The 71265-nt window shown below is 39.6% G+C and overlaps 2 protein-coding genes across 3 annotated transcripts; one reads left to right on the forward strand and one right to left on the reverse strand.

The window, feature by feature from the left end:
- The first annotated feature begins 9110 nt into the window (after positions 1-9110).
- Positions 9111-16909, forward strand: LOC119657504 (cilia- and flagella-associated protein 36). The gene is made up of 5 exons (XM_038064439.1): positions 9111-9309; positions 9372-9577; positions 15911-16059; positions 16129-16273; positions 16462-16909. The coding sequence occupies exons 1-5, from the start codon at positions 9207-9209 to the stop codon at positions 16735-16737; spliced, it is 879 nt and encodes a 292-aa protein (XP_037920367.1). The 5' UTR covers positions 9111-9206; the 3' UTR covers positions 16738-16909.
- A 12269-nt stretch (positions 16910-29178) lies between these two features.
- Positions 29179-56242, reverse strand: LOC119656741 (serine/threonine-protein phosphatase 4 regulatory subunit 3). Of its 2 annotated transcripts, none has more exons than XM_038063295.1 (10): positions 55888-56242; positions 45233-45524; positions 44977-45164; positions 43974-44912; positions 43738-43915; positions 43423-43678; positions 43097-43360; positions 42907-43031; positions 42271-42842; positions 29179-30409 (listed from the first exon to the last, which is right to left on the reverse strand). In XM_038063295.1, the coding sequence occupies exons 2-10, from the start codon at positions 45342-45344 to the stop codon at positions 30320-30322; spliced, it is 2724 nt and encodes a 907-aa protein (XP_037919223.1). In that variant the 5' UTR covers positions 45345-45524; positions 55888-56242; the 3' UTR covers positions 29179-30319. The 2 variants fall into 2 exon arrangements, with proteins under 2 accessions (XP_037919223.1, XP_037919222.1); XM_038063294.1 differs by having other exon boundaries at positions 55793-56242.
- Between the last annotated feature and the right edge of the window lie 15023 nt (positions 56243-71265).

A 71265-nucleotide genomic window follows, 5' to 3' on the forward strand; every position in this document is an offset into this window, starting at 1 on the left:
AAGATCAGTTCACCATGGTTCTTAATCATATCACATCCGGTGAGGATCCTCCTCTTGTGGATGGAATGGCTAGTCATCGTAACATGCTGTTACGAATTGTTCCTCCAAGCAAAAGACAAATCATTTCGGCCATCAATGCATTCAAACGGAGGAAAACCGCTGGGCTTGGCGGTCTCCCCACAAAGTTATAACTAAAGTAATCCTGGAATGCATCAAATAACATCTTGAAAGCTTGAATGACAGAGAATAGGTTGGATAGGTGGCGTTAACCAGATCAAAACCCTACGGATCATTTTGGAATAGAGGAATAGAGGAGTATAGATCTTGGCTTCACATTCTTCATCGATTTCGAGAAAGCTTTAGCGTGAACAGAGAGTGTATCTGAAGTGATCTACGCAGGAGGGGAATTCTGGAGAAACTAATAGCTATTATCAGAGCGACATATGATGGCGCAAAATGTCACATATTGCATCAAGGTAAAATCTCAGAGGATTTTGAAGTCAAAAGCGGAGTCCGCCAGGATTGCATCATGCCACCAATATTATTTCATTTATCGTTGTTATCGATGACATTCTTTATGCTATCTTGTCCGGAACACGTGGAGGAATCCAATGGACAATGACATCTTTCCTCAAACATATCGACCACGTTGATGTCATCTGTTTGCTTTCTCATCGAGTCATGGACTTTTTCCAAATGGCTCTGGATTTGGAAAGAGAGGCAAGTAGAATTGGACTGAAGATGAACACCAACAAAGCCAAAGTGCTCAGTCTGACGGGTCATCACACTCTCCCTATCTGCATTCAGGGGCAGAGCATCAAGGTGTCGTGTCTGCCGACGGTGACACCGGACTGTGTTAGATCCGTTGGACAAAGCAGCAACATGAAAAATCCGAATGCTCAATTATCTCAACACCAAAATCACGTAGAGACTATTCTGTACAAAGGTTCTTGTTGTATTGCTATATGAGAGTACCATATGGAGAGTGGCCTCCACTGTCACTGAAAAGCTACAAACCTTCTTCGACACCAAAATCACGTAGAGACTATTCTGTACAAATGTTCTTGTTGTATTGCTATATGAGAGTAGCATATGGAGAGTGGCCTCCACTGTCACTGAAAAGCTACAAACCTTCTTCGACAAATGTCTGCGTCGTATTATCGGGACACGCTTGCCTGACACTATCACAAACGAACAACTTGGTTGGCGCACAGGCTTGCCACCCGAATGCGTTGTGATCTGAAGGCGAAAGTGGCAGTGAATAAGTCACCCATTAAGGAGGAGCGACAATTATTTTACTGGCTCCGTCGTGCAGTGGAATGCACTCTCCCAAGATGGCCGACGAGTGGTTAGTTCCATGGGCCACCCAACGACAAAAAAAAATTAGTTCTGGGCAGGTTACTGCCATTGCCAGAACTCAGCGATTTAAGTATCTCGAAGGGCAGGTTACTGTCATTGCCAGGACTCAGCGATTTAAATATCTCGAGTCATCGCTATCAGCCAATGGAGAACTGCGTAATGAAATTGTTTCACGCATTAATGCAACCTGGATGAAGTGGCATCCCCCAACTGGTGTTCTTTGTGATCAACGTGTCAGCGCACGTCCCAAATCTAAAATTTACTGCAATGTCGTCCGTCTGCCACTCTCTATAGTTCTGAGTGTTGGCCGACTATAAAGGACAATGAACGGCGTCTTGCGGTAATGGGGACGAAGATGTTGCATTGCACTGGTGGCGTGACACGTTTTGATTACGTCTGAAATGAGAATATCCGCGATCGATATGGGTTTGCACCGATCGTGGAAAAACTGTTTTCAATGGTGTGGTCACGTAATTCACGCTAACGAGAATTCAACAACCAGTATTGATCAGATTACATCCTGATGAGGCATTTGATACAATAAAATGACGAAACCGATCATCACGAGCCGACCCCGCTTTTGAACTGAAGGCTGAAGAAAAAGAAAAAGATGTGAGGGGCGACGAGTGCACGACAGCTCCGTGTAATATAGCTAAAAATTCCATTGCCCTCTATTTTCTAGAAAGCGATTTAAATAAATCATTTGATGGAAAGCCCTGTGTTGATAATGGTCACCTTCACACGCTTCACGCTCTGAGTTTAATATTATTACCGAATGAAAACAATTTAACCAGCATCAAATATAAAAAAGGGCTAGGGAGAATTAGATTCTTCTTGAATGGAATTTAAATATTTCACTCGAATTTCAATTATTCTCGTTAATTATGACGTCAGCATCTTATTTGTATGGCTTAGGATGCTGTTAATTAGCACGAAATTGATAAGTTTGAACTGCTATAACTTTCCCACTAGTAGTTGGATCTTTATGAAACCTGGCATGTGTATGCACGAGGCTGTCCTCTATGTCGGTACAAAATTTAGTACACTTAGGATGAACTTAAGGGGAGTTTTTTAGTCTATTTCTAAAAGTTGATAATATACTATTAGTAAATTTTTTGAGCAGATACCGGAATGGGACATCTCTCGAAGATTAGATTTCACATAAGTGTTTTACACAAAGCCTTAAAAAGGGCTGCAAATAAACAGATTCTTCATAAATGTGACTTTAATATTCCACGCGAATGTCAATTATTCCGGGTAATTATGACGTCAGCATCCGATTTGCATGGCTTTGGAAGCAGTAAACTCGCGCGAAATTGCTAAGTTTGAATTGCTATAACTTTGGCGTTCTATGGAATTTGGGGCATATACACAAAATATTGCCCTCTATGCTGGTACAGAATCCGGAAGTCCTAGCATGAATTTAAGGGGGGTTTTTCAGTAAATTTCTAAAAGTGGTAATATACTATTAGTAAGTTTATTTGAGCAGATATCGGAATGGTACATATTTTGAGGCCTAGATTTCATCTAGGCGCACCACCCTAATTTTTTTCGGATTTTTGGGTTGGGTAGTTTCCGAAAATGAGTCCTGTCTCACTTGAAATGCGTACATTTTGACTCCTTACTCACGCACTTTGCAATTTATGCCAAAACTGATATCAGTTTCGGAAAGTACGAATCGAGACCTTTCATTTAACACCCTACACAACTATTTTCGGTGAAAAAATTTTTTGAATCCCCCCTTTGCATGTATGGGAAGCCCCCCTCTAAACTCCACCTAAATTCATGCCACTCACTGTATGTGTGGGATTTCATAGCTCGCATCTGTCCACCAAATTTCGTTCGGATCGGCTTAGCCGTTTTGGAGAAAAATGTGTGTGACAGACAGACAGACATTGAATCGATTTTAATAAGGTTTTGTTTTACACAAAACCTTAAAAATGATGCGCAAGCCTATATTAACTTCAAACAATATTGAAGGCCGTAGGAAGTTCGCCTTGGATCACATTGATTGGACAAAAGAATGGCAGAATATTATTCTTTCGGACGAAAAAAAGTTCAATTTGGATGGCCCAGATGGTTTTGCCTATTAATGGCAGGATTTACGTACTGAAGAAAAAATTTTCAGTAAGCGTAAATCCGGCAGTGGCTCAGTAATGGTATGGGGTGCTATCGGCTATTTGAAGAACATGCCTCATTCATTTCGACCAGAATGAACGCTGTGCATTATCAGCAGATGATTGGCCTTCATTTCCCAGGGTATGGCTTCGAATTGACCATCGAAGTCACCAGATATGAACATTATCGAGAACTTATGGTCGATTTTGGCATGAAAAGTTTATGAAAATGGCCGGCAATACAGCAATAAAAATAAACTCAAAGAAGCTATCAGAGTGGCCTGGGCAAACTTCCCTCATGACAACATCCGATCACCGTGTGATAGTCTTCCGCGCCGAATCATCGCTTTACATGATGCCAGAGGCAAATGGACCAAGTATTGATTGAAAACTAATACGAAAATTAATTTTTTTCATCCAAAACAGTAAGTGCGGCTAACCTTAATTCGCACAAAATCGAAAAACCCGCAAAAAATCAACACCTAGAATTTTTTTCAAACAAATGTTTTTGTAATATGAATTGAAATAGGCTCTAACAAAATTATAAAAAAAGAAAACATAAAAATCTTTTATTTTTTCCCAAAATCTTGGAAAATGTAAGTGCGGCTAACCTTAGTTCGTGCACTGTATAGTGATGGTACCCAACCGGGCCTCCGCAGCGATCAATTGCCAAGGCGATTACGATCGACGAAGTCGTTCATCTTTTATGGGTTTGGGGTTTTCGAGTGATAATGACAATCTGTTTCTATATAGAGTTCTCGTATAGCAGTAAAAAAGGAATCTGTGTTGAGCGCTCAGCGTAATGTTCTATTCAGGCAGAAGCACATTATGTTGGTCCGTTAGATTGACCTCTTGAATATTATTTATATGATATGGGAAATGAATTGGGAAGATTTAAGGGGATATTCCCAGTACGATCCTCAATAGGGTGAAACTCCTAAGATCAAGGAAATAGATATATAAAATTTAGGTAGGATAATTCATAATTTCTGCTGGCGGCAAATCACACGATAAGTTTATCATGGAAATGCATTCTATGTTATTAAATTTTCGAATATGCTAATTAGCATTCCTCGGAAATATACTAGGATATTTACCAGAGTTCGTCCTGTGAATTGGTGCTTAAGAATACACTCAAATTTTCCCTGGTTGTCGTAAGAGGGAACTGAAAGGGATAGAGATTTGTGGGCTAGCAATCTGCAAATTTCGAAACTTTATTGCCACCGAAACATCAACAATGTCTGGGATAGAGACCGACCTTATGGCAATGACTTTTAGCTATCGAAAACGAACTATGATTAGTTTCTGGGATATCTGCACACTCCTCGATAACGGTAGCGAGAGTCCTCAGAATGGTCGCTTGCTTCAATTTGAGCGGGAATTCGAGCGATATAAGCTGGATATTGTGGGCCTGAGCGAGGTAAGATTGAGGGACTCTGGAGAGTATTCCTTTCCTTCTTGCGGGAATGTGTTTTTGTACTCTGGAAAACCAAACTAGTACACGCGAATCTGATATCGGGTGAATTTTGACTTCTACCGTAAGGCACGCTTGACCAGGGAGCCGGTTTCTGACAGACTTTTGCAACTGCAAGATTCCAGTCCTGGTTAAGGAACTCAAGGGAGGCTTCCTAAAGGTGACATTGTGATTTTGATTCGGTGACCTTGCCAGTCCTCATGTATTCCTCGGAGACACGCAAGACTCTTAGCAAGAAGAATTGCGAACTCTTGGCCGCGTTCGAGAGCAGAATCCTCCGGAGAATTGTTGGCCCCCTACATGAGGAGGGACGAGGCAGACCCTGTCTAAGATGGAGCGATGGCGTAGGTCGGGACGCCAGACAGCTTTTAGAGATATCAAATTGGTGGACCTCGGCGCAAAACCGGGATGTCTGGAGTTTCTTATTAAGGCAGGCCTAGACCGGATACCGGTTGTTGCGCCGTTGATGATGATGGTATAATATTCATCGACTATCTTGAGAAGGGAAAATCATCAACAGCGACAATTGCGTAGCAGTATTGGAGCGTTTGAAGGATGAAATCTCGGAAAAACGGATCCATTTAAAGAAAAAGAAACTGTTGTTTCATCAAAACAATGCACTGTCACAAATCAATGAAAACGATGGCAAAATTGCATGGATTGGGCTTCGAATTGCTTCCCCATCCACCGTATTCTTCAGACCTGGCCCCAGCGACTTTTCCCTGTTCTCAGACCTCAAGAGAATGCTCACTGGAAAGAAATGTAGGACCGATGAAGTGGTAATCGCCGAAACTGAGGCTTAAGACAAATCGCACAATAAAAATGGTATCGAAAAACTGTATGACCGCTATAATCGTTGTATCGCCCTCGAAGGCAACTATATTGAACAACTTTCGGAAAGTACAAATCGAGACCTTTCATTTGATACCCTACACAACTATATCCGGTGAAAAAAATTTTGGAATCCCCCCTTTGCATGTATGGGGAGCCCCCCTTTAAACTCCACCTAAATTTATGCCACTCGCTGTATGCGTGGGATTTCATAGTTCCCATCTGTCCACCAAATTTCGTTTGGATCGGTTTAGCCGTTTTGGAGAAAAATGCGTGTGACAGACAGACAGACAGACATTGAATCGATTTTAATAAGGTTTTGTTTTACACAAAACCTTAAAAACGACGAAAAATAGCGTTGGGACTTTTATCATGATTTTATTGGTGGTCAAAATATGAACTGAAACGTTTATATTTTATAAAATACTGAATGCCCAAAATAAATGCAAATTTAAATTTGATCCATGCTGAAATAAGAGTTAAAATGGCGCAACGCCACTTTCGGCTCTTATGACAGTTCCTATACGTCGGGCATTTATGCATGTAAGTTTATTATGTCTTCTCATCTTCCTTCATTATACCACATCTCAAAAATTGTTTCTTCAAAATTTTTTAACGTTACAGGCTCCTTTTCGCCTATTTTTTTCCCTAATAATGTGCGATAAACTCCAACTGGATTTAGATATAGGCTATTTCTCGGCCAAAAACCTAGAGAATAAGACATAATAATATATCAATTAAAAGAACAACATTTGAAAGCTTCATTGAAAGTTCTTACAACCCTGCCTGCATTGCGAGGGGCAGAAACGTCTTGAAAAATATGACGTCAATATAGTCCCCCAGAACCTCCTCTGCTGTAGGCACCAGACCTGAATTAATGATGTCAATGTATTTTATGGTACTCATGGGTGACCTGAAGCAAATTATCAACTGAACTCCCCCCCCCCCCGAAATTAAAGAATCCCCATATCATCATATATAGCGAATGTTTAATAATGCTGAGAGTCTTTCCAGCACTGTATTGGTCGCCATGGTCACTCACAATGTGCCCTCCGGGCAAACAATTAAACTTTGCCTCATCCGAGAAAACGACTCTTTTCCAATCATCGACTATCCAGTTGGCATACTACTGACACCATAAAAGTCGGCTAGGGGTCATTTTTTGCGTAACTCCACCGTGACTTTAGGCCCGCTACGTTCGAAGCCCTTTGCACCATACGAACGATATATGGTTTTGGTAGGGATGTTACCAACTCCCAATGGTGTTCTCTTACTGTTTTAAAAGTATCCGTGTATAACCGCGTTCAATGATGCCCTTCCCATTGATATATGAGTTTTCTTTGTTCCAGATCCATTTTAGCGTTCATGGCTACCAGTTTCGTCAATTTTATTATATTTTTTTTTTAACGGATGTGTCTAATTCCCACAATATGAGGTATTTCTCAATTACTAGTATTATTTTTCAAAAGGACCAATAATTCGCACTTTTTCTCAGGAGACGCTCTTTTGGACGAACCTGCCATTTTTGATGTTGTCATAATTCGCACAGAAAATTTATAATTTCATACTGAAAATGTTTGCCAAATGTAACTAAATATATACTATACTAACAAAATTTACTGTACAGGATGCTTTTTCAATAACCTAATATATTCTTTTACAAATAAGACACTTCGCAAAACCGATTAACAAAATTATTGATTGGAAACTTTTTTGTCATGGGGTATATATAAACATCCAGTTACTAATAACAAAGCAATAGCCTCCGTTCAAACGATTGTCCTGGCAGCGATACCATCTGCCGCAAAAGTAGAAGCCTTAGCGTTCGAACTCGAGAAGTAATAACTCCTCAAATAACTTAATAAACTAATTATGAGCGTGGAAGCATAGACGTCAAGACCATGTCGAAAAACATATCTGCCATTACCACTTTGATTGCCGCTTCACTATGTTTTCCGCCTAAAGCATGTCTTAGCTAGACACATTATACAATATTTCCAAACGCTATACTATATACACTAGCTATAAAAATATTAATGTATTTAACTATAAATTTAAATACTAATGTATTTTTATAACTTTTTTATTGAAAAAGGTGGAACTTTAAAAAAAAGACGGATTTTCAAGGACTAAAACCACCCCCAACTTTTCCGCCCATATCTCCGCGGGACCAGCGTGAAATCCTTCATTTTTAGGCTCTCTCCAGTTCCTCGAGTTTTTTTTTCTTTTTTGTATGGCAATTATAATAGCGTTTACTGTGATCCAATTCGCTTCTGATTTCAAAATCTCTTCTTCGAGATTACTGGGTTGCTCAACCTCCTTCTCCCTTCTATGGACTGCGGAAAATGTTCCACGGCTGTAGATATAGTGGAAACTCGACAATCCAAAACGATGAAAATATTGTCTATATCCACCTTGTCCTTGTCCACCTTGCAGAGGACTATAACAACTTATAATTCATTTCTCCGCGCCTTCGTTCAACCAAATTTGCAATACATCGGTTCAGCGGACCTTTTTGGAATCATCCAGTATAGCTCCTTGATAGTGGCTTTTCAAGTCCACATTCACTTTGGATGAATTTGCTCTCCTTTCCTAATAAAGATGGCACCTCTCATTAGCTAGAAACTCGAAAAAGATGATTCTCCCGATGATGCACAATGTCTCATCTGATACGCACGTCCTAAATACCGTGACTATGCTGATGACATTGCCCTGACTCGGTGAAAGAGCACACCGAGTGATGGACCTTACGCCTCCTGCGCACAGGGCAAAAGATTCAAACTTCGTTTAAAAGTAATGTTCCAGAGTTCAAAATGACAGACCATTGGACAGAAAGAAAATCAAATCTGGGGGAGCTCCATAGATTAGGAGTTGTCGCCCATATTAGAGGCTATGATTTGGCCTAATGGCTACCTCAATATTGAATCGTTGAATCGTTCCCGGGCAATTTTCATTAAATACGTATTTACTGGGATCGATAAGTGGGCAGACCATCTTCGGCAGCTCCTGGAACAAATGGAACGCATTTCGAATGATTTCTTCTGCAATTTGTAGGTGACCATTGACTCAATAGTAATTTCCAGCTGTATGCGAGCCCATAATAACTGAAACTTTATCCTCAGATTATACTAGACTACTACGGACTATTCTAATCTTCCAGAAGTGAAATTCCTATGCAAACTACCCTAATTAAGTAATTGCTGATATTTAGTTTTGCGTTGGTTAATTGGCAGCACAAATTGAAAGTCGAGACATCCTAAGCTGTTATTAATTAAACTCTCACCTTTTTTGTGGTGTGGTAACCATGGTGACATGTAGGTAATAACAAAGGATCAAATTAGATACTGCGTGTGGTTAAATTTGTCTTTCTTTGTCAAAGTTGTAGTTAACACTCCACAGTAATTCCAGTCCGAGATTACAAAAAAATGTCAGAGGATAATTCGTGGGTTTTCGATTCTCTTTTATGTTTCTTGCATGGTCCTGTTTGGAATGCCCCACTTCAGACTTTCATAGAGGAAAAATCATTAGGTAATATCAGATTTAAAATTATTTTTTTCCCTGAGATGAAAACCTGAAATTTTTCCGTGAAGTTTTCGATCCAAATCAAGAGTCTGCCGAGGACAATGAGGAATATCGGAAGGTCCATGAAGAATATAAAAATTTGGTGGACTCGATGCTTGGAAGTTTTATGGAAGAACTGCATATCACACCGGAACAATTTGAGATGGCCTGCTTGGAAAGTAAAAGTCATCAGAACGAAGGAAGCTTTAGATTTCAACAAGGACTCTTCCAACAGGTAAATTGTGCGTTCTTCATTAATTAAGTAACACCGTGACATTTGCGCGCAGTGGACAAGGAAAGACAATTGCTACTTGTGGGCAAAGAGTGGTAGTACTGATCTAATAACTTAATCCTGTTTGAAATAAACACCACCCACAAATTCAGGTTTCCTAATGTTTTCAGTTTGCCTTTGTCGCGAAATCTTAGAACTATAGGAAATATGTCCATACAGTCGATACTCACTTTTCCAAAGCATATGATTCCGTTGACCATTATATACTTCTCAATAAACTCCGGTCGTACCCCTCTAAATCAACTGTTCTCCCCTGGTGGGGGCCTAGGGGCACCTAGGTACGACTTCTTTCTTTCCTTTATCAGGGGTTACGTTTATTGTATCATTTATTTAAAAAAAAAAGTAAAGAAAAAGAATAGGAAGCTCAGATAAAAAGGCTACAACAATATAGGAGGGTAACATTATTTGCTGTCATTCCTGCCTTCAACAAATTTGCTCGTAATTAAGGGTAGATACGAATCTGTTTCGCAAGAACATTCGCCGTCAAACTGCTTGCTCTGGGCTCATAGTTGTAGGATGTAATCTGTATCTGTAGGTATAATATTTGGTATCTTTACTGATCCTCCAGAGAAGAGGGGTCTAGTGAACCATGTAAGTTGTTTAATTCGCCCCTGTACTGATTCACCAGCTTCGAATATATCTCCACTGATTTTAAACTTTGATGGTGGCTTTAAACTTGACCTAGTTTTAACCAATATTCCTCACAATTCCTTTCGTTTCTTAGTGACTCGGTGACTGCGATTGCTCCGATCGTGATGGACATAGAATTGGGGAGCAGACCAGAAGTTCATAAACGCTAATTATGAGGGAGTAATATATTTAGGGAATCAGGAGACAAAGAGAGGTAAGCCCTTCAACGAACTGGAGATCGAATTCCCAACGGAGAATGAAAGGCACACCAAGATATTTGAGCAGCAGAACCTTTCGACGAAGGAAACAGGGCAAGAATATGAAAAGTACACACAAGCTGTTGTGAAAGGGCAATATTTCGGAGTAGTAACACGAATAATAAAGGAGTCATAGGGGCAAACACACACACAAATATGCTTTTTAACGGCAATAAGAAAACATCCCCCCCCCCCCCCCCCCCCGGCCTCCCACCTCTCCATAATTTACCCGATGACTGAAAATCAACGATCGCAGCGAAGAACCGCGTAGCCATCTAGTAGCTCTCCATTGAGTATATTAGAGTCGCGCCACATCTCAGTTGCGCAGATGAGCTTTGAGTTCCTTACATTCTGATATTATAATGAAAGCGGCACTAAGTGCGTCGGCGACGGCAGTGAGCTCTTCGGAAATTTGCAGTGATGAATGACATCCTTGACGAAGACGCCAGGAGGCCAAAATACCGCCTTCGCCTGAACGATTTGCCTCATCTGATTTAACACCGCAATATACAAAATAACCACAATCCTACCAAAGTTTCTTTTGCCATGACTAAGTTTGTTGATACCACCACTAGCTCCTATCAATTGTAAATTTTCTTCCTTATCTTCAGATTCCCAGCATCCATCACCATCCTTGTTCAAAAACTGACCAGAAATTGATTAGTTAAATTAAATTAATTTATTCTAACTGCCTCCCGTCTAATAATTAGTCACACGTCTTTTTCAATTTCTTTTTAGCCCTTCGCTTAAACCAATATTTATTATTTCTGTGCTTCACCAAACTCCCATCGCATCCTCTCCTCTTGATTCTTCAGAATGTACGTTGTACATACTTACGCTATCTCTAATCATAGTGTTTTCATAGAAAGAGAAAAGGGGACATCTCCTCTCTAACCCTGTCCTCCTCCTTTAAAAAAGTCATAGCCCCTCGAAATGCGACTAATTCCAGGGTCTCATTTTCGACCCCAAACTGCGAAGAAGCTGAGTAGGGTATGGAGGGAGAAGCAGAAGGTTCCCTCTCTCCAACCCCGTCTAAAACTCGTGATGATTTTAGGAACTATTGACAACACCATCGCATTAAATTTGCCCAAGCAAATCACCTTTGCTTAATTTTCATAAATAAATTTTTCCACCCTAGAACCCGAAAAAGTTGGCTCTTCTTACTTCTCAAAATGAAACTTGCTGACCAGCGGTTATATTTGGACTCATGTGTCAGTTGGATAATTCAGCTCCTTTGAGACTAAGAACCCACCCAGAAGTCAACTTGAGTTCTTTGTCATTACAAGCTTCATATCCAAATGCGCCACTAGTCGTAAGTAACCTCTTCAAAGGTCAGTGTATATATCGTCCTTTGTCCCGATTCCATCTTGCAATTAATAGTGAATACCTGTAAATGCAGACAAGACCTTCACAAATACTATTTCCAGGTAGATGATTGCGTCTTGAATAATGGCCCATTTACGTCCATATCGTCGACCATCCGACTAAATTGTTGATCCATATGCTAGTCTAAAAAATTTTCTAGAGTGTTCTATTTGAACCCTTTCACTCTCCCTCTGTTTAAAAACAGGCGAAATTGTACCAACTGGTTTCTCAGGTTGTGGGTTGAGTAAGACTTACAACCCTACACGGAATGCTACTAGTTACGGAGTCACGAAATAAATTCTGGACTACATTGATTTTAGAATAAAAACCCGGCAACAAAATCGCATTCTTATGGAATGTACGCTCCATGTACAGAATGGAAACAGCTAAGCAGCTAGCCAATACTCTGTCCCAATATAAAATTGATGTCACAACGTTAGAAGAGATGCACTGGGACGAGCGGCTTCCTGGAGAAGAGCCACTATACTATATATTATATTATAGCGACGTTGGCTTGCTGACTACAGAACATTTGTTTCTAAACTGACTGCTTTATTGCCTCATTGTCAACTACGAGTCTCTCTCCTGAATCCACTTAACTGCCTTAACCTAAACAAATTCATTATAAACTAAGGCTAGGGATAAAAGGGCTACTATTGAAAAGATTACTACTCTGATTTGACTGTTACTCATTCACAGCTGAGTCTACTGGTATCCGACATCCAGTCACGATAACAAATCCCTCTGCCACCAGTGAGATTTGAATTTGTAAAGATTAGATTTTAAAGAAAGCTGCTAGATTGGGTGAAATTTGTGCGCTGAAGGTTTTGAATATAAAGTTAGGGCTCCCCGAAGTTTCATCATCAATCATAATAATATCGATATCCCTAAAAGCTGCCAACAACCGCCGTAGCTGTAATCGGTTGTGATTTTTGGCCCTAGATAGGAAAAATTATCCCCCTGGTTTGCGCAAATTTGTCTTTAATTAGTGACAATGGGTGTGTCTAAGATTCTCCAGTCTAGCGATATATCCCAGATTCGGTAATGTATTGCAGCATTTCCGTGAGTACATGTGATGCTACCTGGTGCAACTGAAGTACATCAGAACTAAAAACCTGATGCCTGCCTAAGTGGTGCACTGACATAAGAAATCTTCCTTGGATTCCGCTTTCTCATTACCGGATGGATACGGATCATCTGGTAGAATTCCTATTCCAACATATGTCCAACTAGTAAATTGTGAACAGTCAGAATGATCTAGCTACTTTTGTAAGTCTTCCTGCTTTTCAAAAAAATAAACTTTGGAGTATGTTTGCGTCGCTATGATAGGAACCATTCAGTGTGTCTAATCGCCTTAATGCTCTGCCAGCTGTCATCATTGGTGATTTGTTCCCAATTTGTGATAGCAGCATTAGCCAGTGTTTCCTCTGCGCTTTGTCCGGATGGTTCAGTGGTTAGAGCGGTAGGCTATTGCAGGGAAGGCCGCGGTTCAAATCTCACTGATGGTAGTAGGATTTGTATCATGACTTGACGTCGGATAGTTGGGTTGACTAACTGTGAATGAATACTAGAGTCATATCAAGGTAGTAATCACGGGCGAGCACAATGCTGACCATATTGCCTCCTATAGAGTACTAAAATCCTATAGTGTATCGCTACGGTCTTGAATGAAATGCTCTAACACACTTCAAGGCCTAAAGCTGCAACGGACATCGTCATCCCACCGGTAATACCCAAACGTGCAATTATTGGCAGTTAGGCTAATTTACAGTGACAACTCTTTTGTTTTATCTTAATCGAGTAAATTGGGGATGCATGAGTTAGCATAGCATTACTACATTGGCCCTAAGTCCCTGAGTCGAGCCAAAGCCTCGCCTGTACTGCTAGGCTGTGTGACCTCATTTCATTAAGTCCCAGATTGTTAACTTCTTCAGAGAATTTAAGGGCTATTCTCTTCATCTCTGGAAAGCAAAGCCATTCAGTTTCTTCCTTGCAAATAATACCATGGTGGTTTCATTTGGATTTACATACTGATCTCGATTGACAGCTAACAAAACCACGTCATGCATATAAGCTTGAGTGTTTATTGACAAATTTTGCAGTTTACATTACTATGTAAACTTCGAAATTTGTGTGATTCAATCAACATACTCCAAATGGTGATGGTAAACATTTTTGGGGAAAATCTTTCGTTGCTTTTGTTAACATCTACTTAAGAAAACTGAAATCCCTGGATTAGCATAACATAGATTCGTTTGATTGAAATATCATCGACATAATTCCTGCCTGTTTTACACAATCAAAGACCACTTCAATGTCCACGAACACACCCATCACGTACGTACTCCCCTTTCGGAATTGGGTCTTTTATTTTTAAAACCAAAGAATGCAGAACCGAGTTTCAGGTCTTTGTAGAGTGGTAAGCTTGTTGGTTTTCATTTACTTAGTACGATCCAACCAAGCAACCTGTCCAGACATTTCAGCTAGAATGATGTTAAGCTGATCTGTATCAGGCACGAAGCACATAGCAAAATATGCTAGAAAAAGATTTTTTAGAAGTTGTTCTTGGTACTCTATACCTGCCTTTTACCATCGCTGGATTGATGACATTCATGCCAGGTGCTTTGAAGTGCACAAATGACAGAATAGCAGCTGAATTCCCCTTGCAAACTTGCATGTTGAAAAGTTCACAGAAACCGTCAGTTCCCTTCATCCCACTTCTGTTAACTATTCTTCTGGATAGAGTAATTCCATGAGACTCCATATTAAATAAACTCCGGAGTTCGTGAAAGTTGCATGTGGTTTTCGAAGAGAGTTTAACTATGCACAGCCTGGAAATCTCTTTTTCACCTTCCAGTTCATCACGGAATATTTTAAAGGAGTTTCGTTTCGAACACTTTACGAGCCTCCTATATTCACGCTATGAGTTCCTGAAGTTCAACCAGTCTTCATTTTCATTACTTTTATCAGCACGATTCATAAATCATATGGTTTTTACACCTCTAGGTTCCACCAAGGAACTACTTTACCAGCTAGATACGATAAGTCTCTTCAAGGCACTCTAAATGTATGCGATTCAAAGTTCGCAATTGATCTTCTACCGCCAAAGTCATTAGTGGCCTAGGAAACTAAACTTTATTCCTAATAAATTCACTGAACTGTGTGCAATGCGTTTTCCAAGGTTTCCGCCTGCAATAGTCGAACTGAATTCTAAGAAATGGTAGTCTGACAGTGAGCTTCATCTAGCACCCGCCAATTTGTAATCAACTCTAACATTTTTGAAGTGCAGATTGTTAGGTCAATTATTTCACTCCTTCTTGGCCCCATGAACGTTGCGGCACACTCCAAGTTTGCAGTCATGAAACCAGCTGAAAGGATGAAATCAAATAGTTTCTCTCTTCAAGTATTTGAGCATTTGCAGAACAACCTATTAAGAATTCAAGACCACTTGATTCTGCATACGCTACCAGATCCCTTGATTTTTGTGACGGCGGAGGACACAAAAAATCGTGGGGTGAGTTAATGAGCATAGGCAACTACAACTTTTCCGTTTTGGCAATAATCTGGCATTGTAAGATGACCGCAACTAGGTCCTGAGAACAGAACGGTCTCATCATGGTCACCTCTACCAATTTTGACATCAGAACACATGCTCTCGGTCTTGTGGATCTTTCATCGTAAGAGATCCTATCCATTAACTGCTGCAGTACCATAGACTCTTTTAGCTTCAACAGGCTTGTTACCAGCAGAACGGCTTTGGCATGTTCTTGATCGATTTCTCTGAGAATTGCCACATTTGATGGTGCAATAGTGTAATGGGGGTACCGAGTTATGTAACATCAATCACTCCTCCAAAGATAATTACAATACCCATCTAACTACTGTTAATCTTCCTCTGCACAATTTGAAGAGCACGCTTTTCTCTGAAATATGCTTAAGTTATACATTGGAGAAAAGATGTTGCTATTCTATAAGATCATAAGTAACCATACATAGATGAAATGATCAAAAAGGTTTTCTCTAGATCTGGGCAGCCAACGATATTCGCATTTTCATCCGTATGATGACCCAAAGGAATGTGGAACTGCAACTTCAAGCACTTGATCTACTAGAACGAAGACAGCAATCTCAATCTTTGGATGAAGAGAAAGGTCCGGAAACTGTTGAAGAAACGTTAGTCCCAAAATTAAATTTTCAAAGATATTTTAGGTAATATTTCCCATAATGTATCCTCTGTTACAGGAAAAGTCAAGATATTGAACTGGAAAATACGTTATCTGCAACTGTAGCAACAGAGCTCACGAAACCTGAAGAAGTTGTAAAAGATGATGACGAGTTGAAAAACACCAAATTTGAAAGACTAAATCTTTTCTTTGATAATAAAAAAGTAAGTGTGATACCAACAAATAGCTCACAAATCACTCAATTGATAAGTAAATTTTATTAAACAAAAAACGGTTGCTGAAAGGTATCTGAGAACTTTGTCTACAAAAAACCTCCATATAATACTCTGCCCAATTAAAACTGATAGTGCTTAGCCACAAGCTTAATAATAAACATATGCCCTTTCTACAGATTGATGCAGCTGATATCCAAGCACGACAAGAGTACTTACGGACACAACGAGATAAAATCGTGGAAATCAAGAAAAAAGCTCGTGCCAGACAACTAAATGAGACCACCCATAAAGGAGGTTCTAGTATTCGACCATCGTCAGCCCAAGTGGCAAAACAAATCCTTGAGGGACATGCAGATGAAATAGTTCATAACTCGGAGAGGAACGAAGCGTCTGTTCAATTGAGGAAGGCGTTGGCGAAACGTCTACGAACTGAAGTAGTGGAACAAAACTGATTATTCTCAAGTTTAATTAAAATATAACATTATCGATGTATTAATAAATTTAAATCAATGTGATAAGCATTCTTGGGTACGTACATATATCATTATAGAAAATTTACCTATGACTTATATTGTATTAAATTGCACTAATAAATGCGGATATTTTCTTGCATAATCAGAAAATTAAAACTCTCTCTCCCTTCGTTCTCATCCATCCACCATCTACAACGTACCATAGCCAGCTATACACATTTTACAGACATATGCATATTTCACATTCAATATGTATACCTATTCATGGTCTGTAAAACGAAATACTTCAACTAATGTGTTGGTAGTCCAGAAATTCTAGAAATTGTCCAAGTGATCGATTTAGGGTATCTTCCTTATAGTCTAAGAATAATAAGAGGAAGAAAACTCAGGGCTGCACTGCTTAAGATTCTGAATGAGAAAGCTGCTTATTAGGCATACTAGTTAAGCCCTTGACCGAATGGTTCAATTTTTTTTTGAGTAGGGTTGGTGCGTTTACGCACAGACTGTTGGACTCCCGCAACAGCACGCTATGGAATTACCAACTAAACACCTCCCTGTCGTTCGAGAACTGGACTGGAACCGTTTGACACATTACTTCGGGCTAGCCCTCCCGCTCTACCGTCTTTCGGAGCCTTGAAGTCAGGGAACCCCTTTCACCAACGGGAAGAAAGGGGGGGTGTTAGTTCAGGAAACTCCTTTCCAGCCGGTCCCTCCGCCGGTCGAGTTCAATCTTCTTCGCAATAACAAGAGCCCGAACATAATGCGCAACCCCCAGCTGCCAGCGCTCTTCAGCATCTCTCTAACAATGTTGTCTGGGGAGGACTCCCCTGTGTCTGGCGAGATGGCGCCCTCCCCTTCGAAACCTCTATGTCCGCTTAGAATTTGAGTAAGAAAGTAGTCAATATCACCGTGCGTTCGGTTCAGCCGCGTCAGCCATCTGCATTTGAGCAAGGCGCTTGCGATTCACCTCCTTGTCAAGAACATCAGCCCATACCTTCGCGCCATAGAGCAGAACCGACAGCGTGATTATTCTTCAATCGATTAAAATCGTCTTGATCCCACTCGGTCACAAGAGCTCTTCTGATCTTGCCTCTTGGACTTATCATGCTGATTGACAATGGCACGAGACCACGAGCAAAAGTTGTGTGGATTGGGATGGTTGATCCGGAAGCTCATACCGCTTCATAAGTCTAACTTCCAGTTCGAGCCAGGTTGGCTACTTTTCAATCATCAAATTTCAACATGTTCAAAGTAAATCAACCACACAACAGCTGACTGCCTCCTGCCTGACATGACAATGGAGATAATGTTTATAGCTTTTACGGACTTGATAATCGGTTCGACTTTGATAACTTTTAAGACCTTAACAATCAATTTGTACCTGCCAACTTTTACATACATGACGAATCGGACGATATTGGCCCCCTTGATTCTATCTCAATGATCGTGTCTATGCCATAATTGCGTCCTGGGATCTGGTTTTTGGTGGAACACCGACATCCTTGCTCTTCAGGCGATTCTTATCCGTGTAAAAAAATTAATTAATTCAACACTACAGGTTTAGTTCAAACTGTTGTGTACTCATGCATAGCCAGAGGTAAAGTAGCTGACCAGTATTGGAATTACAATCGCTCCTCTGACGTGCGCAAGCCTGCCGAGTTTAACTTTTGTAAGGCGAACTTCGAAGGTGTGAACTCAGTCTTGGCGGCAATCAACTGAGTTCTCCTTCTCTCTTCATTAGCGTATGACCAAGCACTAAATACCTTCTATACCACTTTATCTGAGCTTCTTCCTTGTTACATTTCCTCTTCTCCTAAGCGCTTGCGCCCTTACCAGTCTGGTTCACCACTGAAGTCCACAAAAAGCTTCATCAAAAACATACTGCGAGAAAGAAATTCCTGTCTTGTAGAGCCTATGCTGACTTAGTTTTTTTCAAAACTCTGTGACCACTGTTAAAGACTCACTGAAGCGCGGAAACCTCAAACCCATCTGGTCCCACATTCGCAACTCCCGCTGTCTTGCCCAGCTATCCCCTCCATCTCTTAAATTCTCTGGCTCCTCAGCTAACTCCCTCCAACTATCTTGTGTCTATGTTCCCCCTCCTTCCTCCTTTTCCCACCGGCTAGTGGATGTAGCATGGCCCGTATCGTCTACCATTTCTCTCTGTACCCTATTAGAGTATCTGATTGTGACAGCGACCGCTTTCTTTGCTTCCCGGTTGGCATTTTTATAAATCCGCCAATTAACAGGCGTTTTATCGTCGAGAAATTTGTGGTAGAGGCGTTTCTTTTCACGGACCTTCATTTCACCATCATCATTCTAAAGCCAAGTATCTCGGTTGATATACCGCTTACCCGGTTTGGTGACCCCGAGGGTTGCAGAGGCCGCTTTGCGGATCGTGTCTTTAATTTGGTTCTACGATTCTTCCACATTCGTAATGGTCGGCAATCGTATGAGTGAGATCGTTTCTTCTTTCCTCTCACCAAATCGCCACCATTTGATGCGCCACCAACCAGTGCGTTCCCCACGTTGTTTTATCGGTGGCTTAATTCGCAGGACGGCAATCAACGGTCGATGTTGAGGTGCGATGGTCTCATAGGGAACAACTTTGCAATCAGTGACGATGATAAAATGTCGGCGTCTTATGAGAATATAATCGATTTGCGTTTTACTGTTCCCACTATAAAATGTAGGAAGATGAGACAATCGTTTGATGGACCATGTATTCATAAGTACAAGGTCATGGGTGTCCGCAAAATCGATTATACGCTCGCCACCCTCATTGCGCACTCCAAACCCCTTTTCCCCATGGCACCTGTCACCGTCCGCGTTTTCACCCACATGACCATTATGGTCGCCGGCAATAATAAATAATATATAGTCGTCAGCAGGCACGTGACAAGTCTTTTCATCGAGAAGTTGCCAGAAGGCATCTTTCTATGCATCAGGTCGACCTGTCTGTGGTGCGTACGCGGTGAAGAAGTGAATAGTGCGATCAGTTGATATAATGGTGAGCTTCATCAGCCGATCATCAAATTGTTCGACTTCTTCAATGGCATCACGGAAACCCTCTGAGATGGCAATGCCAACACCATATTGAGTGTGTGGGTTACCAAAATAGAGAAGTTTATAGCCATTTTTACCACGTTCGCGTTATATGTTGGCACCAGACCATCGAGTTTCTTGCAGAGCGCAGATATCAATGCGCCTTCTCCGAAGTGCTCTTGCGAGTTCCTCCGTCTTTCCAGTTAGGTTACCAACATTTAGCTTGCAGACACGTATTTGTTTTGTTCGGACTAACTTGCTACTAACTTAACCATGCGTCAAGAACCCTTGTCCATTTCTCGACAGGACCGGGGCCCGTCCTGCCGCGTCGACTGAGGTCGACGCCCTAGCATTTCTCGGAGGCTCTCAATCCGAATATCATGTTTGTAACGACATTGTATGCATTTTCTTGGTCGGCCTGTCGCGGAACCTGTCACCAAGAGAGATCAGGTAGGATTTAGCATAGTGCAATAACTCCAACTATACTCCATTTATCTCTTTTCCTAATCTCAGCATTTTATTTTTGTTTTACTGAGGATAGTACAGAGTGCGTTGCCTCAAACCCTCCTCCTTTACCTGGGCTTGGAACCTGCATACTATGTTAATAGCTCTTACGGTACAAGACAATGGGTCCTTAGTAAGAAAAATTGCGAATTCTTGGCCGCTTTCGAAAGAAAAATCCTCCGAAGAAGGCCCCTACATGAGGATGGATGATTCCTTAGCCTACATAACGACGAAATCTATGAGCAATAAAACCAGGCTCAACAGATTGTGGTGGGCGTTTCACATAATCCGTATGGATGAGGATGATCCAGCCCGAAAAATGGTCTATAAGGGCAATATCTATGGTGGAAAAAGAAGACTTGGCCGACCCTGCCGGAGATGGAGCGGTGGCGTGGGTCACGACACCAAACAGCTTTTAGGGATACCACAAAACGTGGTGTCTGGAGTTCCTTACTGAAGCAGGCCTAGATCGGATACCAGTCGTTGTGCCGTTGATGACTTTGACTTTTATCGCTGCCTAAAATTGAAACTCCATAATTCAATGGACAGATACTGTATGTACAATCAGTAGCAATGAATTACTAACCTGATAATTTTCAATGTTTGATTTTGGAACTTCGACGAGCCAGTTGATTACAACCTCGATCCTTTACGCCATTTGAAATGATCCTAAGCACAAACAAATGTAGACCATGCCATAGTACCCGACGTTGACGACTTAGCGACAATAGGACGGTAGCACGAATATTGCTATATGTGAACGTAATCGAGCATATAATGCAAACAATTTTATCGCTTGGTATTCGACTACTTGCTACCACACGTTTGAGCAATATAAGGTCGGTAGGAGGAACTTTACTAGATGCATTTCCGGCTTGCTAACACATTGGCACTGACATAAACATTCATCGCCCGAACCACAACTTATCATGGGCACCGAAACATCATAACTATCTCTTAATTTACCGCAAACCGAAATCGCGACGAAAAGTTTATTCACCACAACCTCATCAAAGCGGTCCAGAATTACACGCAACCAAACCGATCATCAACTTTCTTGCACAATGGCTGCGCTTAAACGTTCGTGAAAGGAGAACTGAAGGAATGCATTCCCGTATTCGGCGGAGTCGCACACGCCATCGTTTCGTAGAACTATATCGAAATTGCAACTGTTTCAATTGATCCATTCAAATCGGTACACATAACAATCGAGGAAAAAACAAATGAATGAACACCTCCGCATCAACCGATCAACAAAAATCAGCAATCAATCGCGCCGAAAGCCATATGTGACGCGCTCAGGATGCTTTTTCGCCATTTGAGGGATAGTATGTAGCCATACAGGTGAAGTGGCAAAATTTGATATCCCTTGCCTCTCCTCTCTACTTAATTTAATCAAACACCGAACTATGAAAAAAATTCTATAAAATCTAAATCTACATTAAAACAAAATTGGTAGGAATTTGTCACTAAATAATTATTGCATTGGATTAACTCAACGATCCAAATTAATTTTACGTTTCTTGCGCATGCAAACTGTTTCAATCCACCACCAATTGAAATAATTGGACGCGATTACGATCCAAAGGCTGATTCCCGCGAACCCTTAATGCTGCTTTACTTTGTTAAAACGTCGTTAATTGAAACTCAATCTCCTCGACGAAGTCCAACAAATCTTTTAGCCCATTGGGGACGTGATGGTTACCTCTGGTCTCGAAATTCTGGAACAATGAGATAATTCTTGATGCTTAATCCCTTTTATCGCTATTCGTATGGCGACAAATCTGACGAGAGACATACCCTTGCATTTGCATGCCCATCCCCCAAACTTGAATGTTATTGGCGCACCGCCAAATTGCGTAATCCTGTCATAAGAAGCCCTGTCGGATGTCATAGAAACTGTCATTTTTTTTGGTTTCCTCTTTTTACAAAAAAGACCTCCTCAAATCAACAACGTAATCCTAACAGAAATACCCGTTTCTCGAGATCTTCATAAGAATACAATCTTTGATCAGTCAGGGTATTGTTCATTGATCTAAATAAATAATGGTCTGAAAGAACAATGCTTAGTGAATACAGATAGTGGGATACAATCTCCCAGTTCAACCCCTTTAAATAGCTCTTCCGCAACATGGCTCTGTGCACTGTAATATTACGCTATAGCCTAGTGGTATCGATTCTCTCCTTATCTTCGCTTTAAACGTGGTAGTTGTGATCAATATCTTGCCACTCGTATAGTTTGATTAGGCTTCAATAACTGAAAATGCAATATTCGTTCCATAACCCCGCATATCCTGTATTCCTATATGTCTGTCCATTTTTAAAGTATGCTAACCACTTTCCTCAAGCCATATATGATGGACGTAAATATTCATGCATATGCGATGTGCTGCCGTTTTTGTAATGGTTGCCATAGATAGTCCACTATGTGGAATATATCATGCCAGCCATGCCTATGCACCATCGATGTCGATTCCTGTCAATATACTTCAGCTTCCTTCCTGATTTTGCGGGGAGCCTGCACTCCTCCTAGTCTGTTTTCTGCAACGCCTAAAACGATTCACTCCCAATAGGGATAGGGTCCTTTCTTAATGTATCCTGCCCACTGCCATTTCTGCTTTCTCATCAGCACGTAAGTGGGTATCTGGTCCGGAAGCCCAAATCTGACTGAATGACTCGATAGCTTGATACAGACATGAATTGATGTGTGACCTATCAACTGCTACTTCCACTTTTTCATCAACAAGTCCACGGGCAATTGAACTGACGTAGATGAGGTTCTTTATTGGAAATTGTATCAGACAACTGATATACCCTGAAGACGCGTAGCAGATAAGTGTTGAGGAAAGCTTGGTGCTATAGTAGCTTCCCCATATAGTAGCATAGCGAGAACATTATCACGGAACAGCCTCAATTTGTTAATTATAAATGAATTCAGCCACATAAGTTTGGTGTCGTCGTCCAAAAAACAACGCTCCCCAAATATACAAATTTGACTACGCCATCGATGTTCTTCCCGTTGATACAGGTAGGAAGAGTGCAATGGCCCGCCAGGCTGAGAACCATTGGTTTGTTGTTTATTTTCAGTCCAACTCTACTTGCCTACTTTTCCAAATCTAGAGCCATTTGGTCAAGGTCCATGTCTCGGTGAGAGAGTTAGCAGATGTCGAGATGTTTGGGGAAGCAGAACATAGTTCATTTAACTCCTTCAGTTCTTCAGCCAAGGCAGAATCAAGAACGTCACCGATAACAAAAAGAAAAAGAATAGGCAACAAGATGGAACCCTGGCAGGCTCCGCTTTGGACTTCAAACTCCTCTGATTTTACCCCGATCCAGTCATGAAGTCTTTCCTGCGTAGAGCATTTCACATACAGTGCTGGTTAAATGATGATAAGCCACCACCTGTCTTTCAAAAAGTACTAAAAAAAATAGAACGACCCCTCAAACTCGATGAATGTTCCTAGGTAGTTAACTGAGGTTTTCCACGTAACACATCAAGTAATTAAAAAAAAATGAATTTTCAGTGGGTAAAAAAGATAGAGCACATCCTATTTTTGCTATCGTGGAATGGAATTTAAGCAATCAAACCTAACTGCTTAGAGTAATTTGGTATTTTATTGAGTATCTTTTCTTTTTTATAATCTTTATTTTTCCTTTTAGCCAACTTTTATATAATTTTCTAACATATTTTCTCGGTATCTGGCCAAGCGGAGAAGTAATATTAGTTTCTAATCACTTTGGGTTTCAAAATTGTTCTGATTCAGCGTAAGCGATTCGGCCTAGATCACCCCAACAATTTTCAATAATATTTAGCTTTGGGGAACTTTCTGGGAAATCGAGAACCTAATTTATTACTATTAAAAGTACCTCTTACCAATCTTGCAATGTGAATTCCAACATTATTGTGTTGTTGAAAAATGAACAAATGAAAGACGGAGCCGCAATTTTTCCCAAATTATCATTGAAATCCTCATTACGGATTTCCACATATCTCTCATATCACTCTTTAATCTGGCCCTGGAAAAAGTTATCCACGATGCTGAGGTAAATGCGAGACGCACCATCCTCCTTGAGTCCACCCAATTACTAGGCTATGCTGACGATATCGACATCACGGCAAAAACGACCCGAGACGTACAAACTGCCTTCATTCAGATTGAGCAGGCGGCGGGAGATCTTTGGATGCACATCAATGAAGGCAAAATGAAATATATGGTGGCAACGGCACCAAAAACCAACCAACCAAGAGAAGAATAAAGATAAGAGACTGCAACTTTGAGACCGTTGAAAATTTCTCCTATCTAGGGTCGAAAATCACAACCGATAACAGCTATGAGGATGAAATCTGCGCACGGGTGTTGGTAGCCAAGAGTATATTTCAACTTACCAAAACTGTTCCGTTGTACAAGACAATGATCTTGGCAGGCCTCATATACGAGTACTCCTCGGAGGCTTGGGTTTTTAGCAAAAAATTTTGCGAACTCTTGGTCGCTTTCGAGAGAAAAATTCTTCGAAGAATTTTTGGCCCCCTACATGAGAATGAATGATTCCGTAGCCTACAACGAAATCTATGAGCGATACCACGACCGTCTGGTTGTGGATAAAATACGGCTCAATAGGTTGCGGTGGGCGGGTCACTTAATAATATGGATGAGGATCATTCAGCCCGCAAAGTCTATAAGGGTAATTATCTATGGTAGAAAAAGAAGACGAGGCAGATCCTGCCTGAGATGGAGCGATCGCGTAGGCCAGAAAGTCAGACAACTTTTAGTGACGCCGAATTGGTAGACCTCGGCACAAAACCGGGATGTCTGGAGTTCCTTATTAGGGCGACCTAGACCGGATACCGGTTGTGGCGCCGTTGATGATGTCATATCGTGGGCTGTTTATTTTCAAGCGAAAATCAAATTTTTTGATTTTTCCTTGTAGTCTATAGCACACTTTCGCCACTATACTGCTTATTGCTCAAACCATAAAAATAATAACAGCAACCGTCGGGCCCATTGTGACCGAACTTTTTCTCGTCCTTTTTTCTTCCAATGCAAACGGCTTTTAACAAAGGTCATTTTCTTCTCTTCTTTAAGATACGGTCTTCGCTGCAATTTACGGCGCTTAAGATGCTTTACTTCAACATTTCTTCCATTGAATGACAAAAATCTACCGATATAACTGATCGCCCTAAACCCATTAGTCGTATTTGACGCTGCCTTCTATTTCAACGTTCTTCGTAATAACACATTCACATTTTTAAATTGTTTTACTTATTACGATTGCCTTCTATCTCTTAGGGACTTGCTTCATTTTAAAGTTGCTGTTCACCATCCTTGAAATTGCTCTCCATGAAAATCCGTTCAACTTACAATATTCTCTTCGTCACTGTCATTGTGCAGAAACAGGATCGATTTCAGTCGAAATGTTCAACGATAATGTTTCGAGCATTTCTAAACTGATTGTAAATCCTTAGCCGCGTTTCCCGTGCGGTTAATGTAGAGTCTAACTCTAGTCTCTCTCTCTAAATGTAATAATTGTGTTCGGATCGAGGACTTATCATACAATTCTTGGCAGTTATTTCGACATTTTCTTACCATAAATTCCAGGGTCCCGAATAAAGTTGCGGACCGCACATCTGCTCTACAGCTCAATCAGTGCGATTTCCATTATAGGCTTCCCTTTGCCATGCGATTTTTTTAAATATTCAATTCCTTGACAGCAATCTGCTTCCCTCTACCCATTCCCATGACTTTATTTTTGTTTGTTCACTCCTTTTTGGAGCGTAGGGCAACCACAAAGTCTATTCGTTGCTGTGCCTCTTTCCCAAAAAAGGAAACCAACCTGCTCTCTATCGACCAAGCTTTCGATGTGTTTCTTGATCCGTTGCAGAACGATTTTAGCTACTTTCTTCGCAACAGTTGCCGCACTCAAGACGGATACTCTTCTTTGATATTTACTCACGACCATCATCCCCTTCTTCCATTCACTGAGAAAGATCTCAGATCCCTAGCATTTACGAATGAGTGGAAGTAACAACTCTTCAAAGTCTGCAGGAACTGCACTTAAAAGTTGTGCAGAGACCGTCAAGGCCGGCGGCTTTATCCTAGTTCGAGTACACTGATGGCAAATATAAGTTCGTTTTGGTTAGAAAAGCATGTTGCGATGTCTTACCGTATCAAGCACAAGAAGTAGAATTTTGCCGGATGTTACATAATTCAGAAACATGTTAAAGTGCTCATTCTACCTCTTCAGCTGCTCATTATCGTAATATGCAGTATGCTATATGCGGCAACTTCTGTTTTCCTCACCAGCGCAATGGTAGAATTCTTTTTGTCATGACGTCCACTAAAATCCTCGTAGCCAGGAGGTTATACAAAGAAAGCTTTCCGCAGTTGCCGCTTTGTTGGAGCAACAGACGCAATTTTGAATTCAAAATAACAATTGTGTACACGTTCAAGTAATATGTCCAATCTTGCATGCCACTCTCGACCTAATCTAAAAAACATTCCTCTCACAAAATATTCGATCCACTTTTACCTAGAAGCTACCAATCCTGCAAAATTTCGATTCTTAAATAATAGGAATATTCCATTTTGTGGGGTTACAATTTAAATGTACCTTAGCACAGTTTAGAACATCTTTCATATTTTTCCCAAAACATTCCAAACGCTTCCATGTTGTTGTAAATTCATATTTCTCCTCAAGGATTCATTGCCGTTGTGAAATCATATTCGTGTATGCATCAGATCATTCAGATCAAGCTTTAAAAAGAATGCTAAACATGAGATCACCTCAGGAAGAGACAATATTTGACGGCAAATTTCTATCTAGCAAATATTGTCCGCTATATTGCTAGGCCGGATAGCCCCATATGCCCAGAACATCATTGACCCATGCTTCACTCCAGGCAAATCAGCAACAGATCAGATTTTCTCTCTGTAGCAAGCGATGGAAAAACTGCTGGAATATGGCCACCAGTTGCAGCATTTTTTCATCGACTTTAAGCCGCCTATGATAGCCAGGATAAAGCTGTACACGACCATGAGAGAATTCGGTATCCCAACAAAATTGATAAAACTGACTAGGCTGACCCTGACCAATATGCGAGGCCAAAGCAGCAGGATCATTCTCGAGACCATTCAACATCAACAACGATCTAAGGCAAGGGGATCCTCTCTTCCTCTTCAAGTCCATCCAACTACTGGCGTACGCTGACGATATTGAAATTATGGAAAGAACAACCCGATATGTACAGTCTACCTTCATCCAGATCGAGCAGGCGGCACGAGATCTCAGGCTGCACATTAATGAAGGCAAGACAAAGTACACGGTGGCAAAGTCAGCAAGAACGAACATTAAATCGCACTGGACGACGAAAACAATGAAGATAGGAAACTACAACTTGTTTCGCTCGAAACGTCTCACCACAGGGTCAAAGCTCTTACTGTATAAGGCTATGATCTTGCCAATCCTTGTTTTGCTCGGAGACCCAGGTTCTTATCAAGCAAAATTAAGAACTCTTGACCGCGTTCGAGAGAAGATTCCTCCAAAGAATGTTTGGCCCCCTAGAAGAGGATTGACGATTCAGTAGTCTAAATAAAGACAAAATCGATGAGCTATACCACGACCGTCTGGTAATGCATGAAATCCGGCTCAACAAGTTGCGGTGGATGGGTCACCTAATCCGTATGGATGAGGATGATTCAGCCCGCAAAGTCTATAAGAGCAATTTCTACGGTAGAAAAAGAAGAGGCAGACCCTCCCTGAGATGGAGTGATGGCGTAGATCAAGACGCCAAACAGCTTTTAGGGGTATCAAATTGGTAAACCTCGGCGCGTAACCGGGGTGTCTGGAGTTCCTTACTAAGGCAAACCTAAACCGAATACCAGTTATTGCGCCGTTGAACACCGCCGTTCAACACCTGAAACGTTTCGGTGCTCAGAGGTAGCGGTGGGGAAGACGGAGCAGCAACTCTGTCGGCTAAACCAAAACTAAGTGGCCGAGGAGAACCTCCATAGTGGTGGCACCGGGAGACCCCGTATTCACTTTGGCTTGCCGACCGTGATGCAGTAGGCGAATGCTCCAAAGGCCTAATCAGGGCGATCAAACCCGAGTCTGCACAGGGACTCATCTGAAGTGGCAACAGGTCGCGAAACCTTACTGATACCATGGGAACTGGGATAGCCCCCGTTGTATGTGAGTACAGCTCGGTTGTTTGCGGTTGGCCCCCTAGCTTCATGGGGGTTGTTGGTGATGCTCAAGAGAGCAGAGACCTTCGGGCCTCGGCGTGGTGTTGCGTTTCAACACGGGTGCCGTACTCCTTAGTTCGGTAGAGATTTATGTAGGTCTTGCATCCACCAGATGCCATGCACTTGGTATAGACTGATACCGTTGTTGCTTGTCACAACGGGGCTCTGATTGTTGTCACAAAATCAATCCGTGTCTTGAGAAGACGGTTAAATTAAGTCGTCCAGGCAAATGCTCACGTAAAACCCTCAAGAACTCATCTGAAACGTTTCGTTAACTTTGATGTCAGACAAAGAGCAGCTAACAATCACCAACCAAGCACTGTTACCCAAAAAGAGTGTCTTCAACTAACCAATATTTCAAATCCACACAACGTACTCTACCCTTCAAGTGCAGACTGTAAGTGAGACTACTATTCTAGTGAAAAGTAGTCTTCAGAAACAACCTACCCCTACCTAAAAACCAAGGTATTCTCAATATATTTGGCCAATCTTTCAGTTGAATAAATCACTACAATATTTGCGACTAAACAGATTTAAACTTTTAAAAAATGTTTATTTCTGTTTTACCGAATCTTACTTCTTCGTCTTCCCTTAACAACTTACTTAAAATTCAATTAGAAATACTTTCAACTGAACTTCATGTGTGATATATTCCATGTATGAATAAATAAATCCAGTTTCTTTGTATGTATAAAAAAATGGAAACAAATATTTACAAATCATCTCGAAGAAAAAAATCGAAAATATATTAAACCCCACGTTTTCGGTAATGCCTAAAAAATATAATTTCTATACAACCAAGTAGTAAACTATAATTTTTGATTTTGAATCACTGGAACCTCGTGTCTCTTGGTTAAACGGTTTTTGTTCTCTTTTCGTTTTAATAAATCAAAATATTATAGTGGTATGTCTTCCATAAGTAAAAAATTGTCGCAAAATAGACACTAGTAAGTCTGTGTGGAATACATTCAAACATTTAAACATGTCTCGGTATATACATGAGTACATCTTTGCAACAAGAAAATTGGCCAATCCTTGGTTTTTCATCGTTTCAAACCAATCGTCTGCTTATCGTATGTATGTATATAAAAGAAATAAAATATCAGCCCATTTTCTTATTTATTACGAATAATAATTGTATAGATTTTCTCTTTCCAACTTCTCACACTCCTTTCTTCCTCTAGCTCAATTAGAGACAACCGACAAAGCTCTGCGACAATAAATATCACAAAAATTCTATTAAGTTTGAGATGATCATAATACGAATTTGAAAGGACAAAAGAACAACAGAATGGACAGCATGAACCGAATCAAGGAAAAAACGAAACAAAGAGAAAAAACTAAGAATTTTCCGCGCACATGTCAAACGTAATACTCATTTCAAGTTTTCAGATGTGTACAGTTTACAATCCATCAAATAAATTGTTCATGTTTTCAATTACTTGCATATTTATTGCAAATTTGTTTATTTCTTTTTTTGTTGTTTCTCGCTTTGTTTTTTTTTTGTTATTAATATTCTTCAATTTGATTCCTTAATCATCTTCTCTATTCTCTGGTCTCTTGTTTTTGTATCAGATGTAATTAACTATTTATTACATACTTAAATCTTATCAATAAAATTGTATAAATTTATGTGCTCTATAAATAAAAAATGGATAATGAGCGACAACGACTGCACTGTCATTATCTTTTTCCTTATATTCCTTTATTGGATTGCAAACAAGCATTTTGTTGCCTACATGTATTTATGCTTACACACATTTATGTTGTTGCTATGCCAAGCGTGGTTTCTTTTGAACAGGCGATGTCGTTGATTCGTCTTCATCTTCCTCATCGGAGTCACCTTCGTAATCCACCAGCCCCTAATAAAGAAAACGCATTTCAGTATGGTTGTTGTTGATAGAAAGATAATATAATTCGTAATCAAAACCAGCCTTTCATCTAATCAATTGTTTATATTTTATGCACTGTGAGAAGCAATTTGTCTTCCATTCCATCTTATGGAATGTTTTATATTTCAACAATGCTAATCTAATCAGATAAAACATATTATTTCAATAATGAAGTCTTATCAGGAAAATCCAGATACAGAGGAAATATTAGGTATTAAATCAATGACTCCATTGGAGATGGCAATCTGATCATTGTTTAGAATTTCTTAGTCTTTTGGTTGAAACTACGTGTTCCCAATTGTGTAGATTTCAAAAAAATATGTATGTTATTTTCCAACATATGTGAAGTCTCCCGCCAGCTTCTTTACCCACACACGTCTCCTTTGCTTCTTGTCCGGTGAAAACTTTTCCACCCATATGTACCTTAAGGAGAGTGGACACATGGTAATCGCAAGGCACCAACACAGAATGCGGGGAATGGTTCGAAATATCCCATCCGAGCGAACCCAGGAGTTCCTTCATAGCATTGGTTATTTAAGGCCTGGCATCATCGTGTCCCACATAGCTCCTTTGTCAGCATCCTCCTCCTCAAGTGGGGTCATTTTCCCACGATTTCATCTTTCAACGCTCCAATGTATGTAACAGTCGCTGTTGATGGATTTTACCTCTTAAAAATAGTCGATGAATATTATTTTATACCCTATATGCACCCCAAAATACCAATGCCATAGCCTTGCCAGTCGACTGTTACGCATTTGCACGCTTTGGAATCAGTTCACCATATGCAGTCCACTCAAAAGACGATCGTTTTGGTTCTCGTGTCAAATAATGGAATCAGGTTTCGTCCATCGTCACATATCTACGCATAAATTCGAATTTTTATGGAGGAAGAGCTTCAAACACTACTCAGAATTGTCAACTGGTTGTTGTTTTTGGTCGATGAACACCTTGAACAGAGTTTTCGCATACCCAAACATTCATGTACGATATGTCCTACACGTTCCTTTGATATCTTTAGAGCTTCAACTAACAGATGGGTTATTAAGTCCCGAGACTAATACATCGCGCCGCGATTACGATACTAGCATGTTTTTCGGTAGAACCAACTTTCAAAGGATACATTTGAAAATTTCATGACATTCGGTATCGTAGGTTCTTGAGATATTGACGACTAAGTGATAGATTTGGATTTGTTTAAACGATGGAAAAAACCGAATTTTGCGCGTTAATCAAACACTGTTTTTCAATGGGGAAAAATACCGCTCAAACTAGAAAATGATTGAAATGTTACTCAGAAGTGTCCATCGAAAGCAACTATTTGCCGATAGTATGCGGATTTCAAACGTGGTCGAACATCTACCGAAAACACAGGGTGCTCAGGTCGCTCAATTGAGGTAGCTGCGCCCGAAAACATTCAAAAAATCCTAAAAATGGTTATGTCCGATTGTAGAGCGAAGTAAGAGGAGATAGGTAAGATCCTAGAGATATCAAAGGGCACTGTGTCCAAAATTGTATATGACAATTTGCATATAAAAAAATTGTGCCAAGTGGGGGCTGCGTTTGCTCACAGTGAGACAAAAACACCGAATTGATAATTCAGAGCGTTGTTTGCAGCTGTTTAGGCGGGATAGAAAGAATTTTTTGCGTCGACACATAACAATGGATGAAACGTGAATTCATCATTATACTCCAGGATGAAAAAGAACGTCAGCCGAACGAGCACGAAAGGGCGAAATCCGGCCAAAGCGTCCAGAGACGCAACAGCCAGCAGGTAAACACCCACGGAGTTTTGCCGTTAAACTTTCTTCCGAAGGGCCAGACGATCATCAGCGACAATTATATTGAATTATTGGATCGATTGGTTGAAGCAATTAAGCAAAAAAGGCCTCACATGGCAAAGAAAAAACCGCTCTTTAATCAGAATAATGCGCTAATTTACAAGTCGATGAAAAGGAAGGGGAAATTGCAGGATTTACGATTCGAGTTGCTCCTACACCCCCATATTCATCAGATCCGGCCCCATCTGACTTCTACTTGTTCGCAGATGTCAAAAGGAAACTCCAGGGATAGGGATTCGGGTCCAATGGTGAAGTTATAGTCGCAACTGAGGCCTATTTTCAGGGTAATGACACAGTATTTCATAAGAAAGACTTCGAAAGTTTAGAAAAACGTAGGAATGATTGTACCACTATGGAAGACAACTATCTTGATGAATAAAGTGAATTTTGCAAAACAAATGTGTTTTATTGGTTAGTTTCTAGACTTAATGATGTGATTTCACTTTGGGGTAATCCAAAATTATTTTGTGGAGTTTTCTGAAGTTTTCGTCGGTAACATCCTCCTTGGGGAGTCCACTGCGTGTATCGTCCTCTGTGTTCATTTCGCCTGGTTTAAACTTAGCAAACCACTTTTCAATGGTTGATTTTCCATGTGCAAAGACCGAATAATGGTTATTTTTCGCCAAAAGGTAATGCACGTCACCTCACCAAGCTACGTCTCAACTTGCGCCCGGCCAAAGTACTTTGCTGCGTTGATAGTCCCCCCCCCCCTTACTTCAGATATGCTGTGAAAATTATCCCTTTATAGTCTCAAAACACGGATTCTAAGTTTGTTCGCTGAAATTGTGATTTTGACTGTCTTTTGGTTTCAGGCGTGTAGTGGACAATACAAGTTTCATCTCTAGTTAGAAGTTCGTAACGCTCGAAAAACACTCTTCTTCTGTTCTCTTAGTTGTTTCCAACATCCGCGGGCAGCAAAAATCTGGGAATTTGCGAAAATATCGTAGGAAGTTCATCCAACGTCAACCCGCGGTCGCCACGAACCCATGATTTCATGTTCGTCAGTCACAATTGAATATCTTCCGTTCCTCTAATTGTCAAACACGGAAGAACGGTCGATTTTAAATTTGCAACACAACTTGAACACACACAATTCATAACTCGATTACCATAAACAACTTTAACTTCATTGACGAGTGACGGTACGGAGTCCGCATTTAATGGGAGATTGGATCGACATGTTTTGCATATAATAATCTCGAATTTATCTCGGCGGAAAGTCAGGCTACACGGCAGCATTGCTTACATGCTGAAAACCATGTCCTATGACGGCCCCATTACACTTATCTTCGGAACGTGCCTCGTACATTTTTCAATCGATTTTCAAATAATAAATCCGACCGGAAAAAAATCAAACCATTAAAACATAAAAATTGTAAACAATTTTTCCTAACATATCAGGAGTGGTTTATGTTCATAGAAAGAAAAATCGAACGATTAATACTGAGTCGTACGTGAGAGACGACTTCTCGATCAGCATAATTTAGCCTAACCTTCTCCTGTACACATTGTCACGCAAAATTCCGAAACTTCTTGAATCGGGTTTCCCGAAAAAAATAATGATATTAAATGAGAAATTCCCTAATAACAGATTCAAAAATATAAAGCCGGAGGAACTGAAAAGGAAACACAACATCACTAGAACTGCCTATGACGAACAGACCACCAAAATTAACGCTCTCAATGTGTTTCTCCACTGACCGTGAACAATTAACTGGTTCTAATCAAGTTCAGAGTACTGGTTCAATCGAAGAAACTAGCAAAGGAATAGGAAAAGGTCAATGGGAAAGTTCTGAAATGGATAAGCTGAACAATGATGAAAAAATCAAAACTTATACTAATCCAAGAATGATTAAAATCGCAAAAAGAACTTCAATTCCGATTTAAACATACAAAATATCTGAAAGTCATTAATTAACTCCAAAAATGACAAAAAGACACAGTAGCTATTCAACACGAAACTGCTAGTCATAACATGGCAGGGGAAGCAATAACCATAAACAAACTGAGGTACAAAGACTACTCTTAGACAAAATTTTGCAGCATTCAGTAGACAGTCAATTTGTCACACAGTCAAGCTAATAAAACCTATTCTAAACCAGTTCCGAATGTGTTCTACATAAGCCGATTATCCTTTTAAAAAATCAATGAAATAATTTAGCAATTTTTAAGGTTTTGTGTAAGACAAAACCGTATTTTTCTCGGAAGCGGTTATAGTGGTTGACACCAAATTTGGTGGAAAGGTTTGAACTGTGAACGCTCACGCATATAGTGAGTTACATCATTCTACGTCATCATGTGGGAATTGATACTTCCCCCAAGCCGGTCTTAGCTTAATTGCGAAATACCCGCCAAACCGATATCTGATCAAATAGGTAATAATGGCACAATATTATAATTTGCAGTACCCATCAACCTCCAAAACATTCCGCTATCATACAAATAAAAAGAATCGTGCGTCTCCAAAGAAGTCACCAACTAAAGTAAAGGGAAAGCATCATCAACACAAAAGAGAAGCTGTTCACCGTACAGAAAGCACACAACGGCTAAAACAGCAAAATCTGGCCCGCGGAGGCTTAGCACCTATGCTAATTGAGCACTGGCAATACCTCCAATTGAATAAAGTACGGGATGGCATTTGTATTATATCAACTCTGCGGTTATGGCACTTCTGCTCTTCGGGCGAAATGGTTTGTTCAAGAAGAATCAGTGTCCGCCAACATCGTTAAAGCTACAGAAGAGTGGTATCAGAGCCATTTTTCCCTATTTCATCAATCAATGGCTACCCTACTTACAGAATCTCTAATCATCGTCCGGCATAGAAGAACAAGGAAGACCGGAGGTCAGAAGACATTTAACATTCAAACTCCCACTTCAAAAACATTATTTCAACAAGTCGGGAAACCGGAAGCTTGACGCTTCAAGTATAAAAGGTTTTGTGTTTCCCTATGTGAGGAGCATAACGTAGTTCTCCATTGGCTTATAGCATTGACCCGAGATATTGAAATCGTTCAGTTCTGGGCAGGTTACTGCCATTGCCAGAACTCAGCGATTTAAGTATCTCGAAGGGCAGGTTACTGCCATTGCCAGAACTCAGCGATTTAAATATCTCGCGTCAACGCTATCAGCCAATGGAGAACTGCGTAATGAAATTGTTTCACGCATTAATGCAACCTGGATGAAGTGGCATTCCCCAACTGGTGTTCTTTGTGATCAACGTGTCAGCGCACGTCCCAAATCTAAAATTTACTGCAATGTCGTCCGTCTGCCACTCTCTATAGTTCTAGAGTGTTGGCCGACTATAAAGGACAATGAACGGCGTCTTGCGGTAATGGGGACGAAGATGTTGCATTGCACTGGTGGCGTGACACGTTTTGATTACGTCTGAAATGAGAATATCCGCGATCGATATGGGTTTGCACCAATCGTGAGAAAACTGCAAGAGAGGCGTTTTCAATGGTGTGGTCACGTAATTCACGCTAACGAGAATTCAACAACCAGTATTGATCAGATTACATCCTGATGAGGCATTTGATACAATAAAATGACGAAACCGATCATCACGAGCCGACCCCGCTTGTGAACTGAAGGCTGAAGAAAAAGAAAAGATGTGAAGAGCGACGAGTGCACGACAGCTCCGTGTAATATAGCTAAAAATTCCATTGCCCTCTATTTTCTGGAAAGTGATTTAAATAAATCATTTGATGGAAAGCCCTGTGTTCATAATGGTCACCTCACACGCTTCACGCTCTGAGTTTAATATTATTAGCGAATGAAAACAATTTAACCAACATCAAATATAAACAAGTCGGAATACCGGAAGCTCGCGCTTCGGGTATAAAGGTTTTGTGTTCATCTTATGTAAGAAATTTCAACACACATTTCTCTATCCGTATATAGCTACAAATCCAAGATAATCCTTTACATTTTTCCACTACGAGACATACGTACACATTACGCTCACCCTAAACAAACAAACTGCCTATTTCCGAATACTGTACACATATATGCACGTATATCAATTGATTGTACCCATATTTCCGATTACTTCTTATATCTATTTGAATTAGGCACTACCCGCAAAGTTCATTAGCACGCATATACTATATACCTACATACACACATGTCTGGTTGGAGTAATTGATATTCTCATACAAATGACCAAAAAACTAAAACAAAATAATTCTTTGCGACCCCATCCATAACAACTCATTTCGTTGTGGTATTGACGAAATGATATGTGATGATGACGTCATGCGGGTTGTACAGTGCACGAAATTCACAAAAAATGGTAAAGTTTTACCCCCTATAACTTTGTTAGTAATAATTGGATTTTCTTCAAACTTGACCAAACTGTGCACTATATTCTTCATTATATGCATGCTAAATTTTGTACTTCTGAGATGAACATAAGGGAGGGTGCCGGGTAAATTTCTAAAATGTGGAAATATACTATTATTAACTTTATTTGTACAGATATCGGAACCGGATATATTTTGAGGCCTAGATTTCATAGAGATGCACCACTGTGATTTTTTTCAGATTTTTCGGTTGGATAGGTTCTGAGAACGAGACTTGTTACACTTTTTGGGGTTCATATTTTGAGCCCTCACTCCCCTATGTTTCACCCAATATCAAATATTGAACCAGTTTCGAAAAGTACTTATTGAGACCTTTCATTTGATATCCCACATGGCTACATTCTGTGAAAAAAAAATTTGCACCCTCCATTCACATGTATGGGGAGCCCCCCCTTAGACTTAACACAAGATGGCGCCACTTACTGCATGTAAAGGGAACACCAGATTACATACTCTCATCAATTTTCGTGATAATCGGTCTAGCCGTTTCCGAATAAATCGGGTGTGACAGACAGACAGACAGACGGACAGACAGACACCGTCTCGATTCTAATAAGGTTTTGTTTCACACAAAACCTTAAAAAGGGCTAGGGAGAATTAGATTCTTCTTGAATGGAATTTAAATATTTCACTGGAATTTCAATTATTCTCGTTAATTATGACGTCAGCATCTTATTTGTATGGCTTAGGATGCTGTTAATTAGCACGAAATTGATAAGTTTGAACTGCTATAACTTTCCCACTAATAGTTGGATTTTTATGAAACCTGGCATGTGTATGCACGAGGCTGTCCTCTATGTCGGTACAAAATTTAATACACTTAGGATGAACTTAAGGGGAGTTTTTTAGTCTATTTCTAAAAGTTGATAATATACTATTAGTAAATTTTTTGAGCAGATACCGGAATGGGACATCTCTCGAAGATTAGATTTCACATAACTGTTTTACACAAAACCTTAAAAAGGGCTGCAGATAAATAGATTCTTCATAAATGTGACTTTAATATTCCACGCGAATGTCAATTATTCCGGGTAATTATGACGTCAACATCCGATTTGCATGGCTTTGGAAGCAGTAAACTCGCGCGAAATTGCTAAGTCTGCTATAACTCTGGTGTTAATTGCCTGATTTCTATGAAATTTGGGGCATATACACGAAATAATGTCCTCTATGCTGGTACAGAATCCGGAAGTCCTAGGATGAATTTAAGGGGGGTTTTTCAGTAAATTTCTAAAAAGTAGTAATATACTATTACTAAGTTTATTTGAGCAGATATCGCAATGGGACATATTTTGAGGCCTAGATTTCATCTAGGCGCACCACCCTGATTTTTTTCGGATTTTTGGGTTGGGTAGTTTCCGAAAATGAGTCCTGTCTCACTTCAAATGCGTACATTTTGACTCCTTACTCACGCACTTTGCAATTTATGCCAAAACTAATGTCAGTTTCGGAAAGTACAAATCGAGACCTTTCATTTGATACCCTACACAACTATATCCGGTGAAAAAAATTTTGGAATCCCCCCTTTGCATGTATGGGGAGCCCTCCTTTAAACTCCACCTAAATTTATGCCACTCGCTGTATGCGTGTGATTTCATAGTTCCCATCTGTCCACCAAATTTCGTTTGGATCGGTTTAGCCGTTTTGGAGAAAAATGCGTGTGACAGACAGACAGACAGACAGACATTGAATCGATTTTAATAAGGTTTTGTTTTACACAAAACCTTAAAAATGGATAAAAATTGTCCATCTTAATTTAAGATATAATTTATGTTTTCGACGGATTTATCCTTTTTGTTGAAAAGATACTGAAAAAGGTACAAAAACAAAAAGTTTAAGTAGAAACGATTAACAGACGGTAACAAAAACTAGAACCACTGCATATTGGAATTACAAGTTCATAAGTTTCTTAATATTTGGTATAGGAATAAATTTCCGCCTATATCAAAGTTATATAAGACGAAACGTGATTACAGTAAATATTAACCAAATTGAGATACATTTCAGCGGAACTTTGTCAACCACTGCGATCGAAACCTCACGCATACACCTTCACATGACTAGTAATTAAATCTCAGTACTTTCAAATTCAATTCTTAATCGAACACAACAGAGTCTTTACTCAAATTTCAATTTACTTTTTAACATAATTTCTTGAAAGCCAGGGCCGGAACAACAGGTTTCTCCCTTGGGGAGGGTATGGACTCTCGCTGATATTCGTTTTTCGGCTGCCCCACTCGAGAGCCCACGCGGTCAAATCCCTCCATTAATTTCCAAGGTTCAACACCGGAGCATTAGACCATACTATGTGTATATATGGATTTCTTCAACCTTCGCTCTACTGATTTTGGCTCCATTATTCTTTTAAAGGCCAGATCTCCTCAAGCCAATGTTTATTTGGCACAAACCTTTCTGAGAAAATGATTTGTCTTGTGTTATCAATGGCGCGAAAACAATTGGAAGGGTAATTCCATGGCATTATTACGGTCGATTAAGATTCTGATGAAAGACCATTTTTTTCTCTTCGTTGTTGATTGTTTCTCCTTTTTAATCTTAAAGTACTCGCACTACAAGCGGCTCACAGCGGCAAAGAATACGTATTGTATATATAATTTAAAATGATACATTTGTCAGGTGCAAGTGCCGTAGTGGCTGTTCAGATGCCAGCCGACTCAACTGTGAATGCGCGCCTGAGTCCAATCAAGCTAATTATTACAGACGAGCACAGTACTGATCTCCTAAGGCACCAGTTACAGTTTTGAATGAAACGGTCTAATATGCTTCAGGGATTAGATCCAATTAGATTGTTGAACGATTATTATTAGTTTATTTGATATTTTTTAAGTAAATGACACATGAATTATCCAAATTAGTAAGCCGAATTACAATATTTATTGGAAAATATCTCCGAAAGTGATAGAATAAGGATGGAAAGATCTGACAAGAATGTGCTATCAACCTCCAAAATATCGTCTGTAATGGCCACAGTAAATCGCAGGAATTCTTCCTTCCCAGAAGATATTTTGGCATATCTGGGGAAGTAGGGATAGATGGAACTAAATAGGTGAAACATCCACCTTGCTAAAATGCCCCATAGACTTTCAATGGGGTTTAGATCGACACTAGATTAATACTGTGGTCGTGAAAGCATATGATTGTTGTCCGAGATTTATGAACAGGAGCGTTATTTTGATGAAAAATAATATGCAGGTTCTCTTTTATTGGAAGGCGATTTTCATCTAACGCAATCTGATACTTTGCTACATCGATTCTACCCAAAATAAAGATAATACCAGTTTTCAAATTTCCAGTGAACGCTGCTCAAATCATAACTACAATTCCTCCTAAAGGTCTTCGTGACATTATCCTCCATTATCCAATCATGCCAGTAGTACTTGGCCATCCAGGTCGTCCACATTGAATTCCTTCTCATCGTTAAGAATAATATGGGACCATATTTCGCTATGCTGAATGTGCATTTTAGCAAATTGGACTCGCGCCTCCATTCTTAAGTGCCGGTTTACTTAAGGATTTTCTGTATTTCAGGTGTCCGGATAATGTAGCCCATTCTCTGACAAGACTTTCGAACTGGACTGAACACTGGGTCGCAATCAAAAATATATTTACTTCTGGTGTGGATGAAGTCATCAGCCACGTCCCACACCTTACACGACCTGATTGGTTGTGGAAACGTAGAGTAGAAAGCTCTATTGAAGGTGGCAAGTGGAAGCGGGCGCGATGCGCTAGAGCTTCTATACCGCGAAAAAGTACGATAAAAGGAAATCCACCATTGCATTGGTAAAGAAAACAGGAGCTGGGTCAAATAGCAACGATTCCGCTACCTTGTAACACATTGGAAAAAAGCTTGCAAGTTGTATACCTTTCGATAATCCTATATGGGACGCTGTCAGTGCTCATCCACATGGTAGAAAGCACACTTTACCACGATTCCCAATTGAATAGTACGCGATGAAGTTCCATTTTTTGTGGTTGGCATTGTCGGTTACGAAGGGCTCCTCCAAACAGAACGAAGTCATCTCTGCCAGCCATCAATGCAATCAAACGGAATAAAATGGTCGTCCTTGATGATCTCCCTGCGAAACTGTTGTTTGTAGGGCTTGCAGCTTCTGGAGAGTAGTTACTTCCACTGAATCGTAAATCTTGAGAATCTGACATCTTTGCCAGTGAATGGAAGGAGACGATGACTAAGAGCACCTGTCTTGGAGGATATTTATGTGTTAAAATAATCCTGCTGCGCATCAAAGAACATAAGAGGCTGGCTTCTGCTCTGAATCCTATTATATCGACTCTCCGGACAATTGTGGAGCAATACACGGAAGTTCCAATTACCGCTCCACTTGCTCTTCATCGATTTCGAGATGAATTTGGAATGCTCTACAGATGAGGGACATTCCAGGGAAATTAATAATTATCAGAGCGACATACGAAGGCGGTCCGATAAGTACTTACCGCTCGTTGGCGCCACTACTAAAATAGACATTCACTATCGTGTAGTACATTCTCGTAGACGCCCATTGGCGAAAATCCAGCCGAATGAGTCGCAGTTTTGTTTTGACCGCGTTTAGAAACGGGTGTCTTTGCGGGGAAAAGGAGCAATATCGGTCGGTAATTCGATTCATGTTTTTGGAAGGGAAATCACGCAAAGAAATCAAAGAGCGCTGGGATTCTTGGAATTATTGGATCAATTCAATTGCAGAAAAAGGCCCCATTTGGGAAAGAAAGAAGTCTTCTTCCACTATGACAACACACTTGCTCACACCTCCGCAGCTGCTACGTCCAAGTCAGTCAAATTGAGCTACGAATTGCTACCCTATCCATCGTATTCTCCAGATTTGGCCCCGTGCGATTTCTTTTTCTTTCCAACTTTAAAAGGTCACTCGCCAGGCAGGAATTTGAGTCGAATGGGGAGGTCATCGCCGCCACGGAGACTTATTTTGCAGACCTCGATTAAAGAAACTGGAGCATCGCTGGGTCAAGCTAATAGATCGCTAGGTCAAGATATAAATCGACACTTTTCAAAAATTTTCATTTTTCTTCTGCAGGCTAAGTACTTATCGGACCACCCTCGGATAACGACACAAAACGCAAAATTCCAGAGAAATTTGTAGTCCAAGCGGAGTATGCCGGGGTTGCATTTTCTCATAGATATTTTTTCGTCTGTTGTAAGTGATACCTTTCATCCTGCCTTAGCCGGAACACGCTTGCTCCCTTAATGAGCCGTAGGCCATGATCAGACAATAACGCTGATATAATAGACTGTCCATGTTTTAAAATCTAGCTAGTCAGCGTGTATGTGACAATAAAAGGACTAAAGAAATTGTATCTCTAATTATTCGAATCATCGACCCTTCCTGCATAGGAAAGAACAAATAAGGAGAAATTACCAGGAACCTGCTTCGAATTCCAATTGCCATAACAGATACCAGTTCAGAAATGATGCCAATAATATTACCAAAAATGAATATTCAATTACCAGAAGTAAGAATATCAAGATTAGCATCAAAAACCCATGCGTTGTCACACTGTTTTAACAATCTTGTACGCTACCTGGGAAGCGATGAAATATCTATACACCTCAAGGACCGTGAGGTCCTTCCGTATATCAACTTACCTTTTTGACCGTATTTTCCGGAACACTTTCATTCAAAGGAGCATCTACGGGTGTGGCTGATGACGCTGCAGCCGCTACTGTCGTTGTTGCACCAGTCACTGCTGGAGTGTTTGAATCATTCTTCACATCATTCTCCTTGTTTTCAGCAGCGGACTCATCGGCATCACTTACATCCTTCTCATTGTCAGTAACATTTAACGTATCACTATTTACACTTGTAGAGACTACAGTTGTACCAGAACTTTGTTTAGAGGTGGCAGTAGACGACAATGTAGTCGCTGATTCCGACGTGTCCGTCGTTGTTTGTTGCTGTTGCTGCTGTTGTTGTTGCTGCTGCTGATGGTGTTGCTGCATAGCCAACAGTGGATGCTGCGCAGGCAAAGAACTCGAGCTGGATCCCGACGACATTTGTAACGTAGGTGATAACGCCGACTGGTGAGATGTCGTTGAAGCAGATTGCGCCGACGACAACGAGGCTGCCTGTTGGCTGGGGTTTGAATTCGCATTACTGGGAGATGTCGCTGTGGATCCACTGTTTGTCTTTGACGGCCCATTTTTCTCGATAATTTTGCCTGGAGGAGATTCGAAATTTATGTATTAAACTTGAACTACTTCAACCACAATCAATCAACTTACTTTTCATAACACTATACGAGTCTAGTTCTTCTGTGAAATCTTCTTCCTCGTTGAACCAAATTTCCTCTTCTTCATCTAACTGCCTCTGATCTCTTCTGTACCTGTTGTTTCGTATCATAGGTATCCTGTGCAATTAACGACCAATTATCATTAATTTCTTCTCACATATATAATTTAAGCAGAAACTCACGTGTCTAGAATCTTGTCTCGCTCCTTTACCCGCTCTTGATATTGGTCATAACGAGTTTTAAGGTATTTAAATGTTTGAACGTATTCGATTTCATCGAAAATTTTGCTGAAATTTTCAACAAAATAGACGCACAGGGTTTTTATGTCTTCGAGTTTTATAAACTCAAATAACTCTAATATAGCGGATTCGAGTAGATTATATCTGCCATTATTTCTAATGAATGCGTCCACAACTGGTGCAAATAAATTACCTTTCACTATATGTCTGAAACGAGAGAAATTACCGTTTCAGGAGCTGTTCACGATTAATCTTCACTGCCCACTTACCTATTGTAAAATTCGTCTTTAAGCGAAATGATTTTTCTTAGAAGTCTAAGGGCGCCAAGAACGAGGAACGTATGTGTACTTTTCATAAGCACAAGTATTCTCTTCAGGAGATCTTTTTGTATAATACAGTTTTTAATATGATACGTGTGATGCTCAACACAAAACGATAAAATCTCTAACACCAAGCCCAACAATTGTACTGTTTGGTAGTCTTCGTTGGCGGGCTTATCGCCAAGTGTGTTCATGAGAAGTGGAGCTGAAAAATGTTCAACCATTATTTCCAGTTCTAACAAAACTCTGCAAATCAAATATTACCAATTAATGTCTGAATGCTGTGCTTATAGAAAATATTCAGAAAATCTGTTTTTTCTGTGAGCATGTTTTCTGGGTCCAGTAGAATTTTAATGACACCCATCAATTGCACCGCACCACCCAATTCTGGCTCGGAATCGGACAGCATTTGTTCAATAGCTATGTTAATTAGCATTTGCTCCTGTAAGAAAACCTCATTTAAAGCAATTGTACACAATTCGCAATGTTTTTTTACTTACACCATCCGTTTTATTCACTTGTTGGGAGGTGTAATTTCTTACTATTGATGGCGAATATTCAACGATTGCCGTTAAAATGTCCACGGAGGCTGACTTCGTTTTTTGATCATTCATCACCAGCGTTATCTCCAGAGCTTGCAGTACCCCCAAACACGTGAGGGTTTTATAAAAAGTATCCTTTCCCTGTGGTTGTAAATTCTGGGCAAAATTGCAGAACTCTTTCAGGAAGAGCACGGTGTCCCGCCGCTTTGCATCTGATGTATTTGGATTCGTTAATAGAGCGAAGAGATCTATTAAAAACTTCTCATCTTCTTGTATCAGCGTTACGATTTCCACCTTATTAAAATATATAAAACTAGACAATGTATTTAACATATTGTCCTCGACAAATACGGAAGGCGTTGGCAAAATTATATCTTGTATGTATTGTACTCTATACGTTTGATGGATTTTCGCCAAGAGATCGGCATTCTTAATTGGAATTGCTTCACGAAACTTCGCCAGTTGTTTCAAGTATTGGCGATGTTTTTTCGGTGTCTGCAAGCTTGGATCGTATTCTAAGCAGCCGACAACGTCGAATATCGTGTCGTCGGCAAACATGATTTCGAAAAGGGCATTCTTATTCAACAGGAATATGTTTTTGAAGATTTCGAAAAGATGATGTAGACCTTCAATGTTATCTAGATCTTCACAAACGTGAAACAAATTCAATAATTTCTTAATATAGTTCTCGCTTTCAAGAGCCATGGCAAGCTTTTCTTTGCGCAACGGCGTCGCTAGACCGCGAGCTATTGTTTCAGATATGTCCTCCAATCGAGATAATTCGCAGGGTGGCAATTCAATTGGCGGTTCAGGATCTGAGATTTCTTCAAAACGTTCATCTTCAGATTCTTCCACAATGTCTTGTGTGATTTCCACTGATGGATCTTTACCCTGGACCTACGATCAAAGCGAAGAAGTTCGTGAATTCAATTAAAAGTTTCAAGCAACTCATCACGTTTACCTGACAGATTTTCTCCCAAATTTCATCGCAACCTGCTTTTTCTTGAAAACTTAGTGCCAAATCAAAGTTATCACCTTCTGACCAAACAATCAGTGTGTCCTGCTGCTTCTGGTAGGCGGTGTCTGGTTGTATTTTACTTTCTAAAAGTAACGACCCGTCAGCTTCTGCTCGCACCAACAATGAAATGCCTGTAGGATAGTGAAGATATATTTAGTCACAGAAATGTCAAGAGTTGAAACAGCCGGTTCAGATATACCTTTTAATCTATCTACATAATTAGACGATACATGTCCTGTGCCTCGATCATCCCATTGCCGTTCTGCATTCAAAGCATAAAGCTTCACTCTCCTTCGGGTGTCAGTAGTCATGACCTTAATTTTGCAGTTTTATAAATTAAGTTGCTGCCTTCGTTGGTTTTTCGTCTCCAGTAGCTCTTATTTCTGTCTTTTTAAATTAATCGAGTATTCAAGTACACTTTATGCGGGATATATCTTTTGTTTTTATATAAAAACATTTTGCATGACTGAATGCGATGTAACTTTTACTATCTGAAATGAAGAGAAAAAGTTAATGTGAATTTATTATCATAAGTTAGTTAAGTTAGGTCCGACGATGCGGAGACCCCACGGAAAAGTTACGGATGCGTTTTCAGGATATATTTCAACTATAAGGTGGGCAAAAGTAATCACTCCATTGAAAAACGCTAATCCTTTTACCAGTGGCCCGAATTCTTAATTCAGGACATTTGTGAAGTAAATAAACGCAGAATACAGCATGAATCGATTTACTCTGCTACAACGTGAAATAATTATTTGTATTTTTTTGCGCAACAATTCGTCGCTTGTATAGGCGTAGCGTGAATTTCATCGCAGAGTTTCTGGCCGGCCGACACCAAGTGGATAAACACTGCACGTTTGGTCACTCGCCGGCGAACAACACGAAATGTTCCCAAGGCTGGCCGGCCCCCGAGTAGCGCCGTTCTGTTGAGAATATCGCTGCTATTGCCTAAGATGTCGATGAGGAGCCCCGAACATCGACCAGACGACGTGCCGCGAAATTGGGCATTAGCCGGCGGTCCCTACGCCGAATTTTAGTGGAAGATTTGAAGATGTTCTCTTACAAAGTGCAGAGCTGTTGACCGCCAAACGCGACTAACCTACGCTCAAATCATCCTGAATCTCAACGACAAGGAGGACGATTTCTCATCGAAAATTATCATGAGCGATGAGACTCATTTCCATCTTAGCGGGTACGTGAATAAACAAAATAATGGTTTCTGGGGCACCTAAAATCCGTGTATCTCCCACGAATAGTCATTACACCCGCTCAAAGTTACTGCGTGGTGTGCTGTTTACGCTGGAGGAATCATGGGCCCTTTTTCTTTCAAAACGCCGCGGGCCAAACGACGACTGTGTCGCCGTCCACTACAGAGCCATGATTACCGATTTGTTCTTCCTCAATTGGATGCATTGGAACTGAAGATCATGTCGTTCTAACCGGACGGTGCAACAGCTCACACTGCTCGAGCCACAACCCATATTCTGAAGGAAGCATTTCCGGTCTCGATTTAGTGGTTTGCCCTGGCCGGCCAGACCACCCGATTTAACCGTTCCAAACTTCTTTTTAGGGGGTTTTTTGAAGTCGCGGGTTTACCCCAACAAGCCCCAAACTATTGAAGCCATTAAGGAGAATATTCGCCAGGAATGCGAGAATCTGTCGCCCGAAGTTCTGGCAAGAGTGATGGAAAATGTCATAAAACGCGCCCGTCTGCTCATCAACTCCAGCGGCGGCCGATATAATTTTCTCGACTTAGTGGAATAAATTCTAATGGACTAAAAAAAACAAAATTCAGATTCAAAGTTTTCCATTAAAAAAAAATACAGCAAAAGACCATCGGGTGATTACTTTTGCCCCACCTTGTATGTAGCTAAGCACTTTAGGAAGCCTCCTTTGAGCATTCTGGGTTTCAATTGAATTCGCCCATTCCAACGGAAATATGTAGACCAAAAATGACAGGAAAGAATACCCAGACCAGATGAGAGAAGATAAGAGGAAAAATAAAAAAACTTAATGAACTTTAGTCCACAGAATAGTCTTAGCGAGCGAAATCCCCCTCATCAACATGCAAATACGAAAAATTGGAGGCATTTAACACTTCTGGATGACCTTCATAGGCAGAAACAGCAACTTATAGGTGCAATCACGTATTCGCCTATTCACACGTGTGGGTTAGGTTCAAGTTTCGACTTTGGAAAGCTCATATTATCACCTTGATTCAGTGAGAGCGAGAAATTTATTACATGTTAATCATGGTAGCATTCAATCTATCGTCAAAATTACTCAACAAATTGAAAGTACACGGAATTTCTCTAGGTATGATCATATCGCCACATTCCATGAGGAATGATTTATCTGTTACGGCTTGCTCTGATAGAAATGCGAAAAGGGTTCTTAAAGTGGGGACGTTTAAGGGGGTCATCTCGTGTGTCGAATCCGAGGAATCGATTTTTTTGGCATCAATTGTATCTAGATATAGTGTAGAATATATGGGCAAATTAATTTTTTTGTTATTCGGAGTCATTCGGGAATTATAGTGTTAAACAGGCAAAATGTCAGGTTTATGTGGATCGCCGTAATATAGTGCGTATTTATCGGTCCAAATGACTTCGCCAAAATCATAACAATCGAAGCCAAGGTTTTACATGTGTTTCTTGAAGAAACCTAAGGTTGATGGGCTAGATATAACAGATTAATGGTCAGTTAAGATTTTATAGTTGAAAATCGCATCCTACTTTTTAAAATCGTTTTTCTCGAAATTGCATGTCGAAAATCTGCTGACACAATAAGCTCAAAATCTACCCAACGAAATTCTTTGAAATTTTCAAAACTTATTCAGAACGTATTTCTACGGTGCGCAAACTAGGATAATTGCGATTCATTTGGTAGTTTTTTTATTCATTAAAGGAACCTTGAAAAAACCCCAAAATTCGCAAAAAAAATTAACAATGCACCAAAAAAATTTGGGGTCTATGGGTAAGTCCGCATGTTAAAATGCCTTTCACATTTTTTCACGGCGCCCTCTAGCGTGGCAGAAGAAAAAAAACGCCTTTTATGTAGATGGGTGTATAAGTTGCTCTGTATTTCAACCATAAACAATGCTATCGGACTGGAAAAATTACTACGCATGCCCAAGATATTAATAAAATATCAGAAAATCCTCGACCTATAAAATGTTCGCACAAAAAAGTTCAAAACGGGATCAAACACTACCAGGAAAATAAATATTTTGCAAATTTAAGATGTTTTAGTTCCAGAAAAAAATACAAAAAGGCAGATTCGTTAATTGTTCGGCAAGCATTATATGATCCTTCAGCTACTCCAACGTAGATAAGAGTCACAATGCAAGAGGGATACAGTGTAAATATTTTTTCCAGAACCATCAAAAGACTTTTTGAAGAACCTCAGGTAACATCAATATTGGAAAAATCGAAAGGTACACATATCAACTGGCAAAGACGCCTAGCGTTCTTCAGAAGTCATATTGATTCTCCTCTCTCCTTTTGGAATTCCGTAATTTGCAAGTTATGAATCAAAGTTTAATTTGAATCCAATTGAACATCTATTGGCAATAAAATAATAAAGTCCATGATGAAGCAGGGATGGAAATGAATCCGCGAGATTGTATTTGCAAAACTGGGATTATTGACGTATCACCCCTGTATATATCACGATATTGAGCAACGAAACCAATACAATGTAAAGATGTTTTTAACAAAAAACAACAGTTGGAGACATCCGCGAAACTTCCTGCTGTATACTAGGATAGTGGAACAGAACCAGAAAGCGTAATTACCTAGTTAGTTGCCTGAAAATGATTCATCTCAAATAGCCCAAAAATGCCCCAAAGTAATCCAGCCGAGCTTTTAAATAAAAAATCGAAATAAAAATAGAATTAAATTTGGTCTAATCTCGATTATTAATTGATAAATCGGCCAACTTGATAATCAATTAATCAGAATAAATAAATCACTTCCAACATAACAAAGACATAATCATCACATGACTTGATTTACAAAGCTGAGAATTTGCCTGTGAGGACTTCAAATAAGAACTCCGAGAAGTCCTCATCATGAAACTAAAGGATGTGGGGTTTACGTCAAATAAACGATTAATGTCTTTTGGCAAGGAAGCTTTGTTTCCAAGTACCCCGGGTAAAGGAAGAGGAGGGAATGTTGTTATTAGGGGAAAATACCTTTGAAATGGAAATGGAAATATATATAGATATTCCCAGGAAACTTATGAAGGAATATCCATGCCAGAGAGGTACCTGACATTCAGAGTCTTGAATGACCTGTTTATGATTGGGATCGAGAATGAACTAGTTTAAAGGCCTTCCTGAAATTTGGACAAGATATATCTGACATTCTCACCATAAAGATAAAGTAGATGAAATGATGCTTTTCTACCTCTTATTAGAAGGAAAAGTTTGATTCTCTTTGACATTTATTGGAAACCCACCCACATACAAGTTCGAACCACTTCTCCATCCAAAAAAATGACATAATTCTATGCAATTACCTATAGATTCTCTTCTTCCTCAACGTCCCTCAGTGCAGAACGAAGAGGAGAAGGGTTATATGATCGGTTGATATCCATTAAGAATATCGAAGTGAAGAGCACTTAGCGACTGTATCGAAATTTTGAAAACAGATAAAACCCCTGATAAGATTCCCCAAAGGCCAGACATTTAAAAACCAGTTCAACGGCATATATAGAGCGTTTTTTAGAGGCGCAGAATACTTGGGCAGCGGATTTTGCAGTTCTCTATGTTGTGGTTAGTATGGCTTGGCGATTCATTATGAATAGACTTGCTTACTAATTCTTCGTGCCCCAATTAGAAGACATTAATGTTGCTAGCAAGTGGTTTTAGCGGGACGGACGGATCCCCGCATGCCCCACAGCGCAATTCAATTAATTTATTGAAGGAAACATTTGACGAACGACTAATTCTATGAAATAAATCTATTAATTAGGTACCTCCTTCTCGTGTAAAGTCGCATGCCTACACCCACAGACAACAATTGGCCACTTTGAAGCCAACATGACCCGTTATTGCCGAAATACAGCCTGATTTACTGCGACCAGTGGGTGAAGATTGGACACCATGTACGTGCTAGTCGCCGCGGCCAGATGCCCGGAATCATATTCAGACATTAAGGGGTTATATCTGTTTGGAATTTTTTATTTTGTTGACTTTATTTCATTGGCTTAAAATAAGCTAAAACATCCCTATATTCATAACATATAGTGATGTTGTATAAAAACAGCTTAGAAATATTTTTAAAATCAGTTTCTCTGAAATAACTCGTAAAAAGAAAACCTCATTTAAATTACAAAACACTCATTTTTCAATATGGGAAGAGTCTGGGCGCAACATTACAGCACCAGCAATTGTATGATACTAGGAGAGCAGTCAAGTTAAAGAAAAAATTATGAACCACATTGTTGCCATTTTGAAAAGTTATATCGTTTTTAAACTTAAAAGCGTTTTTCGAAGTGCTTCCATCTAATCGACGTGAAAGTTTAATTGTAACTTCTTCATTTAGTTATCTAGTGAAGTATACACGATTTAATCAATTAACAAACAGATTTTCTTTTAATAATTATTTTTTTTTAAATTAATTTTTTTCATCGAAAAAGCGAGGTGGATATCAACACTTCTTCTTCTTTTTCTTCAGCCTTTGTCCCGTTCACAAGCGGGGTCGGCTCGTCGTGACCGGCTTCGCCATTTGGCTCTATCGAATGCCTGATCTGGGTACAATCTCGAGGCTTTCAAATCCCCATCCAGCGTATCAAGCCACCGTTGCTTAGGTCTGCCTATTGGTCGTTTACCATCGATTTCGATGTTCAGACCAATCTTGGCAAGTGAATTCTCGATACTTGGAATAATAAAATTTATTTAAATAATAATAAAGGATTGGATGGAACCTGGATGGAATTTAGATTAGGTAAGTGTCGAATTCAAGCCATCCGCAAAGGTCACGAGCCACATTCTCGATGGACATTTCATCAGCGCATCGTGTGCAAGGAAGCGGGCCATAATAGTCAAAAACGGGTGTACCTTTAGGGGCACAGCCACTACATCAGCTCCCTGATACCTGACATACGCTTAACTGACGGACGGGTCAGCGCGGTCTACTAACACCGGTTCAGTGCAAACTACCCGACCAGGGTCCCGAAGTGGCTGGCTCCTCCCTGGCAGAGCTAGGCTCAGATCACCCCATCGACGTTGACAGCTCTATGAAAGACCCATTATGAATAGTTATGTCGTTTGTCATTGTTCGCGCATCGACAATCAACCCATTTGGTGATTTTGGCCTACGTGTTTGATTTCCCAGACGAGATTTGTTCGTAATTCAACTTGCTGAACAATTCCTTAAAGTCTGCAGTAACTACTTCATGGACATCATATATTGGTTTGGATATTCATCGGTTCTGAGGCGAGACCGAGTTCGCTGGGTCAGCTAGAATTCAAATAAGGGATGAAGGGGAAACAAGATTAGAAAACTACCGGGATGGCGCAAAGTAAGAACTGAATTTGAGAAACTCGTACTTTAGTGACCTGCGGGATATAATTTGTTTTGAATGCTCAGGTAAGTAAATTTATGCTTTCAGTTTCTGATTATTACATTAATTACACGAAAATTGTCTGTTTTGATTAATACATATTAATCGAACGTCAAAACGGACAATTTTCTTTTACTATTTACAGGAAACCCACCAGCACCCAACGAATAATCCCGGTTACTTCATGCCATAGTTACCAGCATAAATTGGCAGCTCATGGCACGATGATCCATCGCCTTCTAACAATCTCACACTGCAAGGAAGAACGGGTACACCAGCACCATCATAGATACGATGATCAGGAGACATACACGAAGGATAGAACGTATAACCTCACTACACTGTACAGCCAACAATCGACTTCTACCGCATTTAAAAGACCAAGTGTCACCTCCTCAAATCTGATCAAGCATATAAAACGGACATTAAAATGGTTCGACATACAACTGGTAGGATCAAGTCGTATGTACCAGCTAAAATCTCAGCTGGCTAGAGAAAAGGACCGAAAAACGATAGAGGAGATGAGCGGTATATATAAAATCGCTTGCTCAGATTGTCCGAAGGTGTATATCAGACAACCACTAGATTTAGGGAGCATACGAAGGAGGTCGAGTTGGTTATTAAGATCTGCCGAAAACCCACAAAATCTATAGTGGCTAAGCATATGGTGGAATGCGGCTATAAAATAGGCGCTGACGATCTGAAAGTGTTAAAACAGATTAGAAAAATTAACCAGCTGGACGCCTACGAAAGCTTATTCATTAGCAAACAGCCGGTAGACACTAGATTGAATTCAGATCTAGGCATTTGCTATTCATGGTTATTTAAAAAACTTATAGAAAACTAGTTAAAAATCTCTTCTTCTTTCAGGATATACAAATAAGTCTTTAAAATGTAATTAAATATTTCTCTTTTTCAGGATTTAGATACAAGTCTTTAAAAACTAATTTAGCCATGTAATTAATTAGAATAGGATTATAGATTTAGATTAGTATAAAAATAGCTAATAAATCCATTGATGAGCAGAATTGTTAGCACTGATGAAGGGAACAAGTGGTTCCCGAAATACTGACATTTGCAAAACATGAATCAATTAGCGAATAGGAAAAACAAGTTTTTACTATTTTAAATAATTTAATCGCTAGAAATACCGCGGAATTACACGCAGACAAAAATGAAGTTTGATGAAAACGAAAATTGTGAACGGGACAAAGGCTGAAGAAAAAGATGAACACGAAAATTATCAAAGCTGCAACTCTTGAATTAATTTAGTGCTGATGGGTTTACGCTTTTCAATATTTTCCGGAAGATAGCAAATTCAAGGTAAGAGACGTTCACAAAAATTTGATTTTTTTAGAGATTGCAGGAATTTTTATTGAATGCATATTTTTTTTATTTTATTTTTTTTTCTGACACCATGGTATTGTCAGAAGAGACACGAGACCAAATTCAGGATCCGCGCCGACAGCTTAATGTTTCAAGGACCGTCTTTTTGTTGGGACAACGAACCTCAGGACAAATAAAAGAACGGAAAAGAAGTGGATTGCTACAAGTGCTCCAACCGGGTGATAAGAAAAAAATAAGAATGTTAGTCAAGGATAAAGTTGAAGTCGGAACATGGCCTGTAACAAAAAACCTAAACCAGGCGCCTGAATCCCAACGACAGAGAAAAAGTCTGAAGGATTACCTTCAAAGATTATATCAGGAGCCACCAGTGGGGAAAACATGTCTATCTAAGACCACTGAAGCCCCTTCTAACCGGAATGAAAATTTAAGACAAGGAAAGGCTCTGTAAGAGGCTAATCGACGAGGCTTCACCCCAAAAAATGCGAGGGGCAAGAAACAATGAGCTCGCATACTTTTTATAGATGAATTCCCCAATCGAACTGTCTCCAAAACCAAATCGGAAAAACATGCGAATGTGGACATCGAATCCGAAAACGATACAACCAGTTTAGTGACCTAAACAAGGGCTTAAAATAATGATGGCCGGAGGGAGGTATGGTAAATCGGAACTTATCATTATTGACGAAAACGGTATGGTTAATGGCGAGTAATACCGAAACAAAATGTTGCCGATTTACGGGAAGTAGCCCAACAATCGGTAGCATATATTGTTACAGCGTTATAAAGAAATGGATACCGATCAGCGTTGATTCATACTCAAATAAAGTGGAAGCAGGAAACAGTGAAAAAGAATCAACAAGAACACAAAGCGAGCTCGTATAATATATTTGACAGAAATGTGTTCCCCTTTGCAACACATCATGCCCAAACAGGTGGATCATAGCGCTTGAAGTGGTAAGATCATTTAGGAACCATACGATGAAAGCGGTTTTGGGTGCCGAAAAAAACCCTACGGTTTCTGGGATTTTTTGCTTTTGTATTATAAGTTTAGTCGGAACAAACCAGTCCAGCTCAATATGTAACACCGGTAAAAATACTTTTATTCTTTAGAGGTTAGGCTTGGAAAAAATCGAAACTGATGATTCCAAAGTATTCTTCAAGGTGCAATAGAACCACTGGAGAAGAAATTGCGTACAGAGATGATGGAATCGGTTTGGGAAGCAAGAGCCTTAGCAAGTAAAAGCTGTTTGGAAACAAAGATTTGCTGATACTTAACCACAACTGGAGTAAATGCAACAGTTGACGTAGTCCGTAAACAGATTGCAATGTATTTCGAAGGTTCCAAGAAAGTGAATCTAATTGACGCTTTCCTGTGGAGAATGTAGGTCAACAATGAGCTAAATGAAATTAATGTCCACGTCTTACGACTAGCTAAAATCTTGAGTCAAGGACAGTCAAACGTCCTTGACTCAAGATATTTGGGTGAATAGACAGAGCTGCAGCACAGCACCATACACAGTAATAAGTCAATTTCTCCAGAGAACCCAACACTTGGAAATTTATAGGTTATGATCGCTGAGTAACTTTGCTCGACGTGATGTTGCTAAACCATTTTATTAACGATTCGTTTCTTAGCCTTCCCGTAGACGAGCATGAAGTGTTGTATATTGCGCGGAATCAAAGCGGAAAATGCTACACACTTATCCACATCCACTCTTCCCCCATTCCTGGTATGCCCTCCCAGCAGAGAGGAACTGGAAACATGGCTCGGTGAATCCCCCAATGCACCTCATAATATCCATCGAGTGACAACTCTGCTTGTTTTGCAATTCATTTGCTGATCACCTTTCCTCTGTAATTCGGGTAGATTCCGCCGTAGGTTCTTAAGAAAACAGCCGTAACGGGCCTTATCAGCGCTCCTTTATCTCATGTAAACTCAACCTTTCCATTACGAGCTTATCTGTTCCCACTGCCGCGCCGCCTGTTCGCTTGGCACCTGAAAACAACAGTCCCGCCAGCGCGGCCAGTACGCATGACAAACACTCGCGGAATCCTCAATCGGCGATCTCCCTAACACGGCGGCCGGATTCGCAAAGGGACACGCAGCGCCCGCGGCCGCCGACACTTACGCACAATAGCACTCGTCACGCAACCAGTGCGGCTTTTCCAATTCATGAATGATTTCTCGTGTACGATTCACAACTGCCGCGACTTGTGCTCTGCTCTGCGCCGCCCGCCGTGAAGGTCGAATCGCAATATTTCTAAATTTGTGTTTGCCTTCGTTTCACGTCATCAATCTCGCTCGTGAGTCGGGTCGTGACTGCAAGCACTGCTCGCACCGCACAACCGACCGACCCTTGCCCGCCCGCACACAGTCGTCTGCCTCGCATGCATTCTGAAGGACGGCGTCCTGATTCACCGTCGTCCTGCCCGCCGGGTAATGGGCACAATGGGTCACGTCACGTCTGTCGGCGCGCACGGTAAATAACCACCAGCCACCCTCCCGCCGCCCGGCCCAGACTCGCGCTTGCAGCCCCAAACACAAACACATTGACCTCCAGTCGCGATAATTCGAGTATTCCCATTTCGGAAGTTCGAGACGGCAACAAACGCCAAGACGACATGCGTGTGACATTTTGACCACAATATTCCGGATTCCGGCCGAAAAACAGACCACACTCACTCTGCCGCTTGCAATTCCAAGTTGGATGAAAATTTTCCGTGCAACTCGGCGAGACCCGATCCGGAGCGGGCGCCCGGATGGAGGACGAGACTCCCACAAGAAATATCCCGCAAAATGGTTCGCGCGAACTTGTCGCTTCGCGAATCCTCTTTTCATTACCTTCCGCCTCGGAGTCCTTTGCCGTTCCAGATTCCTTCGAATTCCGCCGCCACTTTCCTCGGCCGCCACAGCTCCCGACGCAGTTTCACACTCACCTTATTTCGCGACAACTCAACTCGTTCCGATTAACCACAAACTTATATTTTCAAGCGAGAGGAAAACGTTCAGATTTTTCTTTCTCCCTTTTCACGAAAAAAAAGCTACAGCCCCAGCACTTTCTCAAACCAAGACGATCGGATGTTCCCGACGCGTTCGTACAAAATTATTCGTTCTCACAAATTACCGGTCGCTATTCGAAACTTTTCTACATCCCGGCAAGTCGTTTACAAGCGAATTACAAACTCCCGAACGAATGTTGAATGGTTTTTTGCAAAAGAAATTGACATCCTCATTGAAATCGCCACAACATTACCATCGCCATATTGGAATTTGTAACAACGCGAAGCTTTGGCAGAAAAATGTAGCATAGAATTGTACTAGATGCGAGTCTTATACACACAATATGGAGGCGCAGTAGCGAGCCGACAATGCGATGTTTGTTGTGCAAACGTTTTGAAATGTTTTCCAGCTTTTTCGAGACTGCAATTCAAATTTCAATTTCGAAATTAAATTGTGGATCTTTTGTGCATCTTGGTATCTCGGTCTTCGAAATAAATGTTGTAAATCTTTGAAATAGGACCTTTCCAAAAAATCACGGAAAAACATATTTTAATTTAATTAATTTATTTATATGTATAAGTCAAGGGGAGTTGATTTCATCAATACACTTAATTCTTATTAATGTAAAATGTTACAGAGTTAAAGAAATTGACGGAGTACATTTATTCGTAAAACTGCATGGCGATACAATTGCGTAATTTAGAACTTGGGACTACACGAAACCATATCAGTTGAAGGTTTTTCCTATAATTTACACATATGATAATACAGATCTATAACCAAAACGCTGTTTGCATAATTGCACCTAACTCTTATGTAATTTGATGTGCTGATGATATTAGAAAATGTTTAGAACGTCGGGATTTTTCACAAAATGCGATTTCGTATTTAGCCTATTTCCCCTAGTCTAAGCCATAAGATCTTGACAATTATTGTAGTATTTTCATGACATGAAACGTATTTTCTGAATGAACTCTAACCATACGTGAATATTAAAAAAAAATACTAGCTTATTTGCTAACATGATATTATGATATAGATGAAAGGAGCCGAATGCAGCATCAGGGAAAGACGTGAGTTTTCATGTACACATAGCATCCTCACTCTATATAAGCTGACAACTACTTGTCCCAAATATCCCCTCAATTATTCGTTCTTTTCCTCATAATGCAAAAACACTGGATGCCAAAGCCTCTGCTACGTAAGAAAAGATACCAGAATATCAGAACTCTACCTTTAAAAATAACCCTGGACCAAAATTATTCTCCCAAGAAGAGACAAATGGGTTGGTGAGAGATCTGGATCTTCCCAAAATCCTTGCTGAGTTGCTTGGATAACGACTCAAGAGTAACAATTTATTTCTACTTTGGAGTGTCTATTCGCTGGTTCAGACATGGTGAAAAGAATTTTGTGCCTTACTTCAGCCAAGAAGAAATTTTAGTTTAGTATCTGGTATGTTTCCGATGTGCCGATTCAAGATAACCTGCTTATATCTACATTTGCAACACGAGGATCCTTAGTTCTCACAAAAACCCTGAGGATGCCTCCAGATCCTCGGAATTCTATCTCAAAAAGCTAAAGTAATGGCTAACGACACGGAGAATTCGCGCAAAGAGATGTTACTCCGTGAAACCAGGAAAAAAAACATCGTTATAAATGGTATTAAAGCCAGTGACTCTAATAGCATTGAACTTACCGTCGAGCGGTTTTGCGAGCAGCTGGCAGTCCCGTTGCAACCATATGATTTATGCAAGGCGTATACATAGTATCAATAGGAATGGCCCAAGATCTGACTCACCCATAATAGTTCCATTTATTCGAAGTTCAATTAAGGTTCGAGTGATGGAGGCTTAGTTAGTGTAGTTTACTGGGGGGAGCCGCAGCTCCGAGCACTCAGGCCCTTGTTAGGCCCATTGTACTATCGTTGTAAATCGCCTATTCAATGGCTTCCCGCCTACGGTGTTCGTAGGCTTTAGCGGATCTGAGAACATTCTTCAGAGGCAGAGAGTGTGCAGATTCTTCATTGAAGAAAACCTTGCCAAGGTGTCTTCGTCTAAAATCTGAGGATGCCGCTACATAAAAAGTGCAGGACCATCCCCTCCTCCTCCTCATATTGGCTGCACATAGCCGAAACCACTACTCCCAATCTTTTCCATAAGATAGTTTAAGGAGCAGCGTCCCGTTAAAAGTCCTACTAGGGTTTTCATGTCCCACTTCTTTAGGGACAACAAAAATGTTGCTCTAGTGGCCCTAGGCTCTTTCACAAGGATTTTCGCCTGCCGGCAAGAGTCCAAACTTCTCCATTCGGCTGCGTGAATCCTTGCAATTTCACCCTTCAGAGTAGACTTGACAGTAGATAGTCGGATTCCAAAAGCTGGTTCTTGCCCAACCATTATGGATCCAGACCCTCGGCGATCCACTCTGTCAGTCTCCTCATTACCAGTTATGTTGGAGTGCCCCGGCACCCACATCAGGAATGTTTTGTTCAGTCGGCCAAGTTTCAGCAGCACCTGATGACAACTCCACATCAACTGGCTTGATATGCCGTTGCTATTTAGTGCTGATAATGTCGCCCGGCTATCGGAACAGATTCGAATGGTGCGACCCCTCCATTTTTGTCGCAGACCTTCTTCTGCTGTCGATGAAATGGCATATATTTCCGTCTGGAATATGGTCGTTCTTTTTCCGAGGGTTCGGGCCAGTTCTATAATCAGATTCTCCGAGAACACCCCTGCGTCCGATCCACCCTCCATGACTGACCCGTGGAGGCTTACAAGCGTTCCAAACAGCAGAATAATGGATCCGGTTTGAAAGTTAAAAATTTTTTACCTGGCACTGAGTGTTCACCTTTGTTTATTGGGGACCATCTTACTCCGAATATCGCTAAATTATTCTACGAGAGCAAACACAAACGTTTCGGGATTGGATATAAAAATGCCTGTTTAAAGGATCGTTCGATTTATTATAGACAAACTGAGCTCTCTAAAGCCATTCGTATTCAAAATAAATCTGATTTGGACCAAATAAGCTAAGAAATACCTAATCTAAATTGTTTGTTCTGTTTATGATTTAAGTAACGTTTTACAAACAAATGTGAAGACTACAATTCGATACGTTGACGAAGTTAATTCTTTTTTAAGGTTTTATGTAAAACACCACCTTATTAAAATCGGTTTACTGTCTGTCTGTCTATCCGTCACACACATTTTTATCGGAGACTGTAGCAGCGATTGACACCAAATTTGGTGAAAAGATGGGAACTGTGAACGCTCACGCATACAGTAAGTTATATTTTTTTACCTCGTACTTAAGGGGGGGGGGGGATCTCCATACATGCAAAAGCGGGGTGTAAATTCCTTTTTCACCAAATATAGTCATTTGGTGGATCAAATGATAGGTCTCGGTTATTACTTTCCAAAGCTGGTCTTAGTTTTGGCATTTGTTGAAAAGGCGGGGGGGACTTGTTTTTTCTGTAAACGGAAAGTTGCTAAAGATCTTTCATTTAAATATTCGTAGCGTTTCTGAACATTTTGATGAATTGATTGTTTTAATGTTAAGGTGCAATTCGACATTGTTGTCTTAGCATTTTGTATGTTTCAAAAACCACCTGCACTAGCAAGTGTGATGGAATAATAATTTATGTGAAGGATGTTTACCCAGCTGAAATGTTAGCATGTGAGATAATAGGTGGAAATGCAATATATATTAAAATACAAGTAAATTCATATACTTATACTTTCTTACAAGTATATATAAGTATCCTAGCGTGGATAAAACCGTATTTACCAATTCACTGCAGGAATTCCCAGCAAATTACTCATATGTTGCTAACCATATTGTCATTGGAGATATAAATATCTTTGCGGAAAATGTAACTATAGTCAATAAGTACTTGGATGCATTGTACACCTTTGGCTTTAGAAATTTTCTGAAGGGATAACCAGACCGCAGTCCGCAACCGGGTACTGTATAAATCACATTTTTGTTAAATTAGATGAAACTACTAACTACTACTACGACTAAACACTTAAAAACAAAGTCAAGCTCAAAATGCATTAACCCATGGATCACGCCTGGATTAGTACACTTAATAAGACAACGCGATAAACTGGCGAAACTTGCAAATCAGAATCCAGAAAATGTAAATTTAAAAAGTATCTGTAAAAATATAGAAATTATGTTACTAGTGTCGTTATCCTGGAAAAATGTAAGTATTATACCAACCTTATAAATACATCTGCTAACCACCTAGTTAAGCCGTGAACTATAACTAAAGAGATTCCGTATGGCAAAAAAGTAGAAGGTGGAATACTTGAAATCAAAAATAATGCTGGTCAAAAATTGATTGATAATGTTTTGATAGCTAACAAATTTAATAACTACTTTATACATATACATATATACAATGGGAAAAAATATCAAACTTGGTCGTAAACTCTAATCATGACACTATCCAACCCACATATACCACGCTGGGATCACAATGCAACTTCTCAAGAATTACAGAAGACGAAATTCGATAACAAATTAACCAGCTCAAACCTGATGGGACATCTTCTAAAACATTAAAAATCTTAGCTGATTTTATTATTGCCCCTCTTTGTCACATATTTAATGCGAGTATTATGCAGGGTAAATATCCATCACCATAGAAAATATCCTGGATGTATCCCGTTTATAAGAGTGGTACAAAAGAATTCATGGAGAACTACAGGCCAATATCAGTGATCACAAATTTGCCAAAAAATTTCGAAAAATGCATTAAAAAAAGAATGTTTTCCCATTTAGAACTACACAATGTTATTGCAATCAACCCATATGGATTTAAAAAGGCTATTATACGACTGATGCTATATGTGATCTAACTAGGATTGTACATAAATCTCTATATAAAGGAGAGAAAGTAATAGCGGTTTTTATAGATCTGAAAAAAACCTTTGACTGTTGATCACTCCTTACTAACTGAAAAAAATAAAAAAAGGGGTTTATCGCTAGGTAGCACTCACTTCTTCGATTTTACCTCATGGAGAGGAAACAGAGTGTGGTGGTCCAGAAAATCCCTGGAGAGGAAGGCATATACCTCACAGCTCTGTTTTGGATCCTTTACTCTTCCAGCTGTATGTTAACGATCTTTTCAAGCAGCAAGTTAGTAGCATTCGCAGATCACACTGCCTTGCTACAAATAGTGGATTAACTAGAGTATACAATTGGTTGGGTTCTCATAAAATAATGATTAACTTACAAAAAGATATCATTCATGAGAATTGGATCAATTAGAAATGAATATCGTGAGAACTACACCGTAAATCTTAAGGGAACCAATCTGCAGGAAGTATGAGTACCCCGGGGTGATCGTCGATCATAACTTGAAATGGACAGTGGATGTGCAATTCAACGTTAAGAAGTTACGGATAATAATATATCGAGTTTTCATTTTGTGACGCTTCTTTGGCATTGACTCTATTAGAAAAATACTTTGAATTTATCCAGTCAATATTATTATCGCCTAGAGCAACACCTTTTCATCAATTTTTAAAGCAGTCATGAATGTTCGACAATTTTATTGTGTAAACTTGTTAAAGTATATTTTTAGAAATGTTGGCTATTTCACGAATCATTTAACAAGTTACCAAACTCGTTTGTATAGCGAACATACACTTCGGGTTAAAAGATGTAAAAAAGAATTAAACAAACGTTATAGAAGTGTAATAGGTCCGAAAGCATACAATAAATTTTCCTTTATTTTCAGAAGTTAGCTGAAAAAATTATGTTAAAAAAATATGTTTTTGAAAACAGCGACTTTTATAGTATATTATGTAATGAATTATGTTGAATTTTTTATATTGTCATGAACTAAGCTGTTACAGTTCACTTTCTTTTTTTTCTACATATATGTATATATATTTCTTTTTTTGCACATTAGAATAATATTAATAATTTCATGATAGTAGTTACAGCTCTCAGAAACGAGCAGATACTCATGTGAGTTACTGCCATGTACTATTTTATTTGTTGTAATAAAACCTTCAGCGTCAACACATTGAAGTTAAAGTGAAACTAAAAGTGGAAAGTATCTACAGGCTAATCAACCAAAATTCTAGCTTATCACTATAAAACAAGGTACTTTTGAGCAAATCATTAATTAAGCCCATCTGGACCTAAGGAATTCAGTTATGGGGTGCAACGAAAATTACTAACATCAAACTGCTCCAGCAAATGCAATCGGAAATCCTACGAATGATAGCACATGCACCTTGGTTCATCAAAAACGTTAGCTTACATTGAGATCTAAGTACTCATCTCGTAGATCACGAAATAGTTTGTCAAATTAAAAAATATCGAGAAAAACTCCAAAAGCATCCAAATATTCTTGCCTCATAATTTTACCTTCGAATACCCTTTCAAACTAACCTTAAAACAATTAACAATTCCAAACGTTAGAGAGGAATTTATATATTTTCTTTAGTCTGTAAAATTTGACCATTTATTGTTAGTTTTGTAAAAACAGAAATACAATAATAAACCAAGTTGTATATAAAAACAAGACAAAAAAATAAAATCTATAATAGTATGAATTCACTCAATGGTATCTCTTTATCGACTTATCAAAATGAAAATTATGGGGACATTTCATAGTCAGCATTCTATACATGCTTTTTCTTCTTTACATTCTTTTTTACAAATTTTTTTTCGATAGAATATAGTCTCGAGCATCATCCCTTAAAACTTCAAGTCGAACCTCGCAATAATTTTTTCTTAAGCGTTTTTTGTGAAGCCAAATCAGGTAAATTCATACAAATCACTACCAACAAGAAGACACAAAACAGCACATTTTTCATATGACACGCATTTTTCCAAATACTTTCTGAGATTGCTTGGGCATTTATTACTCGATTTTCTTGTTTTCATTTTTGTTTTATTGTCTACACTTGCCTGTGAAAAACTGCATAAATTTAACAAGTTTTTAAATTTCGAATGGTCGCAAACATCTTCTGAAAATTTGAACGGCTTTAACTCGTTCCTCAAAACTTCTTATTTTTTTCAGGAGCCACTATGTTGATTATAATATTTTTTTATCAAAATAATCACAACACTCGTCATTATGTCCGGAATTAGAATTTCCAAAATTTGTTCACATTAAGTCTCCTTTTTCGATATTTTAGTAAATAAAGTTAATAATAATGTCCGGATGGTTGCGTGGTTAGAGCACAAGGCTGTCATACGAAAGCTCGCCGTTCGAATATCACTGGTGGCCGTGAGATTGGTATCGTGATTTGATGTCGGATACCAGTTGACTCAGCTGTGAATGAGTACCTGAGTCAAATGAGTCAAATCAGGGTAATAATCTCGGGCGAGTGCAATGCTGACCACGTTGCCTCCTACAGTGTATTGTTACGGGTCTTGAATGAAGTGCTCTAAAACATTTCAAGGTCCTGATCCAATATGGATTATTGCGCCAACGATTATTACTATTAGTTAATAAAGTTAATGCAATGCATTTACACTTTCTCCTTCAAGTTCACGGTTTGCTAAAAAAACAGGAGAAATTTGTGCAAGTCTCAAAAAAGCGTAACTTCAGCATCAAAAAAAATTCGGATGCGCTATTTATGTTGATTTCATTCTTCATCTTCAAAATAAAAAAAGCAAATCAATAAGTTAACTCTGAGTGTGAAAAATGCCCTTATAAGCAGTTTTACTCAATTAACGATGGTTTCTATGCTTCCATTCCTTTCGAACATGCTGTGTTATTGAAAGAGACGTATGAAGTGATTCCTCAAAAAATCAAATATGGAGATCACGGTGTGCAAATATACGGTTATTTAAAGATTATGTATATGCTGTTTGGTCAACAAGCACCAAATTTTCTTGTTCTATGGGACAGTCGAAAAAATAACTTTTCTATGAAGAGTTGGGCCAAGGCTATTATGATCAGAGAAAACAATATTCTGCGAGAAAACTACTAGTGCCTCCAGAAAATTCTCTTTCTTTCCTTCCAAAAAACGGAGAATGTTTCAAATACTAGGTTGCCAAGTTTCCAAGCCTCCTCGAAGCGAAATTGAAGGAAGGTATATTTACTACCGTTTATTGAGTTTTCTCAATAGCCTGAAGGTACATTTTCTGCTAAATCACCAGGTCTATTTTTCTGAGAATTTAGAGGCTGTGAGTGAAGAAGAAGGAGAACGTTTTCATCAAGATGGAAAGAAGAAAGTTGATGACCAACAATAAGGCAGATTATACTTTTGAATGCGCCAGAGAGCTATTACAGACGCTATTCGTAAGATCTACCAAGAGGAGTCTCTTCAGTGAAGAAACAACATATTTAAGCAGATTCAGAAGCTCCTTTCATTAAAAAATAACTATTTAATATAGTAAATATGACTTCACATAGTTTTATATGGATTACTTATATTTCTTTCGAGAAATAGCATTGGAAAAAATAGAAATTGGTGAAAAAACGTAAAATCCTACGGGAAAATTGAATCCATTTTTATATTCAACGCATGAGTGGAGGATTGCAAGGTAAAGGTCGAATAAAAGAGATAAGAATTCGGGGCTAGCAATCTCCAAACGAAACGTTATCCATACCTCGGATAAGGATCGACTTATTGATTATGCCCTTGTGTCTTTGTTCGCACAAATTGGTTTTTGGGATGTTCACTCGCTCCTCGACAATGGTATCAACGGTCTTCAGAATGCTACCTTTCTCCAACCTGAGCAAACGTTCCAAGGCTTTAAGCCAGGCATTGTGGGGTTAAACAAGGTTACATGATAGACTCCCTCTTGCGATACTGTGCTATTATACTCCGATAAACCCATACGTAGATCTAATATTGGACTAATGCTCACAGCAACTGTTGGTTTCGGGTAGGATACTGAGTGCAAAATTTTTGTCCACAATGGTGAACATTCAGTAGCATACCGCTACACACCAGCGGAGATTTTGAATATAGAGGAGAAGGAGGACCAACTAAAGGCAGAGCAGGAGAAGCTCCCTAAAGATTGCATTATAATATCTATGGCTTTGCAATGTGTGACGAGCCAACCCGAAGAATCATTTGTTTATAGGCAACATATTTCCTTTTCCTTCTACTTAGGTTCCTTCAACACCTTGATTAGTCTGCTTTCAATTTCCTGCTTTTAAACTCTAAAATCCATCTACATATAATAACAAAGGAATTTTCGAACATTTCAAAGATAATCATTAACGCATCGGTGAAAGCACACGTCAAGTTTTATATAATGACACACGAAGGGATGAGGTGTTAAAAATATTCAAACTACCGCCCGTAAGCATTAGCAAGCATTTGTTACAAAATTCTGGAAATACTAATCTATAACAGGGATGGTACGATATTTGGCGTATCAGCTTCGTCAGCTGGACCATTTCGCATTGCGAATCGACCCCGCTCATGGATGTTTATGATTGTCTAAACGAAATAAATATGTAGTACAATAGATCTACTGACGGCCTGAATACTGGAATTATGGTTCCCCTCTTAAAAAAGCCTCTAGAAGGATTAATGATGTTATAGATGTCAATATAATTGAACAAGCCGTCTCGTCCTGGACGCAGTTGCACAGTCCAAATTTTATCACTCACAACGGTTATTGAAGACAGTTTCAGAAGAAAGAAAATAAACATCAACTGCCACATATGACACAATAGTCTACCAGAGGGATCAGTTTTAGACTTAATTTTATGTACTCATGACATTTTAGAAACTCAGTAGATGCATATATACAATTACTCTCAAAACATACCATGCTTTTGCCGAATGCTTAAATCACTCAAAATGTATAGTTTCGGGTTCTAAGCGAAACGAAGTAACACATTATTGGCGCGTCATGAGATTCTTTCAAGAAGTTTATTCTTGAATCAGTGCTTTGTGCTAACAGCAAGCGCGATCGCTTTTGTAAGTTGTGAAAAGAAGCGAACAAAAACATAAAGTGCTTAGAAAATGTTTATCTAATATTCATTTCGGGTGAATAAGAGACAGATTTTCTAAATGAAAAATAAAAAAATAGAGACAACATCCGACATTCGGTTTGAAACTTTACGTGATTACTTTCAGAAATGGAGCCCAGCATATGCAAAACAGGTGGCATGGTTCCACTTCGATGGCCGGTTGGCAAATATTTCTCTAAAAATAGAGTTTAATAGTCTCATTTCAGAATATAACTGGACTTGCAAATGTTAGAGAATCGCATTGGATCGTATTCTCATTTTAAATCTCATCTAAAAACGACGACCAAAATCAGTACTATGTAGGAATAACTTTCTTTACAAACTCGCTTCAAACTCTTGATGAGCCTACACTAATACACTTCGATCTATTGTCGTAGAATAGTGCCCCTACATTGTTCAGAAGGTCATACACTCCGAAATCAGTTGTCCATGATTTCTGGAACTAGCCCATTCATTCAGACTCAGCGATTTCCCGTCTTATGTAACAACACCCTTCCTTTTCTAAGACGCTGGAAGGCGATAATCCAGCAATGTAGTAAAATTGTTTCAAACAAATACCTGCCTAATCACCAGCTTAACAGTATTCACACTGCTCAACAACAAATGATAATCATTCTGGAGCTGTTTCCAGCCCAAAAATAGTTGCAATCTATTCAAAAATTATAATACCGGGATTCAGTTCGACAACGTCCCTCGGGTGTCAATTCAATCGAATAAGAACGTACTACGGACGCTGGTGAGACTCGTTTCTTTCTATGAGGACTAACTTCATCAGCTACTTACAAGTGCGATGCGCAAACTGATCCTTGAAATCAGGAAACAGATGACCGTTGCAGAATTCTAAAAAATAAGATGAATGTTCGATTAGTTTACCTTAGTGAAAGGGAACTCCATCTAGTAGTTTGCTTTACCTTTTCTCCTTGATGGTTCCACAATTTTTTTCTGTTCTACTTCGGTATAGCTCTCTTTTCTAGATAATCAACCGTGATAATTCGTTGCAAATCTCAGAAAACAAATATTTCGGTTAGATGCACCACTGTGATTTTTTTCAGATTTTTCGGTTGGATAGGTTCTGAGAACGGGACCTGTTACACTTTTTGAGGATCATATTTTGAGCCCTCACTCCCCTACGTTTTGCCCAATATTAAATATAGAAGCTGTTTCGAAAATTTCTAATTGAGCCCTTTCATTTGATACCCCCCTCATGGCCCCATTCTGTGAAAAAAATGTTTCACCTTCCATTTACATATATGAGGAGCCACCCCTTAAACTAAACACAAAATAGTGATACTTACGGTATGTAAAAGGAACAACAGACCACATGCTGTCACCAATTTTCGCGTCAATCGGTCTAGCCCTTTTCGAATAAATCGGGTGTGACACTTAGACGGACAGGCAGACATCGACTCGATTCTAATAAGGTTTTGTCTCACACAATGTCAAGTTACATACGCGAAAGTTGTAAAATCCAATGCTCAAGAGTAACATTGCGATAATCGGCAACAACCTAGACGGATTGGTTTTATCACTCTCGCAATCTCTAAACCAATTCATAAACTCTATCCAAGCAGTGATGCAGGAATTAATTCGCAAACCGTCGCAAATTTTTTAAGTTTTACTGAGCAAATTAGCACCCTTAAAATATGCCACTGGAATACAAACGGTATAAACCAAAGAAAGTGGGACGAAAGTTATCACTTATCCAACAGAACGAGGCAACGACCCAGTCATTGAAAGTTTCAACAATACCCTACACCTGACTGTACTATCCACGAAACAAAAAGGGAAACAAACCCATGAATATATGTCCTCAAAGCATATCCCAGAAATGATCAACAGAAAACCAAATCTGAAACGTGCGTGGCAAACACATCGTTCCCCCAAGGCTAAAAGCTGAACTATCAGAGGCGACAAAAAGCCTGCGGAGAACTCTGAATGATAAAACTCAGCAGAATATGCAACACTACCTTCTGCGACAGCCGACATTGATTAATCTCTCTGGAAGGCTTGTAAGAATTTTAAAAGACAGAGAGAACATTTAGCACTTAATCTTAAAAACGCATGTGGCCATGCTACAATTATAAGCGAAATGATGAGAAGAGAGAGAGTGTCCCCAAGGAAGCTTACTAGAACCATTACTCTATCTGGTATATGTTTCCGACATGCCACTTGACGATAACCTGTTTATATCTACCTTTGCGGACGACACGGCGATCCTTAGTTCTCTTCGACCTGCGGATGCCTCCAGATCCATGGAATTCTATCTCTATATCTATCTGCCACCTCGATCGACGTCTTACTTTAAAAAGACACATTAAGCTAAAAGAAGGCATGTGAAAAATATCTCCTGACTAATCAACCAAAATTCTAGCGTATTACTGGAAGACAAGGTACTTTTATACAAGTCATTAGTTAAACCCATCTGGACCTACGGAATTTAGTTATGGGGTGCACCGAAAATTACTAACATCAAATTACTCCAACAAACGCAGTCGAAGGCCCTACGGGTGATAGTAAATGCACCCTAGTTTATCAAAAATGTTAGCTTATATCGATATCTAAATATTCCTGTATATGACGAAATACTTTGTCAAGTTAAAAAATATCGAGAAAACTCAGAGCATCCAAATATTCTTGCCAAGAACTGGTTACATGGCCACATTAACATGATCATTTATTGTCATTTCTGTAAAAATAGTTGTTGTATAAAAAGAAGAACGTTTGAGCGTACATCGATCTTAGTCACGATTGGCAAAAAACAATGAACTTTCAACAGGATAATCCTGAAGTTCACACATCATGGGCTGCAAGAGTTGGTTAATAGTAAAAATATTCCGATCTTGGGAATGACCAGTGCTCTGCAGAGCCTAAACATCATTAAAAATGCTTGTTGATCCTTGCTCCTGTTTTTTTCGATGGTGGGGAATAAAATGCGTTCGAGGATGAAATGATTCCATGTTGGAATTTATTAAAAGATTGCTTAAAACCTTGCCTAAAAGAATATTAGTGTGACAGAAAATACCAAAAAAGCTTTTCCTTAAGGTAGTAGTCTCATGTGCAAATTTAGAAAAATCTGTTTTTACATGTTTTGAAATATTATGTATTGCGAGTATTGTGTGAAAATTTGAGATATATATCTATAAAATTAAGTAAGGTACAGCGTACATACGAATGTGTGTCGAGTTGTTCGCTAAGCGATGATCGGTAGCTGCGATGGTCTTCCCTATCTCTCCTTATTCCGTAACCTTCGTATACTTTAATAAATGTGTACATGTTTTGAAATTGTATAAGCGTATGAGAAAAAGAGGCAAAAGCTGCTTTTTGGCGCACATGGGTATATCGAATAAATTCGTTAGTCGAATCTTGTTTAGTGAGTAAATTTCTGTAAAAATGGATAAAAAATCGATAAAATGTAGTAAGCGACCAGATGCTAGTGGCAAGAAAAGAAAGTTTCAAGGCAATCGACATATGTCCGATAAAAATACTGAATTTATTAGAACTTCTGCAAGAAAACTCAAAAGATTTTGAAGTAGCTTACGACGAGAATTTCAATTACTGTGTTCTAAGTTTTAGTTTAGTATTTACAGTGCTGCAATCAGCCATAAAGTGCGAATTGTACGATGGTGACATACAGTTTTCGAAAAAATCCCCGCGAGGTTTAGGATTTAAAGTAGTGGCAAAGTGTCTTTATAATAATAATAATCGTTGGCGCAACAATCCATATTGGGCCTTGAAGTGTGTTAGAGCACTTCATTCAAGACCGTAACGGTACACTACAGTATACTGTAGGCGGCAACGTGGTCAACATTGCGCTCGCCCGAGATTATTACCCTGATTTGACTCAGGTACTCATTCACAACTGAGTCGACTGGTATCCGACGTCAAATCACGATACAAATCCCACTGTCACCAGTGAGATTTGAACCACGACCTTCCCTACGAAAGCCTTGTGTTCTAACCACTCAGCTATCCGGACACATAAGAAAACTCAAGTGTCCTTGCCGAGAATTTATAATTGATTCTTGTCCCATGATCCAAAGTTGATATGAAATCAACAGACGGTTCACTTCCATTATGCGTCTACTTGGAGTAGGATTGTGTGGAATAAATATTTTTTGTTCATTAATGAAATTGGGAAATGGATTTAGTATAAGTGGTAATTATGCAATAATTGAATATATGCTGCCGTAGTTGATTTAGTTTTTGAAAAAGCAATAAGAGAAGAACAGAAAAACGTTGAAAAAGGATATACTGTAGATCAGATTACGGCTTCTGGCGATGGTTTTTGGGCCAAGGGAGATTCACTTCACTGTTAGGTATTGTTTTGTTAATTGGGAAACATACAAATAAAATTGTGGATGTGGTAGTAAAATTAAAAGTGTGTAAAGCTTGTGAACAATAGTCTTCCTGACCATTGTCTGATGAGTTTTTAGAGTTGTATGAAGATCATAAAGATGATTGTGCTGCGAATCATGAAGGAACTTCGGGAAAAATGTAGGTAGACGGAGTAATCGAGATGTTCAAACGATCTGTAGGAAAATTTGGTATGAAGTATAAAAAAGTTACGTAGGTGATGGAGATTCGAAAACCTTCGCAAATTTATTAGATGCTGATCCTTATGACGGTAACCCTGTGGTCGAAAAGAAAGACTGTGTATTACACGTCAAGAAACGTATATATAGGCGTTTAAAAGAAGGCAGAAAAGCACATACGCTGTTTTTGAAAGCTAAAAAACAACTTAAAGAACCTGACAAAAATCGGAAAAGAATAAAGCTAAACTTCCACCGAACAAACGTAACAGTAGAAATAAAAGTAACGCTGAAAAAAGACACTCTAACTAATAAGATAATGGTGAAGCTAAGTACATATTATGGGTTAGCAATTCTAGGAAGATGTGATTCTGTCGCAGAAATGAAAAAAAAACTATTATGTCAACTTTCCACCACATGACCTTCACAGACGAATTGCCCAGAAGGCTCAACTTCATGGTGCGAGTAGCAAAAATTAAAGCATGAAAGTAAAGCAAGCACTTTTACACATCCACTAGCATTTGGTGAAGATATAGCAACGCTTTTGTTGCCAATTTATGAGGAATTTTCCGCGGATAGTCTCCTTAAACGAAGTGTTGGGAGAAATACGCAAAATAACGAGAGTTTTAATCATTGCATTTGGAATTTTGCACCCAAACATATTTTCGTCGGCAAAAAGGCATTAGAGATAACAACGTTCACTGCTGCCGGGATATTCAACGAAGGATTTATGCCTGTTTTGAAAATAATAGAAGCTAAAGGCGTAAAAATCGGTTCCAAATCTATACAGTACGCGCAGGTCTACAACAGGCAGCGGA

The sequence above is a fragment of the Hermetia illucens genome, chromosome 5 (assembly GCF_905115235.1).
Source record: "Hermetia illucens chromosome 5, iHerIll2.2.curated.20191125, whole genome shotgun sequence".
In the NCBI taxonomy this organism is placed as follows: Eukaryota; Metazoa; Arthropoda; class Insecta; order Diptera; family Stratiomyidae; genus Hermetia; species Hermetia illucens.

Bases quoted from the DNA above. Each gene is read 5' to 3' on its own strand.
- LOC119657504 (XM_038064439.1), top strand. From the start codon at position 9,207: ATGTCAGAGGATAATTCGTGGGTTTTCGATTCTCTTTTATGTTTCTTG. The intron at 16,060-16,128 runs GTTAGTCCCAAA...CCTCTGTTACAG, and splicing joins CCGGAAACTGTTGAAGAAAC to GAAAAGTCAAGATATTGAAC. The intron at 16,274-16,461 runs GTAAGTGTGATA...CCCTTTCTACAG, and splicing joins TTTTCTTTGATAATAAAAAA to ATTGATGCAGCTGATATCCA.
- LOC119656741 (XM_038063295.1), bottom strand. From the start codon at position 45,344: ATGACTACTGACACCCGAAGGAGAGTGAAGCTTTATGCTTTGAATGCA. The intron at 44,913-44,976 runs GTAAACGTGATG...CTTTGATCGTAG, and splicing joins TTTGGGAGAAAATCTGTCAG to GTCCAGGGTAAAGATCCATC. The intron at 42,843-42,906 runs GTAAGTTGATTG...AATCTCCTCCAG, and splicing joins CTCGTATAGTGTTATGAAAA to GCAAAATTATCGAGAAAAAT.